The sequence below is a fragment of the Pseudopipra pipra genome, chromosome W (assembly GCF_036250125.1).
Source record: "Pseudopipra pipra isolate bDixPip1 chromosome W, bDixPip1.hap1, whole genome shotgun sequence".
In the NCBI taxonomy this organism is placed as follows: domain Eukaryota; kingdom Metazoa; phylum Chordata; class Aves; order Passeriformes; family Pipridae; genus Pseudopipra; species Pseudopipra pipra.
In genome coordinates, this window is record NC_087580.1 from 21,430,677 (window position 1) to 21,499,723 (window position 69,047).

Below are 69,047 nucleotides of genomic sequence, written 5' to 3' on the forward strand. Positions count from 1 at the left end.
TGGGGGGGTCGTGTGTCCCCCCCCGTCCCCTGTTGTCACTCTGCCTCTGCCCGGCTGCTCCCAGTGATCCCAGGAAAGCTTCTCAGTTCTCCCCAGTCTTGGTTATTCAGGGGCAATGGGGTGGAACCGAGTTTGGGGGGGCAGAACCAGCCCTGCAATCAATGAGGAATTGGGACCCCCCTGTGTTCCCCCAATGTCAACCCCCTCTGGGGGGGCTTTGGGAGGGCACCTGCCCCTCAGTGTGCACCCAGCACACACCAAAAGGTGCTGGGAAACCTCCAAAACCTCCCCACAGCCCCTCAAGGACCCCCAAACACACTCAAAGCCCACCCAGGGTCCCCACCGAATCCCTTTTTCTGGGGACTTCTCTGGGCACTGGTGGTGCTGGGAGCCCCCCCGGCTGTGGGGGAGGAGCTCTTGGGTGAGTGGGGGGTGGGAAGGGGGCAGTTAGTGGGAAAAGGGGGGTCAGAAAGGACAAAAGGGGTGGTGGGACCCCAAACTGAGTGGGAGAGGAGTGGGACCCCTCAAAAGTGGAGAGGGGCAGGGCACTGTAGTTTGGGGGATGATGGGAATAGGATGGGAGAGGTCAGAAGAGGGGGGAAATAAGAGAGTGGGACCCCCAAACTGAGCATGAGGGGGCTGGGGAGTGGGGGGATGATGTGGAAGGGGTGGGAAAGGGAGAAAAAATTAAGGGTTGGGACCCCAAAAGTGATCCTAGGCAGGCTGGGGATTGAGGGACCATGGAAAAGTGGGAGGAACAGGGAGAAGGGTGGAAAAGGGAGGGTGGGTCTGGCAGGTCTGACGGTCCCATGGGGGTCTTTGGGCACAGGGAGGTTGGTAAAGGGGGTGGCCCTCTGAGCTCCCAACTTCCTGTGGGGTGCTGGGGGCTGCTGGATCCAATCTCAGCCTTGGATCATGCCAACAGCTTCAGTTTAAGGGAATTACAGAGCTGTGACTGAAACACTTCTGTCCCCCAGGTTTTAATGATGGCAAATAAAATCTATTGATAGAAATGAATTATTTAGGGTTACAAATGATCAGACAAAAGATCTTCATCAGAATTATTTACTGCACAATACAAACACTAAAACTACCAGGAGTACAGGAGAAGATAGGACAGTGCTCTACACTAAAGCAATTGTTGAAGCAATTCTACTCAAGCTGGCACTAAAGCAATAATTCTTAATTAGAGATGGATGGAACTCCCCCAGACCAACGCTGGTGGGAAGATCTCTGCTCTCAGCCTCCAGCAGTGACCTTGGGGGGTCCCCAGCCAAGGCAGGAATCTCCACACACCCCCAGGAAGGGTTCTGTTGGAAGAAGCTGCCCCTGGGAAAGGGGACTGGCCCTTTGTGGTCAAAAGGGATGGACTGACAGTCACTGGACTCCAGGGGTTGCCTCCCCATCAGGGGGTTCATTCGGGGTGGAAGCAGCAGCTGAAGCTCTTCCCGCAGTCAGGGCACTCGTAGGGGGCCCTTACTGGTGGGTCCGTTGGTGTGAGGTCAAGTTACCGCTCCAGGTGAAGCTCTTCCCACACTCCCCACACTTGTAGGGCCTCTCCCCGCTGTGGATGCGCCGGTGGGTGATGAGGTGGGAGTTCTGCTTGAAGCCCTTCCCGCACTCGGTGCAGCGGAAGGGCCTCTCATCCGTGTGCGTCCGCTGGTGCAGGAGGAGACTGGACTTGGTCTGAAACGTCTTCCCACATTCCAAGCACTTGTAGGGCCGTTTTCCACTGTGGATGCACTGGTGGGTGTGAAGGGTGGAGCTCTGTCTGAAACTCTTCCCACATTCCCTACACGTGTAGGGCCGTTCTCCACTGTGGATGTGCCAGTGTTTGATCAGGTGGGAGCTGACCCTGAAGCTTTTCCCACATTCCCCACATGTGTAGGGTCGTTCCCCAGTGTGGATGTGCTGGTGTTGGATCAGGTTGGAGTTGTAACTGAAGCTCTTCCCACATTCCCCACGTGTAGGGCCGTTCCCCAGTGTGGATGTGCTGGTGTCGGACCAGGTTGGAGTTGTACCTGAAGCTCTTCCCACATTTCCTACATGAGTAGGGCCGTTCCCCAGAGTGGATGTGCTGGTGGGTGAGGAGGTTGGTGCTCTTCCTGAAGCTCTTCCCACATTCCAAGCACCTGAAGGGTTTCTCCCTGCTGGGAGGCTGCTCAGGGACCACCAGGTCAGAGCTCCCCCTCAAGCTCCGGCCGCCTTCCCGGCACAGGCTGGCTCTTTCCTCCTCAGAGCACCCTGGGCTGGCTTTGGAGCCCCTCCTGCGGGGGGATCTCCGGCCCTTTTCCTCCCCGCTGCCTTCCTGCGCCGGGGAGCCCTTCAAAACGGCCTCTCCCACCAGGCTCTGCCGGGGGGATTTGTCCTCCGGGCTCTCTGTCCTCAGCTCGGGGCCTGGGGCAGGAAGCAAGAAGGACAGGGAGGGGATTTGCCTCCGGCCCACAGGGAAGGCCAAGGACATCCCCCCAACTCCGGCCCCGGCAGGACGGCGGCGCCAGCGGGGTTGTCCTGCAGCCGGGGCCATGCTCGGCTGACAGAGCCAGCACAACACCCGCCCAAAGGGACACTGACTGCCTCCTCACCTGCCTGGGGGGCCCAAGGCATCTTCCTCTTCCTCGCAGCCTCCTTCATCTGCCCAAGCTTTGGGAAGGAGAAATCCTGATGGGGGGGGGAAAACAAGGGCTGAGCGCGTTGGCTTGGGGGTTCCTCCTGCCCAAGTCCAGCTCTAGAACTCACCGGGCATCCTGTGACCATAAAAACCTCCAAAACCACCCGGATTCAGCCCAGAAAAACCCAAACAATCAAAATTCAGGCAAAAGCTCCTCAGAAATAGTGAGAAAACTCCTGCCTGTCCAAACTGCAAAAAGTTGAGATTCAGCTAAAAAGTACTCTAAAATATGAAGATTAGCCCCAAAAAAACTCTCCCAGGAGTTCCCCCTCTCTGGTCTCTCCCTTCTGGGGTTCAGAGGGTCTGCCCTGTCTGCGATGCTGGGGGTCCCCCTTAGGGATGCTGGGAGTGTTGGGAGTCCCAAGGGTCCCTTCTCCTCTGACTCTCACCTTCAGGGTGCCACGTTCCCAGACATTCCCCCTCTCCAGGTTCTCCACCTTGCTGTCCCGGGGATCCCAGGGGTCCCCACTGTCCTACTGTGCTGCTCTGAACCAGCAGAGTAGTTGGAGAACAGCTGGTGGTAAAGTGTGGTCTGTGCCAAGTGTTTTAGGGCTCTTTAGCCCAAAGAAATGTCTGTGCCCTGAGAACATTGGATCCAGCAGCCCCAGTACCCCAGAGGAAGTTGGGAGCTCAGGGGGGCCACCTCCCTTTGCCAACCCCCCTGTGCCCAAAGACTCCCATGGGACTGTCAGACTGTCCAGACCACCTCCCCTTTTCCACCCTTCTCCCTGTTCCTTCCACTTTCCATGGTCCCCTCAATTCCCAGCCTGCCCAGGATCACTTCTGGGGTCTCAACCCCCACTTTTTTCCTCCCTCTCTCACATCATCCCCCCACTCCCCAGCCCCCTCATGCTCAGTTTGGGGGTCCCACCCTCCCCTTTCCCCACTCTTCTGACCTCTCCCACCCATTTCCCATCATCACCCAAACCTCACTGCCCCTCCCCCTCCACTTTTGGTGGGTACCCTCCTCTCCCACTCAGTTTGGGGTCCCACCACCCCTTCTGTCCCCTCTGACCCCCCTTTTCCCACCGACCTCCCCCTTCCCATCCCCTGCTCACCCGAGAGCTGCTCGCCCGCAGCCGGGGTGCTCCCAGCACCACCAGTGCCCAGACAAGTCTGCTGACCCATCCCTGTCCAGTTCCAGCAACTGCTCGGCTCCAAGAGGCGCTGGGAGCAGAAGGCAGCCCCCCGTGTCCGTGCGGCTCCGCCTTCGCCGCCTCTTTGTGCCGGGAATTCCGCCGCGCTCCAGCCGCGGCAGCGCCGGGCGGGGAAGGCGCAGGGGCCGGGCGGGGCCCCCGGTTCCCCCGGGCGGTCCCTCGGGCCTTTCCCTGCCCGGGAGGGCGAGCAGCCCCCGCAGCCCCCGCTCCCTCGGGCCGTTCCAGCCCTCGTGGGCAGCGAGGGGCGCTGGATGGTCCCTACGAACCCCCTGCCCTCAGTCCCTCCTGGGCTGGCACATCTCCCAGCCTGTGTCACGGACCCGGCTGCTGCCAAGGGACGGCCCTGCTGCAGTTTGCACTTAAACCCAACAAACTGGGGTGGGGGGGTAGCCCTGGAAATCTGGGTTTTGCTCCCACGGCTCTGCGGGGGCTTCCCATGGGCTCTCAACCTCCTCTGGGCGTCCCCTGGTCCGGTGTGGGCTCCTCCCGGGCTGCAGCTCTGCTCCATCCTGCACTCACCCAGAGCTCCAGCTGGTTCCATGGAGCAGCGATCCCCTGGCCCCTGCCAGTGCAGGCACCTCGCCAGGGCTGTTCCTCAAGCTTATCTGGCCCCCTGCCAGTCTGGGACTCCTTCTCCAAACCACCAATCCAAGTGTGCCTAACGCCCTGGTTGGTCAGTGCCGGCTGGGGCAGCGGGCACTCGCTGAGGGGATGAGAAAACTGCACCCAGGGCTGGGCTGAAAGAGGCTTCAGCACCACTTCTGATGGCCCAGGGGCAGCATCTGGCTTCTCCCAAACAGAGAGAGGGCACTTGTTCCTCTGCAGGGAGTCAAGGGCAGGAGGGTGACTCCTGCTGCATGGATGGAATGGCAGAGGAGCCCTTGGGTCCCCAGGATGGACCAGCACTTGGAGATACAAACTGCCCTGGGGCTCAGGATGCAGCTGCCAGCACAGATTTCCCTGCAAAGTCTGCAGGGAGTCGAGCTCTGCAGAGGAGATTGTGCCCCATGGATGTGGCAGTGGTTGCAGGGGGGGATGGCAGCAGCTTCAGCTCCACGGCACTTCCTGGGGGGAGCTCAGCCCGGGGGGGTGGGCAGGGACCTGATGGGGATGGACAGGGGCCCAGCAGGGACAGCCAGGGCCTGCAGGGGAAGGCACAGGGACAACCTGGCCCCCCACACTGCCAGGGCTGTCTCTGCTCCTCCTTGCAGGCTCCGTGGCCAGGCACAGTTGGTGTTCCTGGGTGCCCACCATCTCAGCACTTGCAGCCGCTCAAATCAGCGCCCGCAGCTCTGCAGCAAAGCCCCAGCTCACCTGGCACACAGGGGATGGACACAGCACCTGCTCGGGGATGGGCACACACAGCTTTGTGCCTTCCCCACCACGGGGCTCTCCTTCCTCAGCAGCACCTCTGCCTTGCACTTATTCTCAGCCTCACCTCAGGGACAGCTCTGGGCTCACCTCCGCGCCACTTCTCAGCCTCACCTCAGGGCCTGGGCTCAAGGACAGGAACCTGCAGGGAGGGGACATCAGGTGCAAGCTGAGGGCTGCCTGCCTGCACTGGGCTGGGGGCTTCTTTCTCCTTCTACAACCAGCCCAGAACTCAGCCTGCTTTGCTAACACCACACATTTACAGACTAACCTTGCAGATAGATATGGACAGACATCTCTATCCCCCTGGGGATGGAGCCTCAAGCATGTGCTGCCACAGGAATGGTAATCAGAGAATCACAGAATCAGCCACGTTGGAAAAGACCTCTGAGATCATCAAGTCCAACCCTGGATCCAACCCCGCCGTGCTTCCCAGACCATGGCACTGAGGCCACATCCACTCTCACCTTCAACACCTCCAGGGATGGGGACTCCACCCCCTCCCTGCCCAGCCCATTCCAAGGCCTCATTACTCCCTCAGCAAAAAACTGCTTCCCAATATCCAACCTAAACCTCCCCTGGCACAGCTCCAGACCCAGCCCTCTTGTCCTACTGCTGCTGCCTGGCAGAACAGCCCCACCCCCACCTGGCTACACCCTCCTGGCAGGGACTTGCAGAGAGTCAGGAGGTCTCCCCTGAGCCTCCTCTTCTCCAGCCTCAACACCCCCAGCTCCCTCAGCCTCTCCTCACACCACTTGTGCTCCACTCCCTTCCCCAGCCTCGCTGCTCTTCTCTGCACCTGCTCCAGCCCCTCCAGGGCCTTCCTCAACTCAGGGCCCAGAGCTGGACACAGCACTCCAGGGGTGGCCTCACCAGCGCTCACTCCAGCCCAACAATCACTTCCCTGCTCCTGCTGACACACTCTTCCTCAGCCAGGCCACCATCCACTGGCCCTCTTGGCCACCTGGTCACACTGGGGATTGGGGGTACAAACCAGGACAGACCAGGACAGACCAGGACAGACCAAGACAGACCAGTACCTCCTCACTGCTCCCCAGATCTCTCCTGGAGCTGGGCCACGTTGTTGTGGGACACCTGAGCTCCCCCCAGTGTCCTCCCAGTACAGCCCAGTGCCCCCAGTACAGCCCACTGTGTTCCTGTCCCAGGGTGCCGAGTGATCCTTATTTGGGGGGGTTGGAAGGGATTTGAGGGGGGGCTGGGGGAGATTTGGGGGGATCTGGGAGGGGTTGGAAGGTGATTTGAGGGGTTTTGGGTGTAGTTGGGGGAGTTAAAACAGGTTTTGGGGGCATTGGGGCATCAAAGGGATCAGTGGAGGGAGAGGATTAAAGGGAAAAGGGGGGTTAGGGGACATTTGGGGGGCTTAAAGGGGCCTGGGGGGGAGAAGGGGCTGCACCACGAGCAGGTGAGTCCTGAGACCCCCCCGGTGTCCCCAAGACCGACTTGGTGTCCCCAGTTCCGCCCTTGACACCCTGAGACCCCTGTGATGTCTCCAATGTTCCAAGGGACTTCCCACAGCCCCATTTCTCCACTTGGAACCCCCAATTCCACTGTCCCCAAATCCCTCCCCACTGTCCCCAAACCCCATCCCTGATGTCCCCAACCCTCCATCTCACCCCAGCAGCCCCCCCTGGACCCTCTGACCACAAAAACGACCCCCCCACCCCCGCTCACAGAAAGGCCAAGGGCATCTGGGGACACACTGGGGACAGCTGGGGGCTTTGTGGGGCACTAGGTGATTACTGGGGGATACTGGGACACACTGGGGGGAACCAGGGGGCACTGGGAGGAACTAGGGGGTTACTGAGGGATGCTGGGAGGGCAGTGGGAGGGATTAGAGGTGAACTGGGGCACACTGGGGGTCACTGGCAGAGAACTGGGAGTTCCTGGGGGATTACCAGGACACACAGGGGGACACTGGGAGGTTACTGGGCCACACCGGGGGTTACTGGGTGCCCACTGGAGGATCACTGGCCCATACTTGAAAGCAGTGGGAGGTCACTGGGACACACTGGGTGGTCACTGGGGGGTTACTGGGCCATACTGAGGGTCACTGGGAGGTCACTGGGATATACTGGGGGCACTGGGATCCCCTTACCTTGATGTGGTACATCTCCCCCCCCGGATTTTGGGGAGCATCACTAGGACCCCTGGGGGCTGGGGGACCCCATGAACCCCACTGCTGGGCTTTAGAGGACCCCACAGAATCCCCTCAAAACCCCTGAAATCCCCTCAGAAATCCCCCCCTCGACCCGTCGAAACCTCCTCAAGGTCCCCTCAAATCCCCTCAGAGACCTCATCGCTCCTCAGCACCCCCCAAACCCTCTCAGTGACCCGCAAAACCCACCTGGGACCCGCCAAGCCCATTCAGGGACCCCCCAATCCCCCTCAGGGACCCCTTAAACCCCCCAGAGACCCCAAAACTGCCGAAAAGGTCCCCGCAAAGCCCCCCAGGACCCCCAAACCTCCTCACAGACCCCCAAAAGCCCCCCTGGGACCCCCCAAATCTCGTCAGAAAACAAAACTCCCTCAGAGACCCCCAAACCCCTTCAGGGACCTTCAATTTCCCCCCCGAGTCCCCTCAGGACAGCGAATCCCCTCAGGGACCCCTCAAAACGTCCCCGGGACCCCCGAACTCCTCCGCTAAACCCTCCCGAGCCCTCCAACCCACAGCCGCGCTCCCCGCAGCCCCCGAGGGGATCCCCAGACCCCGCTCTCGCCGCCCCCCCCGCCAGACTCACAACGACAAACAGACCCCGCCGCCATCACGGAGTCCCGGCACCCAACATGGCGCTGGCTCTGCGCGCGCACCGCCCGGACTGACCCGCCCTGCAGCCAATCAGCGCGCGGCCACGGCCCCCGCCCGCCCTCTGCCACGCCCCCACCCCGCGCGGGGCGGGTCTCTGAAGGCGGAGGGCGGGCAGAGCCGGCGCCATGTTGGCCGCGTGAGAGCGGCAGGGGAGGGGGTGGCGGTCGCTGCGCTCGCTGTGTGAGCTGGTGGGGGTTTCGGTGAGAGCGGGGCTCTGGGGATCCCCTCGGGGGCTGCGGGGAGCGCGGCTGTGGGTGGAAGGGCTGGAGGTCTCGTGGTGGCTTAGCGGAGGAGTTCGGGGGTTCCCGAGGAGGTTTTGAGGGGTCCCTGAAAGGACTCAGGGGGGAGGTTGAAGGTCCCTGAAGGGGTTCGGGGGTCTCTGAGGGGGTTTTGGTTTCTGAGGAGATTTGGGGGGATCCCAGGTGGGCTTTGGGGGCCTCTGAGAAGGTTTGGTATTCCTGGGGGCTTTGCGCGGACCTTTTCGGCAGTTTTGGGGTCTCTAGCGGAGTTTAAGGGGTCCCAGACGGTTTTGCGGGTCCCTGAGGGGGATTGGGTGGGTCCCTGAATGGGCTTGGGGGTCCCAGGTGGGTTTTGCGGGTCACTGGGAGGGTTTAGGGGGTGCTGGGGAGGGATGAGGTCTCTGAGGGGATTTGAGGGGACCTCGAGGAGGTTTCGACGGGTCGAGGGGTGGATTTCAGGGGTTTTGAGGGGATTTTGTGGAGTCCCCTAAAGCCCAGCAGTGGGTTCATGGGGTCCCCCAGCCCCCCGGGGAGGGGTCCTATGGATGCCGCCCAAAATCCGGGAGGAGATGTACCACATCTGAGTAAGGGGATCCCTAGACCCCCGTATATCCCAGTGACTTCCCAGTGACCCCCTCAGCGACCACCCAGTGTGTCCCAGTGACCTCCCATTGCCCCCCAGTATGGGCCAGTGATCTTCCAGTGAGCACCCAGTAACCCCCAGTATGGCCCAGTAACCTCCCAGTGTCTCCCCGTATGTCTTGGTAATCCCCCAGTAACTCCCCAGTTCTCTGCCAGTGACCCCCAGTGTGCCCCAGTTCCCCCCCAGTCCCTCCCAGTGCCCCCTGGTTCCCCCCAGTGTGTCCCAGTATCCCCCAGTAATGACCCAGTGCCCCCCAAATCCCCCCAACTCTCCCCAAGGTGTCCCCAGATGCCCTTGGCCTTTCTGTGAGGGGGGGGGTGTTTTTGGTCAGAGGGTCCAGGGGGGGCTCCTGGGGTGAGATGGAGGGTTGGGGACATCAGGGATGGGGTTTGGGGACAGTGGGGAGGGATTTGTGGACAGTGGAATTGGGGGTGTCGGGGGGGGATTGGGGCCATGGGGAGGCCCTGGGGACACTGGAGACACCAGGGGGGGTCTCGGGGTGTCAGAGGGGAAATTGGGGACACCCAGAGAGTCTTGGGAACACCAGGAGGGTCTCAGAACTCACCTGCTCATGGTGCAGCCCCTGCCCTCCCCTCCCCCCTCAGGCCTCAATAACCCCTCCAAATGTCCCTAACTCCTGTTTTCCCTTTAATCCCCTCCCCCCACAGATCCTTTTGACTCCCCAAAACCCCTTTTAACTCCCCAAAATGCACCCAAAACCCCCCAAATCCTTATCCAACACCCTCCAGATCCCCCCAAATCTCCCCCCCACCCCTCAAATCCCTTTCAACGCCCCCCCCCTCCCCCCAAAAGAGGGAGCCTGGGACAAGAACACAGTGGGCTGTACTGCGGGCACTGGGCTGTACTGGGAGGGCACTGGGGGGAGCTCAAGTGTCCCACAACAACGTGGCCCAGCTCCAGGAGAGATCTGGGGAGCAGTGAGGAGGTCCTGGTCTGTGCTGGTCTGTACTGGTCTGTCCTGGTCTGTCCTGGTTTGTCCCCCCAATCCCCAAAGCCCCTCCCCAGCTCCCCCAGGACCCTCCCACACCCCAAAGCCCCCCAGGCCCCCCCAGGCCCCTGACTTGGTCCTGCTGCCCCTTGAGCATCTGCAGCTGCTGCAGAACCAGGCATTTCATCAGCAAATGTGCAGGTGACACCAAGCTGGGGGTGTGTTGATGTGCTGGAAGGCAGGAGGGCTCTGCAGAGGGACCTGGCCAAGCTGGATCCATGGGCTGATTGCAAGGGGATGAGGGTCAAGCAGGCCAAGGGCCGGGTCCTGCCCTTTGGCCACAAGAAGCCCCGGCAGCCCCCCGGGCTGGGGCCAGAGTGTCTGGAGAGCAGGCAGGCAGAAAGGGAGCTGGGAGTGGGGATGGGCAGGAAGCTGAACAGGAGGCAGAGTGTGGCCAGGTGGCCAAGAGGGCCAGTGGATGGTGGCCTTGCTGAGGAAGAGTGTGTCAGCAGGAGCAGGGAAGGGATTGTTGGGCTGGAGTGAGCGCTGGTGAGGCCACCCCTGGAGTGCTGTGTCCAGCTCTGGGCCTGAGTTGAGGAAGGCCCTGGAGGGGCTGGAGCAGGTGCAGAGAAGAGCAGCGAGGCTGGGGAAGGGAGTGGAGCACAAGTGGTGTTGAAGGAGAGGCTGAGGGAGCTGGGGGTGTTGAGGCTGGAGAAGAGGAGGCTCAGGGGAGACCTCCTGACTCTCTGCAAGTCCCTGCCAGGAGGGTGTAGCCGGGGGGGGTGGGGCTGTTCTGCCAGGAAGCAGCAGTAGGACAAGAGGGCTGGGTCTGGAGCTGTGCCAGGGGAGGTTTAGGTTGGATATTGGGAAGCAGTTTTTTGCTGAGGGAGTAATGAGGCCTTGGAATGGGCTGGGCAGGGAGGGGGTGGAGTCCCCATCCCTGGAGGTGTTGAAGGTGAGAGTGGATGTGGCCTCAGTGCCGTGGTCTGGGAAGCACGGCGGGGTTGGATCCAGGGTTGGACTTGATGATCTCAGAGGTCTTTTCCAACGTGGCTGATTCTGTGATTCTCTGATTGCCATTCCTGTGGCAGCACATGCTTGAGGCTCCATCCCCAGGGGGATAGAGATGTCTGTCCATATCTGTCTCCAAGGTTAGTCTGTAAATGTGTGGTGTTAGAAAAGCAGGCTGAGTTCTGGGCTGGTTGTAGAAGGAGAAAGAAACCCCCAGACCAGTGCAGGCAGGCAGTCCTCAGCTTGCACCTGATGTCCCCTCCCTGCAGGTTCCTGTCCTTGAGCCCAGGCCCTGAGGTGAGGCTGAGAAGTGGCGCGGAGGTGAGCCCAGAGCTGTCCCTGAGGTGAGCCACTGGGCACGAGGCCGGGGCTGTGCTGAGCAGGCCCAGCCCTCACATCCCCCCAGCCAACGCCGGCTGCCCGGGGGGCTTGGGAGGGACCCCCAGCCCGTGTGCCCCACACTGAGCTGGCAGAGAGAGAGCCAAGGGACAGGGATGTGGGCAGGGCCCCGGGTGAGGGACAGGCAGGGCCATTGCAGGGCCATGGTGAGGGCACAGCCTGTGGCAGCAGAGCTGCCCAGGGCCGGGGGCAGCTGGGGGTGTTGGGACCAGCCAGTGCTGGGGCCGAGCAGAGCACGAGGCCTCTTGCAGAGCCCTGGAGCAGCCTCCCACTTGCCAGCCCTGCCCTGGTGGGGTGACACTGTCCCCTCCCTCCAGGACACTCCCCCAGAAATCTTTGTGGTGACCTTTTGTGTCTATTGCTGGTTGCTGATTCCTGCTGGGGACCTGAGGGACCCTCTGCAATCCCATCCATGGGGCACAATCTCCTCTGCAGAGCTCGACTCCCTTCAGACTTTGCAGGGAAATCTGTGCTGGCAGCTGCATCCTGAGCCCCAGGGCAGTTTGTATCTCCGAGTGCTGATCCATCCTGGGGACCCAAGGGCTCCTCTGCCATTCCATCCATGCAGCAGGAGTCACCCTCCTGCCCTTGACTCCCTGCAGAGGAACAAGTGCCATCTCTCTGTCTGGGAGAAGCCAGATGCTGCCCCTGGGCCATCAGAAGTGGTGCTGAAGCCTCTTTCAGCCCAGCCCCAGGTGCAGTTTTCTCATCCCCTCAGCGAGTGCCCGCTGCCCCAGCCAGCACTGACCAACCAGGGCGTTTGGCACACTTGGATTGGTGGTTTGGAGAAGGAGTCCCAGACTGGCAGGGGACCAGATAAGCTGGAGGAACAGCCCTGGCGAGGTGCCTGCACTGGCAGGGGACCAGGGGATTGCTGTTCCATGGAACCAGCTGGAGCTCTGGGTGAGTGCAGGATGGAGCAGAGCTGCAGCCCAGGAGGAGCCCACACCGGACCAGGGGATGCCCAGAGGAGGTTGAGAGCCCATGGGAAGCCCCCTCAGAGCTGTGGGAGCAAAGCCCTGGTTTCCAGGGCTGCCCCCCACCCCAGTTTATTGGGTTTAAGTGCAAACTGCAGCAGGGCCGTCCCTTGGCAGCAGCCGGTGCCGTGACACAGGCTGGGAGATGTGCCAGCCCAGGAGGGACTGAGGGCAGGGGGTTCGTAGGGACCATCCAGGGCCCCTCGCTGCCCACTGATGGAGAAGAGAAGACAATGCCAGGAGGAAGGAACTGGCTGGCCCAGAGGCACAGGAGGGAAGTCAGGCACTCTGAGCCATACCTGGGGAAAGGAATTGCAGCAGGGGGAGATCGGCACCACCAACTCCTTGAGCACCTCCTCAGAAGGGCCCCCAGACTGCAGTGGAGGAAAGAACTGCAGCTGTGACTGGGGGGCACAGGGAGGAGGGAGACAGCCAGCGTAGAGGGCTGGGAGCGGGAAGGGATAAGCTGAGAAGGTGACGGGATAAAGAACTTGTGTCGAGGTTTCTCAGTCAATTGGAGTGATTTTGTGGCACTGCTCGGCTCCGTGGTGCTGGGGAGGTGGCAGCGGGACACCCTAACCCACAGCCCCCCAAGGACCCCCAAAAACATTCAGAGCCCACCCAGGACCCCACCCAACCCCTTTTCTGGGGGACTTCTCTGGGCACTGGTGGTGCTGGGAGCCCCCCCGGCTGCGGTTGAGGAGCTCTTGGGTGAGCGGGGGGTGGGAAGGGGGAGGTCGGTGAGAAAAGGGGGGTCAGAGGGAATAAAGGGGTGGTGGGACCCCAGACTGAGTGGGAGGGGAGTGGGACCCCCAAGAGTGGAGGGGGGAGGGGCTCTGAGGTTTGGGGGATAATGGAAAATGGATGGAAAGGTCAGAAGAGTGGGGAAAGGGGAGGGTGGGACCCCCAAACTGAGCATGAGGGGACTGGGGAGTGGGGGGATGATGTGGAAGGGGTGGGAGAGGGGGCAAAAAGTTGGGGTCGGGACCCCAAAAGTGATCCTGGGTGGGCTTAGGATTGAGGGGACCATGAAAAGTGGAAGGAACAGGGAAAAGGGTGGAAAAAGGGGGGGTGGTCTGGCAGGTCCGACAGCTCCACAGGGGTCTTTGGGCACAGGGGGGTTGGCAAAGGGAGGTGGCCCCCCTGAGCTCCCAACGTACTGTGGAGTGCTGGGGGCTGCTGGATCCAATGTTCTCAGGGCACAGACATTTCTTTGGGCCAAAGAGCCCTAAAACACTTGGCACAGACCACACTTTACCACCAGCTGTTCTCCAACTACTCTGCTGGTTCAGAGCAGCACAGTAGGACAGTGGGGACCCCTGGGATCCCCAGGACAGCAAGGTGGAAACCCTGGAGAGGGGGAATGTCTGGGAACGTGGCACCCTGAAGGTGAGAGTCAGAGGAGAAGGGACCCTTGGGACCCCCAACACTCCCAGCATCCCTAAATGGGACCCCCAGCATCGCAGACAGGGGAGACCCTCCAAACCCCAGAGGGGAGAGACCAGAGAGGGAACTTCTGGGAGAGATGTTTTGGGCTAATTTTTGTATTTTGGAGTATTTTTTAGCTCAATCTCAACTTTTTGCACTTTGAGTGGGCTGGGGTCTTCTTACTCTTTCTGAGGGGATTTTGCCTGATTCTCAGTAGTTTCAGTTTTTCTGGGCTGAATCTCAGTGTTTTGGAGGTTTTTATGGTCACAGGATGCCTGGTGAGTTCTAGAGATGGACTTGGGCAGGAGGAACCCCCAAGCCAACGCGCTCAGCCCTTGTTTTCCCCCCCCCATCAGGATTTCTCCTTCCCAAAGCTTGGGCAGATGAAGGAGGCTGCGAGGAAGAGGAAGATGCCTTGGGCCCCCCAGGCAGGTGAGGAGGCAGTCAGTGTCCCTTTGGGCGGGTGTTGTGCTGGCTCTGTCAGCCGAGCATGGCCCCGGCTGCAGGACAACCCCGCTGGCGCCGCCGTCCTGCCGGGGCCGGAGTTGGGGGGATGTCCTTGGCCTTCCCTGTGGGCCGGAGGCAAATCCCCTCCCTGTCCTTCTTGCTTCCTGCCCCAGGCCCCGAGCTGAGGACGGAGAGCCCGGAGGACAAATCCCCCCGGCAGAGCCTGGTGGGAGAGGCCGTTTTGAAGGGCTCCATGGCACAGGAAGGCAGCGGGGAGGAAAAGGGCCGGAGATCCCCCCGCAGGAGGGGCTCCAAAGCCAGCCCAGGGTGCTCTGAGGAGGAAAGAGCCAGCCTGTGCCGGGAAGGCAGCCAGAGCTTGAGCCAGAGCTCTGAGCTGGTGGTCCCTGAGCAGCCTCCCAGCAGGGAGAAACCCTTCAGGTGCCTGGAATGTGGGAAGAGGTTCAGGAAGAGCTCGAGCCTCTTCACTCACCAGCACATCCACACTGGGGCACGACCCTACTCATGTGGGGAATGTGGGAAGAGCTTCAACTGCAACCCCAACCTGATCCAACATCAGCGCATCCACACTGGGGCACGGCCCTACACGTGTGGGGAATGTGGGAAGAGATTCAGGCAGAGCTCCTCCCTCGTGAAGCACCAGCACATCCACACTGGGCAGAAGCCCTACAAGTGTGGGGAATGTGGGCAGAGCTTTAGGCAGAGCTTTGAAATGATCCTACACCAGTGCATCCACACTGGGGAACGGCCGTACATGTGTGGGGAATGTGGGAAGAGGTTTCAGACCAGCTCACATCTCAGGCATGAGCAGACACAGCACTCACCTTTCGTCAGCAGAAATGGCTCTAGGTTCTCATTCAGGCTCTCCTCACTATCCAGCACAAATTTGAGGATTGATGCCAGCTCAACCTGTGTCAGAGGAGCCATGGGGTCAGCAGCTCTGCTGCAGCTCACAGGAAGCAACCACAGCAGACTTGGGGCAGCAGGCAGCTCCCTTGCCTACCCATGCTGGTGCCCACACTTGCTGCCACAAGCCTTTGACAGACCAAAAACACCGGTGAGCACTGCAGTACCCACTCCACACTGTCTTTTAAGGGGACCCAGAATAGGAGGGCAGGTCTCAGAGCACGCCCTGAAAGCCACCGCTGCTCCTGCTGCACCCCAAGGGAGGGAACCCCAGAGGGATTACCTGGGTCTTGTAGTCAAACTCATTCCAGTCACCAGGGCTCTTGCAGCTCACAGAGGTGTGATACAGGAGCAGCACAGCCACCTGAGCAAGGCAGGGAAAGTGTCACTGACCCCACGCCAGTCATCAGCACCTTGGTGCCAGCCAGGACTAAAGCATGGCACACAGTAACCTTGGCCAGAGCCAGCTCCTCTCCATCCACCAGCTTCTGTGCAGAGACCAGGTTCTCTGCAGCCAATTTGTGCCTGCAGTGCTCTGCAACAAGAAGCAGGATTCCCTCTGCCCCGAGTGCGGGAAGAGCTTCAACCAGAACTCCTACCTCATCAGGCAGGAAGAGCTTCGGCCGCTGCTTCCACCCCAAATGAACCCCCTGATAGGGAGGCAACCCCTGCAGTCCAGTGACTGTCAGTCCATCCCTTTTGACCACAAAGGCCAGTCCCCTTTCCCAGGGGCAGCTTCTTCCAACAGAACCCTTCCTGGGGGGTGTGTGGAGATTCCTGCCTTGGCTGGGGACCCCCAAGGTCACTGCTGGAGGTTGAGAGCAGAGATCTCCCCACGAGCGTTGGTCTGGGGGAGTTCCATCCATCTCTAATTAAGAATTATTGCTTTGGTGCCAGCTTGAGTGGAAATGCTTCTACAATTGCTTTAGTGTAGAGCACTGTCCTCTCTTCTCCTGTACTCCTGGTAGTTTTAGTGTTTCTGTTGTGCAGTAAATAATTGTGATGAAGATCTTTTGTCTGATCATTTGGAACCCTAAATAATTAATTTCTATCAACTGATCTGATCTGCCATCCTTTAAATCTGGGGGACAAAAGTGTTTCAGTCACAGCTCTGTAATTCCCGTAAACTGAAAGTGTTGGCATAATCCAAGGCTGAGATTGGATCCAGCAGCCCCCAGCACCCCACAGGAAGTTGGGAGCTCCGGGGGGCCACCCCCCTTTGCCAACCCCGGTGTGTCCAAAGACCCCATGGGACTGTTTGACCTGCCAGGCCACCCCCCCTTTTCCACCCTTCTCCCTGTTCTTCCCAATTTCCCACTGTCCCCTCAATCTCCAATATCCCCCCCAATCAGTTTTGGGGTCCCAACCCCCAGTTTTTGCCCCCTCTCCTGTGGATGCTGAAGGAGAAAATGAGGCTGCTCACACTGAGTTCCATTGTGGGACTTGTCCTCCCATCTTTCCAGTGTCCCCCTTTCATTGGGGTTCCTTTGGAAACAGCACCTCGACTTTGTCTTTTAGTCCACTGGAATTCCCAGCATGGCCCCAAAGCAGTGCCCTGATCCCACACATTCCCCTCCCCTCATGTGCTGGCTGTGTTCAACCACCAGAGAAAAACCCAGGCTGCCATGCAGAGCGTTCCAAGTGGTTTCCACTTTGGCAAACAGCCCTCTCTGGATGGAAAACACCAGTCAAGGCCAAAACACTCCTGGTTGATCCTGATTAACTGAATGCAGCTGCTGCTGCCTTAACTTGTTCCCACAGAAATTCTCAGGGTTCCTTTGCTTCCAGGAGGCCCCACATGTCCCAATGGCCCCTGGATTCCATGAGCTTCCACAGTCTCCAAAGGTTCCTTTAGTTCCATGAGGCCCTGCAGTCCCAAAATGCCCTTTGGATTCCAGGAGATTTCCCATTGTCCCAGGGTCCCTTGTGCTTCAGAAGCAGCTGCAGTGGGACAGTGGCCCCTTGGTTCCGTGAGCTCTGCAGTGTTCCAGGAATCCTTGGGTTCCAGGAGAGCCTGCAGTTTCACAAGGAGCACTTGAATGCAGGAGGTTCTGCAGGGTCCCAATGGCCCCTGGATTCTGGGAGGTTCAGAAATATCTCAGGGCTCCCTTGGTTCCAGGAGGACACACATGTCAGCAGGAACCCTTGGTTCCAGGAGGTTTGACAGTGTCCCAGAATTCCTTTGATTTCATGAGGCCCTGATTGTCCCAATGGACTCCTGATTCCATCAGCCCCCTCAATGTCACAATGCTCCCTTGGTTCCAGGAGTTTCTGCAGCATCCCAGGGTTCCTTTTGTTCCATGTGTGACACCTGCAGTGTCACAATGGGCCCTGAATTCCAGGAGTTTTCCCAGGGTGACAGTGCTGCCTTGATTCCATGAGATTGCCCAGTGTCCCAGGGCTCCAGAAGGCCCTGCAGTGTCACAGTGGTCCATCATTCCATGAGGTTACTCATTGCTTTATTTGCCTCAGTCTTTAACACCCAAAGCAGTTGTCCTCAGCATCCCCAGCTCCCAGGGCTGGCAGTTGGTGATGGGGAGCTGAGTGAAGCCCCCAGAATGCAGGAGGAAATGGTCAGTGACCTGCTCTGCCAGTGAGACCCCCCCAAGTGCCTGGGCCCACATGGGATGCAGCCAAGAGTCCTGAGAGAGCTGGAGAAAGAGCTGGCCAAGCCACTCTCACTCATTGCCCAGCAGTGCTGCACAACTGCACAAGTCCCAGCTGACTGGCAACAAGCACATGGGATGCCCATCCCCAGGAAGGGCCAAAAGGAGCATCTGGGCAACTCCTGGCCTGTCCCATTGACCTCAGGACCGGGGAAGTCCATGCAGCAGCTCCTCCTCAGGGCCATCCCATGGCACGGGCAGGACAACCAGGGGATCAGGCCCAGCCAGCGTGGGGTTGGGAAAGGCAGGTCCTGCCTGACCAACCTCATCTCCTTCTCTGACAAAGGACCCGCTCAGCAGCTGAGGGAAAGGCTGGGATGTGTCTCTCTGGAATTCCAGAAAGCCTTTGGCACCATCTCCCCCAGCATCTCCTGCACAAACTGGCCGCTCATGGCTTGCTCAGGGACCTGTTTGCTGGGTGACAAAGTGTCTGATGGCCCAGGGAGTGGTGGGGAATGGAAGGAAATCCAGGTGGGGCCGGTCACTAGTGGGGTTCCCAAGGGCTCAGGGTTGGGGCTGCTCCTGTTTAACATCGTTGTGGATGATCTGGGCCAGGGGATCGAGAGCCCCCTCAGTAAAGTCGTGGGCAACACCACATTGGGTGTGAGTGTGGATGTGCTGGAGGGCAGGAAGGCTCTGCAGAGGGATCTGGACAGGCTGGATCAATAAGGCCAAGTGTCAGGGCCTGCCCTTGGCTCCCAACAACCCCCTGGAACGCTCCAGGCTGGGGGCAGAGGGGCTGGAGAGCTGCTCAGCAGGAAGGGACTTGGGGGTGCTGCTTGACAGAGACTGGATATGAGGCAGAGTGTGCCCAGGGGGGCAAGAAGGCCAAGGGCATCGTGGCCTTTGTGGAGAAGAGTGTGGCCAGCAGGAGCAGAGAACTGATTGCCCCTGTGTGCTGGGCACTGGGGAGGCCCCACCTGGAGTGCTGTGTCCAGTTCTGGCCCCTCAGTGCCAAAAGGCCCTTGAGGGGCTGGAGCGTGTCCAGAGAAGGGAACGGAGCTGGGGAAGGCTCTGGAAAACATGTCTGCTGAGGGACGGCTGAGGGAACTGGGCTGGTTGAGTCTGGAGAAGGGGAGGCTCGGGGGGACCTCATTGCTCTCTACAGTGACCTGAAAGGAGGTTTTAGTGGGGTGGGGGTTGGTCTCTTCTGCAAAGCCTTTAGTGACAGGAAGAGAGGAAATGGCCTTCAGTTGCGTCAGGTGAGGCACAGATTAGATGTTAGAAAAAAACTTTTTCCCCTGAGAGAGTGTTCAGGCACTGGAACAAGTAGCCCAGGGAGGTGGTGGAGTCTCTGGAAGTGTTCAGGTGTGTGGTGGGTTGACCTTGGCTGGACACCAGGTGCCCTCCCAGCCGCTCTATCACTCCCCTTCCCAGCGGGACAGGGGAGAGAGTAAGGTGGAAAAAAAAATAGTGGATTGAGATAAGGCAGTATTTTTAAAGCAAAAAGCAAAGCAAAGCTTGTGCACACAGAAGCCAAAGACAGCAGGGTTTGTTCTCTACTCCTCATGAGCAGCCATGGTCGGCCACTCCCGAGGAGCAGGGCTTGGGTTCCTGTGAGGGTTCCTCAGCAGGCAGCCATTAGACAATGAATGCCCCCCTCCTGCTCTGTGCCTCAGCTTTTAGAGCTGAGCTGACCTCCCATGGTCTGCAATGTCCCTGTGGTCAGTTGGGCTCAGCTGACCTGGCTGTGTCCCTTCCCAGGGTCTTGCCCTCGACTGGGGAGGAATGTGACAGTGCTGATGTTGTGCCAGCCCTGCTCAGCAGTGGCCCAAACACCAGTGTGTTATCAACACCTTTCCAGCTCCCAGTGCAGAGCACAGCACTGGCAGTGCTGCTCTGGGGAACTGAACTGCAGCTCAACCAGGCCCAATACAGTCTCCACCCCTTATTCCACACCATTTTTTTCATACTCAGACTCCGCATAATTTATTTTTCTTCTGACTATTCCATTGTATTTATTCTTCATTACTGAGATCCCTCCTTACCAACACATGCTACTTAAACCACATTCCTAAACTGTCTTTAGACCCAACGTACATATTTATACATTTTCATTAACTGCTATTCCCCGCCCTTTTACAGATAGGTCTTATTTTCCCATTTTCATGGCCTTCTTCCACCCCTCCAGATGCTGGGCTCCATTCCATCAGGATGGGTACTCAGGACAGCAGAAGCAACACAATCGATCGTTGGGCACCGACACCAGCCCGTCCCGGGTCATCATCGCACTCTCCTTCCTCCTCACACAATTGGTTCTTCATTGGTTCATGTCTTCCTGCTACTTTACCTCCTGCAACACACAACTCAGAACACAGATCATCTTTCCCCCAAGGTTAAATCTCCTCGAGGCACACACCAGGTCTCCCCATCTTCCCTCATTACCCACCAGGTACACCCTGGTCCCTCAGCAAAGACAATCCCACGGATGGGTTTGCCTTTTCTCATGGGAGGAGAACCCCACACTGACTTCCCCCCCCACTTCCCCATGTGTAGTACCAGGACTTTATCCCCTCCCACAGTGTGTAGGGGTTTTGTTTGGGCAGGACCAGGGCAGTTGGCAGATCCCCCAGTGTTGACCAGCCAAGTGGCCTCAGCTAAATTTGCCTCCCAATGTTTCCATGTCCCATTACCTAATGCTCTCAACATGGTTTTCAACAGTCCATTATACCTCTCAGTCTTCCCAGAGGCTTGTGGGTGATAAGGGATATGATAGATCCATTCGATGCCATGTTTCTTTGCCCAAGAACTTGTGAGATTATTCCAGAAGTGAGTCCCATTATCTGATTCAGTTCTCTCTGGGGTCCCATGTCACCACAGAATGTGCCTCTCGAGGCCTCAGATGGTGTTTTGAGCAGTGGCCTGGTTTACAGGATATGTTTCCAGCCAGCCAGTTGTTGCCTCCCCCATGGTGAGTCTGTAGCTCTTGCCCTGGTGTGTTTGTGGCAGTGGTCCAATGTAATCAATTTGCCAGACCTCACCATATTGGAAATCCAGCCACCGCCCTCTATTCCAGGCAGATTTTACTTGCATGGCTCCCTTAATTGCTGCACACTTGTCACATTCATGAGTGACCTGTGTGATGGCCTCCATGGTCAGGTCGACCCCTGGATCACGAGCCCACCTGTACCTCGCATCTCTTCCCAGATGTCCTGATGTTCCATGGGCCCATCGGGCTATAAAGAGCTCACCCTTCTGCTCCCAGTCCAAGTCTACCTGGGCCATTCCAATCTTGGCAGCCTCATCCACCTGCTTATTGTTCTGATGTTCTTCAGTGGCACGACCCTTGGGCACGGGAGCATCGACGTGAGGCACTTTCAGAGTCGTGTTTTCCACCCGTGCAGTGATGTCCTGCCACAATGCAGCAGCCCAGATGGCTTTACCCCTGCATTGCCAATTGGCCTTCTTCCATTGCAGCAGTCACCCCCACAGGGCATTAGCCACCATCCAGGAGTCAGTGTAGAGGTGTAGCACAGGCCACTTTTCTCCTTTGGCAATCTTTAGGGCTGGCTGGATGGCTTTCACTTCTGCAAACTGGCTCGACTCGCCCTCTCCTTCAGCAGCTTCAACGCCCCGTCGTGTGGGACTCCACACAGCAGCTTTCCACCTCCCATGGTTTCCTACCACTCGGCAAGATCCATCAGTAAACAGAGCATCCCCTCTTTCATTTTCTGGGAACTCATTATATGGTGGTGCTTCTTGGGCACGAGTCACCTCTTCAGGCAGTGCTCCAAAATCCCTGCCTTCTGGCCAGTCCATAATCTCTTCCAGGATCCCCGGGAAACTGGGTTTTCCCATTCGGGCTCGCTGTGTGATCAAAGCTTGCTCCACTTGCTCCATGGAGCACTGGTTGCATGATGAGTTGAGGGGATGTTCCCTTTGAACATCCAGTGCAGCACAGGCAAACGTGGTGCCAAGAGGAGACACGCTTCTGTTCCAGCAACTTCTGAGGCGGCTCGAACCCCCTCAGAGGCTGCCAGTATCTCCTTTTCAGTTGGCTTCTGATCCTCGATAACCCCGGCTCCAAAACCCTGATGGTCGACCTCGGGTTTCTCCTGGTGTTCTGTGCCAGAGGCTCCAGGTGAGACCATGCTCCCCAGCTGCCTTGTAGAGGATATTTTGCACAGCTGTTCCCGTTCCAACAGGCCCCAGAGCTACTGCACGGGCTGTCTCCTGTTTGATCTGCTCCAAGGCCTGTTGTTGCTCAATGCCCCACTCAAAATGGTTCTTCTGCCGGGTCACTCGACAGAGGGGGCTCACAAGCTGACTGTAACCTGCAATGTGCATCCTCCAGAAACCCACAAGGCCTAGGAAAGCTTGTGTTTCCTTCTTGTTAGCTGGTAAAGACATAGATGCTATTTTGTTTACTACATCCAGGGGCACAGGGCAGCATCCATCCTGCCATTTTATTCCCAAGAACTGAATCTCCCGTGCAGGTCCCTTTATCTTGCTTTGCTTTATGGCAAGACCAGTTCTGAGAAGAATTTGGACTATTTTCCTCCCTTTCTCAAGAACTTCTTCTGCTGTTTTGCCCCATACAGTGATATTTTCAATATACTGCAGGTGCTCTGGAGCTCCCCCTGTTCCAGTGCAGTCTGGATCAGTCCCTGGCAGATGGTTGGGCTGTGCTTCCACCCCTGGGGCACTTGATTCCAGGTGTACTGGACACCCCTCCAGGTGAAGGCAAACCGTGGTCTGCACTCTGTTGCCAGAGGAATGGAGAAAAACACATGGGCAGTATCAGTTGTGGCCCCACTGGGCTGCCTCTGACTCCAGCTCATCTGAAGTTCCAGCACGTCCGGCACAGCAGCACTCAGAGGCAGCGTGACTTCTTTCAGGCCACGATAGTCCACTGTCAGCCCCCACTCCCCATTAGGCTTCCACGCTGGCCATATGGGGCTGGTAAAGGGTGAGGGGGTCCTGCTGGTCCCTCCCTGTTTCTGCAGTCGATGAACTGGTTCCTGAATGGGAATTGTGGAGTCCCAGTTGGTACCATCCTGCCTTCAGGGCACTGTTCTGGTGGCAATGGGCACTTGTTGGTCTTCGACTTGCAGCAATCCCACAACGGGAGGATCCTTTGAGAGGACAGGCAGGGTAGGTAATTGTTTGACCTTCTCTGTAGCCACAGTAGCCACACCAAAAGCCCATCGATACCCCTTGGGATCTTTGAAGTCTCCCCTCCTGAGGTAATCAATGGCAAGGATACAAGGGGCCTCTGGGCCAGTCTCAGTGGGGTGCTTTTCCCAATTGTCCCGTTAAAGTCACTTCAGCCTCCAACACTGACAATTCCTGGCATCCCCTGTCACTCCAGAGATCCAGATGGGTTCTGCACTTCTGTGCCTCGATGGCATCAGTGTGCTCTGTGCACCCTTATCTACATCTGTGGATCCCACGTGCCAGGCCATCCAACCCACCCAGTCCAGCAGACCCGACCATCCCTTTCCTCCTCCTGGCCGAAGGCAGGGACCCTCCATTCCTGTTCCTGGTCAGAGTATTCACTGTCTGACCTTTGTGATGCCAGGCCAGAGGTCCCACCACCACAATCAAAGGAATTGGTCTCAGTCCTCTTATGTCTGAGAGGTCGCTGCTTTCTTTCTTGGGTCTCTGCAGCAACTCCATGGACAGCTTTCCTGGGTGACCCCTTCTTAACAGCTTGGGCACAGTCCTGCTGCGTGTCCGTGCTGGGATCACAGGCAGGGACAGGCCCTGGCACTGCTGGCACAGAGCTGGGCTCCACACCAGCAGCTCCATCAGCCAAGGGCATCTCCTGAGGGCAGGGCAGGAGGGCTTCAGGCTCTTCCTCCACAGTCCCTGTCAGCAATGTGCCCAAGGAATGCCCTGGCAAAGCAAATGCCAGTGCCCAGCTGAGAGTGGGGGTGTGCAGGGTGGGGGCACACAGCAGTGTCCTGGCACAGCCAGAGCTCCTGGCACAGCCCTGAGGGAGCAGCAGAGCAGGGGCTGGGCTGTGTCTTTGTTCCAGGGACAGCCTGGGAAGGTGCCCCAGGGCCACTGTCACAGAGCAGCCCCTGCCACCCCCATTCCCAGCCCTGGCCTCTCACCCCACCTGCAAGAGGTTGGTTGTCTCTCCACAGAGAGATATCAAGTGACCAGGTCAAAAATCCATCTTTGCTTAGTCCTGAGGAGACTTCAGTGTGGGCACTATGTGTGTGTGGGGAGATGAACCCCAGTGAGCACAAACATCAGCTGTTCCTGGGGGGCCATAAATCCAGAGGGACAAGCTCTCACTTGGAGAGTCACATGCCCTGGGAAAGCCTCTGGATGCAGCCCTGGGATGTGCTTCTGTGCACAGAGCTCCTTGTGTCCACCCCTCAGGCCGTGGGGCATCTCAGACAGGGGCAGAGCAGTTGACAGCCCCCAGGGCTGAGGGGCTTCCAGCCCCTGGCAGTGGCAGCAGGAGCCCAGGCAGACACTGCCCTGCTGCCAGGAACTGTGTGCAAGGGAAGGACTCCTGTCTCTGAACAGCCCTGGGGGAGGGGGTGAGCAGGGCGTGACCAAGCTCAGGTGTGGACACCTGACATTTCTGGGGGTGCCTGTAAGAGAAGGTTTGGGCAAGGTGACTGTGGTTAAACCTGTCTGGCCATCCAGTGACAACCAAGTTGCTCCCTCACTTCCCCTCCTCAGTCAGACAACAGGGGGAAAGCAGGGGAAAAATCACTGGTCAACATAAAGGGAGATTAACTGGGGAGGGGGAAGGAAAAAGCAGAGGCCACAGGCAGGAACAAAGAAAACCCCTGGGAGGCAAGAATTCAGTCCATGGAGAGGTTTCTTTGGAAGACAAATGTATTAATAAAGAGCATCCATGTCTCTCCCCCTCCTCCCTGCCCTTTCTCCCTTCCTCTCTCAGTTATTGCTGATCATGCCATCCCATGGAATGGAATATCCCTTGGGTCAGTCCAGCCCAGCTGTCCCAGCCATGTCCCCTGTGAAACACTTGCCCAGCCCAGCCCATTGGGTGGGGTGGTTGCAGAGACGCTTCCTGTGGGGCCAGCACTGCCCAGGGACAGCCAAAGCCTTGGGCTGGGACCAACAGCGCTGCAGCCACGAGCACCAACCCAGCAGGACAGGGGCTGCTCTGGGCAGAGGGAACTGCAGCCCAGCCACAGCCAGGGCAGGGCTGCTCAGGGGGCTCTGCCAGCCTCTGCTATTCTACAGTTCAAGGAATCATTTCCTTGGAGAGCTCTTTGAAAGGAGAATAGAGAGAGAGGCAGAAGTAGAGCTATCAAATGCACCAGTGCAAACACAGCAGTTCCTGTGAGGAACATCTCCCTATGGAAATCCTGGGAATCTACTGGACAATTTTGAGGACACAAGTTTATGTGTGTGTGGTCCTCCACAAGGAGGGGGATGGTTGGGTACAGTATCAAGGGGTCAGTTGTGCCTCAGGAACTCATCACCCAGTAGGAAGCTGGTGGCTGTGAAGGGGCTGTGAGGTCACTTGTGCCCCTGGAGGGGACAGGCCAAGAGCAGGAAGGTGGCTGGGGAAGGGCCTGTGAGGTCCCTTCTCTCAGCAGGAGCTGATGGCTCAGCCTGTGACTCAGGGCTGGGCCAGGGGCTCTCCAGCTGCCCCTGCCCTGGCCTATGACAGCCCAGCACAAGGCCCCTGGCTGGCACAGGCCCTGGGAGATCCCCTGTGCCCGAGGGCCTGGGCTCCCTCCAGCAACGGGGCTTCTCTTTGGGCTGCCCCGTCCCTCGTGCTGAGCGCAGGATGGGACAGCAGCAGGCACAGCTGGGCCCTGTCTGTGCCCACAGCTGAAAGGAGCAGCCTGGGCACAGCACGGGGAGGCTGCTGCTGGCAGGGCACAGCAAAGGGCCCGGGCAGGCTGGGCACTGGCACCCCCTTGTCCTTCCCTCAGCGTCACCCCCCAAGGCAGTGCCCCCGGCAGAGCCCTGAGCCAGGCGGGAGGGACAGGATCTGCCTTCCCCGGGCTGGGGGTCAGGGCTGGGCCTTTCTGCTGCCTCCAACCAAGCCAGGCTGGGCTCAACATCTCAGCTGCCTGCACAGAGCCTTTGCCTCCCTGCACTCACGGCCCCCAAGGATCTGCTGGAGAGTCCCTGGGGAGGCTTTGTCAGGAATGGCCCTTGGGGGCTCCTGAAGGCTTCAAGGGACTGCAGGGTTTTCCAAGGCCTTTGGGTTTTGCTTTGGAATCTCAAGAGAAGTTTGTGCAATCCTGACCTCCAGTTCTCTGCTCTAATGAGTCCCTGAAGAGTCTTGGTCCAGAAGGGCCCTCAATGGGGCTCGTTAATTCTTGAAGGGACTAAAGGTTTATTAAGGTCCTTTGCCTTTCTTTTTGACTCTGAATCTAGGAGAGGTTTGTTCAATCATGTTCTCCAATTATCTGCTTTAATTAGTCCCTTGAGAGGCTCTGTCAGTAGGTACTCCAGGTTTTTTAGGGATTTTTGGTACTTCCTTTGGAAACTGAGCCTTTGAGAGCTTTGTGCAATCATGGCCTCCAATTCTCTCTTCCAGCGAGTCCATGAGGAGCCTGTATTGGGAATGCCCCTCAGTGGGACCCATTAATGCTTTGAGATATTTTGGGTTCTCCTTCTGACTCTGACTAATGGAAAGGTTTGTGCAATCTCCCCTCAGTACCTGAGGTTCAAGGACTCAGCACCAAAAGCCCCACGGGGCTCATTCAGACAAAGCAAGTCCTAACAAACCAGGGCTCTTCCTGTGATTTTCCTCTAGTCTAGACAGTACATTAGGAATGTTGTCTGATGGAATCAGGGGACCATTGTGACACTGCAGGGCCCCATGGAACTGTTTTGCCCACGACGAGGGTCAGCACAAGAGACACCGACACCAACTTTGGAGAACAAGTGTGTAATTTTACTGCAGTGCAAAGCAGCAAAGAATGACAAAGGGCTGAGCTCAGTAACGCACCTCATCGTTCCTACCAAGAGTGCCTGGAGTGAGTAGAAAAGTCCCTGCCCAGTTCCCTCATCTGTTCCCCTCAGCCAGGCCCGCACGGCAGCGGGGGAGCCCCGGTCGCAGCCAAGGGTTGGAGAACCCCTCCCGGGCACGGGAAATCCCACCCAGGGCGTCCACTCCTAGGGGAGGGCTCCATCTCTGCTGGGAGGGGGTCCAGCTTTTCTGGCCTTGCAGAAACAAGCTCACAGAGCTACGAGTGTGCAAAACCATCTGGCTCCCTTCTCCTCCTGGGTTCCACCCAGAGCCTGGCCAGGGCTTAAGGGGAAAACCAAGGCAGTCAACCTGCCCCATCTGCTGCCAAACAAGGCCACACATCCACTGCCATGGCCTTGACCACTCTCTAAAGACAGAAAGATAAAGATCACATTTTGCTCACAATCAGACATAAGATTTGATTAATGAACACATACAAATATCATTCACTAATGAGCTGAGACTCACAGATCTCACTAATAAGCACATTTATTTTGTTCATGGGCAGATACAGGGGTAGTCTTTTCACACAGTACATCTCTGACCAACAAACATACACAGTTTTAGCTAAGGAGCAAATACATGGATAAAGAGACCAGTAGGTTGGAAGGTTCATCTAGAGCTCAGCTTTGGCTCAGGGGCTGTTGTTCAGCCTCAGCACTTCAGGGACAGCAGACAGGGCTTTATATCACACACACACAGTTTCTATATTCCTTAGATATTCTCCCTTACTTTGCTTTACACAGTCACACCCCCTATTGCAAGTCCTTAGTTGGTCCTTTGGGGTCTTCTTCAGGGGTCTCTGGTGGGGTTTTTTGGCATGTGGTGACCCCCAAAGTTGAGGTGTCCACTTCTTGACCTCGGTTCTGAGCAGACACAGTGTCATTACCTTTCACCACAAAGACTGGAACGTTTGGGTTTGATCTTCTCTGGGCCCACAGAGCTCAGCTTCCATCCTGTTTGCTTAGTTACATCCCTGATCGAATTCTCTAGGACCTCTCCAAGATTATGGTTTGCCTTCCTTGGCCATAGAGAAATGTTGGGAGCAGTGTTCCATGTCCCACATCAAATCCCTCCTTTTCTTCAGACAAAGCTCCTGAAGGGATGGAGTGCCTTTGGAGCTTTATTTCATTTTACAGCTCGAGGCATTAGAACAGCTACAGCACTGAGTCATGATGCAAGCTGAAATACAAATGCTCTTCCAGCTTTGGGGCAACCCTTCACAGGTGTTATTTCCACACAGCCAACACCACCCTGTTCCATTGGGGACCGGCCAAGGATCAGTCATTTCCCCAGCAGGAAGGGTTTGAGGACATTGGGGGTGATTTCCCACAAACGTGCCCCTTTCATTAACACAATCCAGTTCTCCTGTCCCTTTAGGGGGTCACAGCTTTGGACACAGGCAGGATTGTCAGAGATGGGGGGGTACTTGCACACTAACTGCTGGGTCTACTTTTTGGGGAACACAAGTGCTCACCCAGTGACCAGGAATCATTTCTGCCAGAATAGGGGAGGCAGAAATGGTGAATGGCTTCTTGTCTTTTCAGGTAAATGAGTGCACACCCAACAATCCCTTGGAGGCAACACTTGGGTCACATTTGAGACTAAAAGGAGATGTAAATTTTGCTCCCAAGTCAAGACCCAATTAACTATTGTCAGGAGAGCAAAACAAGACCAAAGCATTTTGTTTCTTCTCAGACAACCTCTCAATTACCCAAGGGGCTCTGGCCTTTGGAATTCTGGAATAATGCATCCCTGATTTGACTTCTTGTACCACTTCTACAATCAAGTGGGAACCTCTGTCTGATGACATTCCCAAAGGCATCCCAAATACAGGGAGGATTGCATTGAACAGGATTGCAGTCTCTTTCCAAACCTGCTTAGTGCAACAAGGAAAAGCCTCTGGCCACCCAGAGAAGGTATCCCCCAAGACTAGGAGATCTTTACACCCCCCTTTTCTGGGCAATTCAGTCAAATCCATCTGCCAACATTCTCCTGGAACATTTCCACACTTTACATCACCTTTTCCCACTGCATTGGCAGGGGTTGGATCATTTCTCTCACACACCACACTGCTGACTCACTGCTTGTACAACTGGGTCAGTTTTGCACCCCTAACCCACCTGTGCAAATGTTACAGTACAGAGACAAATACAAACACAAAACAATGATCAGTGGAGAAAACAAAGCCAGACACCAAATCGTGGAATACCAAATAACCCACCCAAAGTGCTGGAAGATCCACACATCTTACATGAGCAGGATTCCCCAAAAGAATGCCTTATTATCCAATGGGATCTTCCCCACATCCCAGACTGGGCCAGGGATCTGTGCTCTTCTCCAGGAAAGTCCTGGGGCCGGCGTGAAGATCCAGAGACCCCTCGGATCCACGGGAGATCAGGCACAGGTTCCCACCTGGGGGCCAGAAATGATCCCCACAAGCAGCAGAACCCAAGCCCTTCACCCCAGTTGGGGTGTTAAGAAGCAGGCATTCTTTAGGGCAGCGTGATGGATGCCTGCAGGAGAGTTCTTCTAATCCAGCCTGCTCAGGGACACAGGCAGGGCTTGGGATTACACACACTGATTCCAGAGGCATTGGATATTCTCCCTTACTTAACACATGTCCATTACTTTGCTTTACACAGTCACACCCCTATTGCAAGTACCTGTTTGGTCATTTGGGGTCTTCTCTGGGGGTCTCTGGTGGGTTTTTTGGCATCTGGTGCCCCCCCAAAGTCAGGTGTCCCCTTCTTGACCTCGGTTCTCAGCATCACTGCTTTTCCCCACAGAGACCAGCATGTTTGGTTTGATCTTCTCTGGGTCCCCAGAGCTCAGCTCACATCCTGTTTGCTTGAGTTCCAGCCCTGATCCAATTCTCCAGGACTTCTCTAAGATTCTATTGTTCCTTATTTGGCCAGAGCAGAATACTGGGAGCAATGTTCTACTTCTCCCAAACCAAGGCTCCCCCTGCCCCATCTGCTGCCAAACAAGGCCAGACATCGACTGCCATGGCCTTGACCACTCTCCAGATACAGAAGGATAAAGATCACATTTTGCTCACAATCAGACATATTTCGTTAATGAACAGGTACAAACAGGATTCACTAATGAGCCCAGACTAACAGATCTGACTAATAAGCACACCTGTCTGTTCAGGAGCAGATACACAGGTGGAGTCCCATCACAGCACATTTGTACCAACAAATAGACCCAGTTTTAGCTGATGAGCAGATACATGGAGACACAGCCCATTAGGTTGGAAGGTTCATCTAGAGCTCAGCTTTGGCTCAGGGGCTGTTGTTCAGCCTCAGCACCTCAGTGACAGCCAGACAGGGCTTTACATTACACACACAGTTTACATGTTCATTACAGAGTCTTGCTTACTTAATACAGACACTTTTAGACAACACTTGGATCACATTTGGCACTAAAAAGAGATGTAAATTTTCCTCCCATGTCAACAGTGTTTGAACTGTGTTCAGAAGAGCAAAACAAGAGTGAAGCATTTTGTTTCTGCAGTCAAGTGGGAACCTCTGATGACATTCCCAAAGGCATCCCAAATACAGGGAGGATTGCATTGAACAGGATTGCAGTCTCTTTCCAAACCTGCTTAGTGCAACAAGGAAAAGCCTCTGGCCACCCAGAGAAGGTATCCCCCAAGACTAGGAGATCTTTACACCCCCCTTTTCTGGGCAATTCAGTCAAATCCATCTGCCAACATTCACCTGGAACATTTCCACACTTTACATCACCTATTCCCACTGCATTGGCAGGGGTTGGATCATTTCTCTCACACACCACACTGCTGACTCACTGCTTGTACAATTGGGGGCAGTTTTGGACTTATAACCCACTTGTGCAAATGTTTCAATGATTTGCTTCACTCCAAGGAATACCCTCATGTTCCCCATCCACCAGATCACACCAGATTGGTTCAGGGACTATTATTTGCCCACCTGGGGTAACTGCCCAGCCTCCTGGAGCAAATTTTGCTCCTAAGGTTTCAATGAGTTGACAATCCTTAGCACTAGACTAATTTTTTTCTACTGGGAGAGGTATCTCTGTCAGGGTTATTAAAGACAAAACTTTACTCTCTAAAGTGCCTTTTTCTGTAGCCTCTTTGGCAGAATTATGGGCCAAATGATTCCCCAGTTCTGCTTTGGTCTCCCCCTCTTGGTGCACTCTGCAGTGCAGGACAGCAGCCTCTGTTGGTTTCTGGAGATCTTCAAGCAAGTCCAAGGATTAACTTGTTCTCCTTGACTCAATCCCAAAGCTGGAGTGAGCACAATTGGTTCTGCTTTCTGGGCTGAGGCACTGCAGAGGAGTGCCCCCAGTTCCATGACCTGCTGGGGGAGTTCCTGTGCATCCAGAGAATTGTTTTCCACGCTGGACAAAGCTGCCCCCACTGGGAAACAATTCCCAACCAGGACTTTCCCAGGGGCTGTCTCCTGAGTCAGCTCTGCCCCAATACACTTCTCCTCTAGTCTGGAAGCAATCCCGCTCTGGGCTTCCTTTGCTGGGGCTGGGGCAGTTGACAGGTTGCTTCTTTCCTTCCTGGCCCAGCCTCCCTTGTCCTTGGAGAATTCCAAAGCCCAGGGAGGCTCCTGGGGTCTGGACTACTTGCACTTTGTGTTTGGGACACCCCATATCCACCCAGTCCAAGGAAATTCCATAGTGTCTGATCCCAACATTGCTGCTCAGCATCAGTGGCTATCAAAATATCCACACACTGGAACAAGGCTCCAAGAGGGGTTTGACTTTTCCATTCCTCCAGTTCCTTTGCCAATTGAGTTCCAAATATTGGGGGGATATTTTTAAACCCCTGTGATGCCTTAAGCCCTATTTAGTTTTTTTTTTGACTTTGTTAATTTTTATAAGCTTTATATGTAATTATAGTAGATTTTAGAAGTAGCTATATTGTATTCCTCACCCTTTAGCACCCTTTAGTTTACACATTCCTCAACCCTCCTACCCCATTCCATGCTCCCCATATCAATCCTACCCCTGAATTCAGTAGAAATGTTTAGTCTCTTGTCAAGGCAAGGCCTGTGCTGTTTAGAGAACACTCCTATCTTGGCCTGAACAACAGAACAGAGTCAAGAACTGGGTGACCGTGTACCCTTTGTGCTCTGAGGATGGTGATGGGGATGAAGAGAGGGTCCCGAAATGCACCCCAGACTCAATTCCCAGGGAGTGGGCCCGGAGCAGACCAGAGCAAAGGCTACGGGGTGGAAACACTTGGGATTGGACAGGTAGTATTATAAAATGTAACATCTCAGGCACAGCGGGCATGCATCCTGTAACATCTGTGCCTTGGCACAAATCAAACCCTTTCCTTATCTCACACTCAATTAACTGCTCCTGAGGTTTTTCCTTAGCATCAGCTGAGCTGGCATCACCTGCAGGAGGACCACCAAAGTCAGCTGGGTTTTCCTCCCTGTCTTTGGATTTTCCCATTTGAAAGCAAAAAGCTCTTGACTTTCACAACTCAAAGGGAGACAGAAAAAGGCAGCTTTCAAATCTAATACTGTGAAACATTAAACTTTCATTTAGGGGAGTTAGCAAAGTGTAAGGATTCGCTACAACTGCTTGTATATCTTCTACTCTATTATTTATAGCTCTGAGGTCTTGGACTAACTGGGATAGCCTTCCATTTGCCTGCTTGTCTGGCAAAATTGGAGCATTCCATTTAGATTCACATTCTTTTAACAAGCAAAATTTCATCAGTTTTTCTACAGAGAGTGAGAATCCCTCACAACTTTCCATTTTCAAAGGCTATTGCTTTGGCCTGACCAACCCTGCTCCAGGTTTCACTGGAATTCTCACAGTTCTGCTCTTTTGGATCAGGGGGGCACCTCTCCAGCCCATCCTACTGGAATCACTGCATCCCCAAGGTGACGTTGGCAGATGGATTAGTTCTGCTTTTGGAGACTCTCATGCAAAACTAGAATCTTCCACAGAATTAGGCTCTGCAATAATAACCTATATTTTACCATTTTTCAATTGGATTGTGGCATTTCATTTTGCCAAGAGATCTCTCCCAGGCAGAGGCTTTGGGGAATTGGGGAAATACAAACACTGGGGAGCCAACCACTGTTTTCCCAATTTCAAATCCACAGCATTAAAAATGGCCCAGTTTCCCAGTTCCCTGGCACACCAGACAATTGTTCCAGAATTGTGACTTGAGTTTCATTTTCCCTTATTTAACACAGAGGAACAAGTTCCCACAGCCACAACCAATTGTACTTAGCTTGGCTGGAACCAGATGTTCTGATGGGGAAGAATCCTCTGGTGCCCCCTCAGTCGTCTTCAGTGATGCCAGGAGAGGGTTCGGAGGGTTCTGAAGTTTCAGTTGTGGACAATCCCATTTCCAGTGTCCATCTTTCTTACAGGATGCACAGGGACTGATCCCAAGTCTCCTGGGGGGGATGTTTGAAGTAGGCTGCCCATGCTCTCATCCTCTTCCTCTCCCCGGGGGCACCATTTCCTCAGGGATTTCCTCCAGAACTGCAACTCCTTCCTGCTTAGCTGATTCCTGCTGATTCTCCCAACCTCCAACAATGTCCCTAAATTATCTTGATCTTGTCCCTCAGCTTTTTGTCATTTCCTCCTAACCACATCTGAGGACTGCCCCACAAATATGGGGGCCAGTTGAGTCCTTCCCCCCATGTTTCAGGATGGATATTAGTATATTTTTGTGCTGTTTCTTCCAGATGATTTAAAAATTCAGTAGGCTATTCCCTGTGATCCTGCTTCATTGCAGAGAATTTTGACGTGTTCATTGCCTTTGGCCTGGCATGTTTCATTGCAGACAACATCCACTGCAGCTATCTATTGAACCTTTCTCTAAAAATAGGGATGTTAGGATCCCATTCAGGATCCGCAGTGGGAAAGGGAATGTCCAATGTACCCTGGATATTCCCCACCAAAATCTGCTCTTCCCAAAACCTCTGACTGGTTTTAACAACCATTGCTTTCTCCCTACTACCAAACAACACTTCTAACATAGGATCCTTCTAGCCCGGATCCTGGGTTTGAATCATCATTTTGAAGGCTTTTGCCATTTAGTCTGGGTTCTATCACACAGGGGGGCCACTCCCACCCCTCCTTGTTCAGCTCTAGTTCTTCTTGCAGCTGTACTGAAGCTCTCTGCTCTCTCTCTGACACATTCTCTCTCCCTTTCCTTCTGGACATGCTAAATCTGCCTCTTCACATGCCAGTTCCCCTGCAAGATTGGTTTCTGCATCTTGATTTTCTGTTCCCCCACTCAACCTGCCCGTGGGGCCAACCAGAAGATCTGAGTCCTCCTCCTTATCGGGGAGACAATGAGAACAAAGTTCTCCTGTGCTCCACATTGAACAACAAGGCTTTAACCATTTCCCTTGATTTTCCTTTCCGGGCTCACACCAAGGGCTCTGAGGGTGCTGCATTCACACCACAATCCTTCTGCCATTTCACAGGGTTCTGCAAAGTGAAAAACACATCACCAGACATAACCTCCTTCCACTTCTGTTCCCGTTCTGAAACAGCACCAACTGTAACAATGGATTAGAATTCAATGTTCCAGAACAGCCACCCATTGATTCCAACACTTCATTAAATTCTCCCTGGGAGCTGTTCCTCTGGGGGGGCCGCCAAACTTCATCCAAAATTGCAAAATGCAACAAAATGGGGACCTCTTCACAATTCCCCCTTCAGATTGCCCACTCCCCATCTCTAAAGAGTAGATCCAAAATGTTACAATACAGCAACAAATAAGAACACAACAATATTGATCGATAAAACAAAGCCAAATACCAAATTCCAAAATACCAAATAACCCACCCAAAGGGCTGGAAGATCCATAGGTCTCAGATGAGCAGGATTCCCAAAATACTAAAGAACCCACCCAGTGTGCTGAAAGATCCATACGTTTGACATGGGCAGGATTCCCAAAAAGAATGCCTTATTATCCAGTGGGATCTTACCTGTGTCCCAGACTGGGCTGGGGATCTGTGCTCTTCTCCAGCAAAGTCCTGGTGCTGGTGTGAAGATCCAGTGATCCCTCAGATCCATGGGAGATCAGGCAGAGGTGTCCTGTTGGAGGGTCCAAAAATTACACCCAAAAGCAGCAGAAACAAACTTCTTAACCCCAGTTTGGAGATGTTAAAAAGGGCATTCTTCTTTGTTCAGCATGCTGGACGCTCAGAGGAGAGTTCCTCTAATCCAGTGTGCCAAATGACAGACAGGGTTTTTTATTACACACACTGTTTACATGTGCATTTGATAGCCTTGCTTACTTAATACATATTCATTACTCTGCTTCACATAGTCACACCCCTGTTGGAAGTCCTTTTCTGGTCCTTCCAGGCCTTCTGTGTCATCTGTGCTGCTCAGTTCTTGAGCAGCACAGCACCACTGTGTTTCTTTTATCTGGGTACACAGGGCTTAGTTTACATCCTGCTGGTTTGGGACATCCCTTATCTAATTCTCTAGGACTTCTCCAGGATGACATTGTTCCTCATTTGGGCACTCCAGGGTACTGGGAGTAGAGTTTCTATTTCTTCTATCAGTGGTTTGATGGAGACCATGATGAGCTGGGAACTCGTTGCAGGGAAAAGAGGGAGCAGTTGGGAAGTAACAGGCAGGTGGGGGAGAGAACTGTTCAGAGAACAGCTGAGATACAGCTCGAGCAAGGTGAAAACTAAACTGTCATTTGGGGTCATCCCAGATCGACTGCATTTCAGAAATTACTCAACACAGGTGCCACCTCCTCCAGCCAAGCCCAGGAGATCAACCTCCTCAGCAGCTGCAAGAGCGGGATGTTCATGTGCCTGCTGCCATCTCCCCAAAGCCATTATCCCACTCCTGCTGACAAGATGGGCAAGATGAGGATCTACCTCACAAGATCTGCTGCTGGAAGAAGAGCGTGTCCCAAAGGATGTCCTCAGCCTTCTCAGAGGGGACGTCAGATCCTCTCCAGGGATGGTCCCAGCCCTTCCCAATCCAGACTGGGCACCAGCTCCAACTCTTCCCTCAAAAACAAACAACAAATTCATGACAAGAGATTACAAACAAAAAGTGGAAACAAGACAAAAAGGTAAAATGTTAACATTCTGTCAGGGTTCTGAGGAAGGCCCAACCCCTCCAGGCCAAAGAAAAACCCCACCTCCTCCAGCTCAGGAAAACCCAGGCCTTCTCCCTGCCCTGCTGCATTGGCCCAAAGAAAGGCTCCTAAGCCAAGGCAGCCCAAGCCTTTCCTGGCCTGCAGCCCAAAGCAGCTGGTGTTCTGCAGCCCCACCTTTGCTCCCCCCACGGGGGTTTGTTTTTGGCAGGCTGGCTGCCCCTGCCCCAGCCCCGCCCAGCAAAGGGGCAGTGGCAGAGGCTGGGGGCAGAGCCGGGCTCCCATTTCACACCCAGCCCAGAGCCCAGCCCACCCTCCTGCCAAGAAGCAGCTTGGCAGCCGGCTGAAGAATTCATCGGGTTCCCCGCCAGCAAAGGGGGAACCTTCGGTGCCCAGCCAGGCTGAGCAATGCCCGGGAGCACCCCCTGGGTGTGGACTCATCTGCAAACGGCGTGTGGAGCACGGCTTGGAGGAAGGGGCCAGAATCAAAGTCCATCATCTTCAGCTCGCCGGTGTCCAGGTCAACAACAAAGAGCTTGTCATCCCTGACGTCGTCCTCGATGTCTCCAGCAGCAGCCCCACCCGGCACAGCTTCTCCAGAGGCCCCTTCTCCTTCCCTGGGGGCCAGACCAGGCTGTCAGTGTTCTGCCGAGGGCCCAGCTGTCTGTGAAGCGGGACGAGCAAAACCAGGTTGGATGGTGGCCACCAGCACTTGGGAGACCGGGTCTGCAGCCCAGCTCCAGCACAAAGAGGTGCATGTTCCCATGTGATGATCCCCCCTCAGTGCTACAGGCATGACAAAAAAATCTGGTTTTCTTTGTTTCTTATTGCCAAGAGATGTGTGGAGGTGTTACTTGCCAGGCCCCTGGATCAAAGTGAGCACATGGATCTCTCCTGTCTTCTAGAGCAGGTGAATGCCCTGCACCCAAGGATGGCACAATAGGTCTTCCAGTGATGGCCTGTCCGAGGGGCGGATGGACAAACACCACCTGATAAGGTGCTGGCACCCTGGGGGGAAAATGGCCGGTCAGTTGGAGAAGGATCCTGTCCCTTTGTCCCACTGTCCACGTGCCCAGGCTGTGCTGGCTGTGCTCAGAGCTGTGCCCAAACTTCTCCATTGATTCTCCCTTTTGGAGGAGAGCAGGATGGCAGGACACAGGCCACCTCCTCCAGCCACCCATGGGACACAAACAGCTTCAAGAGCGGCGTCCTCGTGAGCCCGCTGCCCTCTCCCAACACCGTTATTCCCCCCGTGCCACAAAGATTGGTATCCACCTCGAGAGACCCGTGGTGGGAACGGGAGCTGGTCCCAGATGGTGTTGGTGCCTCTGCAGAACGGGTGCTTCCCGCAGACCATCTGGTAGAGCAGGATGCCCAGGGACCAGATCGTGGCCGCCTCGCCGCGGTAGCGTTTGAAGCAGATCCACTCTGGCGGGCTGTATGACGGTGTTCCTACGGAATACAGACAGAGTTCATCAGGTGGATGCTGCCTGCTCCCAGAGCCTCACCCCAGCATCCCTGGCAATGTGGGGCCTGCCCCAGTGGCACACGCTGTGCCCCACTGCCTTCTCACCGGCCCCTGACTCTTGGTTACAAACTTGGGGTTGGAGAAGAAGCCACTGGTGTCCAAGAGGGCAGCAGAAGCCCTGGCAAGGCCCAACCATTACATGCAAGGGAAAAACCCAGCCAGTGGTGAGGAAAAGCCATGCCTTCTCCCCGCCCCACTGCACTGCCCCCAACAATTCATCATAAGCCAAGGCAAACAAGGCGAGTGGAGCAGCCCAAGCCCTTCCTCACCTGCACACCAAGCCAGCTGGTGCACAGTTCTGACCCCCTTCTCTGCTACCCTCACGGGGGTTTTGGTCAGGCTGGCTCCCCCCTGCCCCACACCCAGCCCAGAACAGGGTGGGTGGCACAGGCTGTCAGCAAGGCCAGGGCCCGTCTCACAATCACCCCCCAGCCCCATCCAAAAGCAACTTGGCTGAAGAACTAATCCTATTCCCCCTCAGCAAAAGGGGCAATCTCTGGTGCCACACCCGGGCATGGCCATGCGGTGCCCGGCACCAGGAGCATCCCCCGGCTGTGGGCTCACCTGCAAACTGGGTGTAGACGGTGTCCTGAAGGAAGGTGGCACATCCAAAGTCAAGGAGCTTCGCCTCGCCAGTGGCCAGGTCGAGGAGGATGTTCTGGGGCTTGATGTCCCGGTGCAGGACGCCGCAGCTGGTGCAGTGCCGCACGGCCTTCAGCACCTGGCGGAACAGCCCCCACGCCATCTCCTCCGGCAGGAACCTCCACACCGTGATTACGCGAGAGAGGTCCCGAGAGCGCTCCGGACGCTCCATCACCAACAAGAAACTGTTGGGGAGCTCGAACCACTCCAGGAGCTGGATGACACCACGAAAGCCATTGGACACCTTGTCCAGCAGCACGATCTCCAGGGGTGCCAGGGTGCCGTCGGGCTGCGGGGGGACCACGGAGTCGTCAGTGGGGCTGATGCCGTGCCTGTCTGCCTGCTACCCCTCTGCCAGCCCTGGATGCTCCCCGTCCCCCACCGACCCCACGGCCACTCTCCCTCCAGGTGTCCCGGCGGCTTCCACCCTGCCGGGCCTCGGCTCGTCCCCGCCCGTCCCGCCCCGCTTTCTGCCGCTGGCCCCGCTCGCTCACCAGCTCGCCCCAGCGCCGGATGAGATCCCGGGGCACGGCTTTGATGGCCACCTGCAAGCCAAGGGGAAGGGCGGGTTGAGCTCGCCGCCCGTCCCGCTCTCCTCCTCCTCCTCCTCCTCCTCCTCCTCCTCCTCCTGCACTCACCGGGGCTCCGTCCGCCAGGCGGGTCCCCGCGTAGACGCGGCCGAAGCCGCCGCTGCCCAGCAGCGAACCCAGCCGGTAGCGCTTCTGCAGGGGCCCCTTCGCCTTCCGCGCGGGCGAGACGTGGCCGTCAGCGTTCGGGCCGGGGCCCGGCACGGCCCCCGAGCGCCCCTCGAGCGGCCCGGGCCGGGCTTCCCCACCCGCAGCGGGCAGCGGCGGCGGAGCTCTGCCCGGGGAACCCGCCGAGGAGGCGGCAGCGGCCGCGGCGCCCGCGTCCCCCGCCGGCCCCGGCAGGCGCCGGGCTCGAGCCGGGCGGAGCCAAGGGGCGGCGAGGCCGAGCCCGCCCCACAGCCCGTCCCACAGCCCGTCCCACAGCCCATCCCACAGCCCGTCCCACAGCCCATCCCACAGCCCGTCCCACAGCCCGCCCCAAAACCCGCCCCAAAACCCGCCCCACAGCCCGTCCCTCAGCCCGCCCCACAGCCCGTCCCACAGCCCGTCCCTCAGCCCGTCCCTCAGCCCGCCCCACAGCCCGTCCCACAGCCCGTCCCTCAGCCCGCCCCACAGCCCGTCCCACAGCCCGCCCCAAAACCCGCCCCACAGCCCGCCCCACAGCCCGCCCCACAGGAGCGCCCAGCAGCGCCACAGCCGGCGCGCCGGGAGCCGGGCGAGGGCGGGACCGCGCCGGGCCGCCCAGGGCCGGGGACGGGGCGGCCCCGCCCGGCAGAGGGGAACGGCCGGGGCCATGGCCCGGGCCGGCAAGGGGAGGGGGGACCGGGAACGGGACAGGGACACCAGGACAGGGGCACCGGGACAGGGACACCGGGAGAGGGACACCGGGAGAGGGACACTGGGACAGTGGGACACCGGGAGAGGGAGAGGAGGAAGAAGAGCAAGAGCAGGAGAAAGACCGAGAGCTCGTCTCTAGAGTCGCTGCTGCTGCCGCCGCTGCTGCTGCCGAAGCGCCGGGGCCGTTGGTCCGTTCGTCGGTTCGTCCGTTTGTCCAGTTGTCCGTTCCCCGTTGGCCCCCGCGCGCCCCGGGGGCAGCCCCGGCTGGAGTCACGGAGCTCCCCTTCCTCCCGCACCCATGCCGAGACCACGGGCTTTTTTAGCTGCTTCACTTTATTTTGACTTCTTTGCTGGCAAGTTTGCAACTTCCCGCCGCTGCTCGGACCCCATCCCGCCCGCTCGGCCCGCGCTGCTGTCGCTTCCTCCCAGGCCAGCCGGGGTCTGGACTTGCCCCTGAAGTTTGGGAAGGGGTTTGCTCAGTGAGGAGCCCCGGCACGTCCGGCCAGCGCCAGGCAGAGCCAGCCCCGGGGGAGGGCAGAGCAGGACGATCGGCAGGGGAAATGCAGCCCTTTGGGGTCAGCGCTGCTCCCCGACCACACCAGGGCTGTTCCTGTTTTCCTGCCCTCTTAGAGGGGAAAACCGGCGACTGCAGAGAGGATTAAAAAGAAGAGAATAAGAAGACTATTCTTGCTGCCATTTGGATGCCAGTCCATCCTAATAAATGCAGGCTTAATTTGGAATGGACACGATGTAGCAGCTTTTTCAGCACCCAATATTTAACAGCTCCCTTCAGGGGACAGTGGAAAAAGGGGGGGAGAACGGGAGAAAAGGGGGGGCTGGGACCTCCAAACTGAGCAGGGAAGGGGCTGAGACTCTGAAACCGAGCAGGGTAGAGGGGAAGAAACAGCCCCAAACCGAGCCAGGGAGGGAGCTGAGGACTGTGAGGATGATGAGAAAGGGGTGGGAGAGGGGAGAAAAGGGGTGTTGGACAGTGGGCAGAGGGACAGAGGGAGGGGGGTTCCCATATGGGTCCCCCCTGTCCCCCATCAGTTGGGCCCTGGAGCGGTTCCCTGGGGCTCTGGGAGGGGGCAGATCCGCACTGGGAATGTCCACTGCTTCTGTAACCCTTTCTGTGCTTGCTCTGGTCACGATTCTCCACAGGTCCTGTGGGGCAGAGGGGGGTGGGAAAGGGGGGTCCGGGGTGGCCCCCTGAGCTCCCAACCTGCTGTGGGGACAGAGGGCTGCTGGGGGAGCACCCCCTGACCCGTGTCCCTGCACACACAGGGCTGTTCCAGTTCCTGGGAAATTAGCTCATCCATATTCATTGCACATTTTTACATCTTCCCGAGCTACCCCAGAGTGGGCGGTGTTCCATGTAAATCTCGGGACGCGCCTTCTGGCGCCTGCGCACTTCTCTCTGCTGTTCCTCTCGGGTGGTCGCAGGGGATGAAGGCTCAAAGTCTTCCTCTCCCGCTCGCCCGCTGCCTGGGCGAGACCGCCCGCTGATTGACTGTGGGGGTCTCTCTGGAGGCGGGGAGCGCGCAGAGCGCCATGTTGGCTGGGGGGAAGTGATGGAGGAGGCGGCGGCGGGTGCACTGCACTGTGAGTGGAAAGGCTGGAGGGCTCGGGAGGGTTTAGCGGAGGGGTTCGGGGGTTCCCGAGGGGCAGAGCGCGGGGCCTTGGAGCCCTCTTGGGGGCTGCGGGGCTCGGGGGCTTTTCCAACGCCCTGGCTGCACTGCGCAGGCGCGCCGGCGGAGAGCTCATAAAAGAACTACAACTCCCATGAGGCCCCGCATCACGTGCTGGACCCGCCATTTCTTTTCGGGCCACAGCGCCCCTGCCGGCCCGGCGGACCGACCTCAGGGAAAGGGGATCCTGATGCCCGCCCTGAACCCCAGAGACCGCGAAACTCAGCACACAGAGATCCTACAGGGAGGGTTCAGCAGTGGGGTTCAGGGGGTCCCCCAGCCCCCAGGGGAGGGGGCCTGGTGGTGCCCCCCAAAGTCCAGGGTCGAGATGTACCACATCTGGGTAAGGGGATCCCAGTGTCCCCAGTACAACCCAGTGACCTCCCAGTGACTCTCAGTACGGCCCAGTAACCCCCTCAGTGACCATCCAGTGCATCCCAGTGACCTCCCACTGCCTCCCAGTGTGGCCCAATGATCCTCCAGTGAGCACCCAGAAACCCCCAGTGTGGCCCAGTAACCTCCCAGTGTCCCCCCGTGTGTCCTGGTAATCCCCCAGGAACTCCTCAGTCATCTGCCAGTGTCCCCCAGTGTGCCCCAGTTCACCTCCAGTCCCTCCCAGTGTCCCCCAGTGTGCCCCAGTTCACCTCCAGTCCCTCCCAGTGTCCCCCAGTGTGCCCCAGTTCCCCCCCAGTCCCTCCCAGTGCCCCCTGGTTCCCCCCAGTGTGTCCCAGTATCCCCCAGTAATGACCCAGTGCCCCGCAAAGCCCCCAAACTGTCCCCAACATGTCCCCAAATGCCCCCAAATTGCTACTAGGCAACCCACTTTTATGCTTAAAGTTTGAATCTCTCCTATGTGCCAACCTGTCAACACTAATTTTTAAACTTTCCTAGACATTGGAGGGGAAATGTTTAAAAAATGCATCTTTTTTTCCACCGCCAGCTGAGTCCTGAATATTTCATGTCACTAGGGACAGTTTCACAAAGGTGCAGAAGGAGGGTTTGATGTCCAATTGAAGAGCTGAGTTCAAGGACTGTGGATGCATTTTTGTGGTGCTGGTTGAGCAGCCTGGGTCCATGAGAGTGATGTCAGACAAAATCACTTTGCTCCTGCAGGATTCTGTGTGTGGAATGTGTCAAACGTGGTGGTTCTGGCAGGATAAGAAGCTTTGCCTTCATTGCTGTGTCTAAAATGGGGTCTGGGGCTTGTGTAAACTTCAGTGAAATCCCAACTGAATCCCTCAGGCTCCATGAAACCATCCCACCTTCACCCTGCTGGAGTCTGTCCAGGGGCTCTGGTGCTGTGGCACGGTGTCATCCAGGGAGAATTGGAGCAAGAAGGGACTGGGTACAAGGCAGGTTTACAAAGAGTTTTACAAAACTGCCCCCCCTCCACAAAACCTCAGAAAATAAGTTTGTCATGTGTTACCAGAAGAATCACTGCAAACACCCTTTGTGCCACTCTGTGAACACCAAAATCATGGAATTGCCTGGACTTGGACCGTGAGTAAATCAGAGATTGTTTGTAGGAATCCCCAAATTAGAAGAAAATGCAGATCACTCCTCTGTGGTGAAATGTCCTGTGAGCAGGACTGAAATGTGCTGCACACACACGTGTTAGAGCACATCCTGGAAATGTGGGAGATTGGAAAACCGATTTCAGATTTAATAACATTTCAGTTTTAACAGCTCATTTAAAACTTGAATAAAAATGTAAATCCAAGGAGTTTCCTTTAAAAAATTAATTAAAATGTTGATTTTCTGGGGTTTTTGTAATTCTGTCTTATCTGGGTTTTGTAGAGGACTCGGATATGAATATTCAGTCTGCTGCCTGTGACAGTGCCTGACTTCACTTACAATATTTTTAATGGTTATATACTGTTTAATGTCATTCTCATACCTGTGATCTTAGACTTGTGTGATTCTGCTGTTGTTTGTAACAGAGAATTTCCTTTGATTCACTGTGAGAGCTCTCCATGGAATGATGAACATTAGTAATAATATTAATCATTTATAGAGGGCTTTATATGTTGGAAATACAGGATAATCTTTAAATGAGCTCAGCTTTGCTCTCAGATATGTGAGTGAACTCTTCATTGATTTGAAAAAAATTATGACCTGACATGCAATTTGTTTTTATTTTCTAGTCTTAGTAGGTGTTTTGGAAAGGGTTTCTTTATTTTTGTAGGGCAGAATATTGTCTGATCTTAGGTTTGAGACCTTAAAAGGTTTGCAGAGGACATGGAGGTTCTGTGGTGTCCCCTGATGGTTTCAGCTGATCAGCTGAATGCTTCCAATCCTTTTACCTGTGAGGGGACTGCAGGCCGTGCTGGAAAGCAGGTGTTACTGCAGGGGACTTTCTGCTCTGTGCAATGAGTTAGCTGATAAACTCCTAAGTGAGCATTTTTCTGGTGAATTCAGAAATTGTTACCAGTGTATCAGAGGCACAAGAATTAACAGTAATGTTTGGAATTTGCAGTTATCCCACAGCTTTTCCAGAAGATCAGTAATTTCTGAGAGCTGGCTCCTGTTTGCAGTATAGAGCAGTCAGCTCTGCAGCTGCAGGGTTGCTTCATGGATTGGTTGGGTTATTTTCCAAGGTTTACAGGTACCATAAACTGTTGCCAAAAGCAGGAGAAATGATGAATAATATTTTTTTCTACCCAATAACCAAAATTTCTTGTGTGTTTGTGTGTGTGTTATTGGTATAAACAGCAACTCTTCTTTTGAGTAGGAGTAAGACTTAGTTCCTAAAGACAGTGAATTGTAGCAGACACAAGGTCTAACATTTGTTCTTCTCCCCCTTTCTTGTTTTTTCCTAACAGATAATGCTCATTATTCTGTGGTAAATGACACTCAGATGTTCTGCAGCAGCAGGAAATTCAATGTATTGGTACCATTAAAGGCCTGATTCCATTTTCTAACTCCACAGTGCAAGTGAATGCATCCAACAGCCAGGGCAGCTTGATGAGTGATGCTGTAACAATTGTCAGGCCTCCAGGGGGTGAGTGTGAAAAAGTGCTTTTTCTGTGCCTGGAACAATTCCACAAACACTCTGTTGAACAAAATGTGATTTGTTGTCTCAGCTGAGGACTGGGAGTTCAGAAGAATAGGTTTGCATTAGTAGTTCTCACTACCAAAATTGTTCTTTTTGGCTTCTAATTTGTCACCTGGTTAACTTTAGGAACTAGAGAAAGAAAACAGTTGTATAGTTAACATATTGTGAAGGTGAGAGGTGTATTATGTATTTCATTTCTTTCCTGTGAATGGGGGTGTATTCTATCAGAGACAGCTAATCTAGTCCAGAAAAGGACACAATTTAGATGAAGTATACCATTTTTATATATTCTCAAGGGTATTCATGCTTGGGGTTTTTTTTTGTGTTGGTTTTTCTTTTCATTCTGTGTAAATCAACTGGACTTTTCAGTACTGTAATTAAAGTCAACCTTATTTATGTGACAAATTAGGTTCTTCTGTTGAAGGAATTCTACAATAAAATGACATTGAAATTCCTGGTGAAAACCTACAGAAGACATCTGAAAAATCACACTGTGAATTTTCTCTTTAGAACCATTTCCCAGATATATGTAAGTACAGGAATTGGATCCATTTTTATGTTACTTTACTCCTGTGGTTTGCACTGCTTTTCTAAAGAGCTCCCTTTTTAATATTTTTTATTTTTGACAACTCCTGCCCCTACAGTTTTCAGAATAAAAGGGCATTTTCATTAACTGTCAGCAAAGGCAAATGTCTGTGAGTTGTTTGATGGTTGGTTGGGGTTTTGTTGTCATGTTATTCTGTATTTTCTGCCCTTGAATGCAGATTATGGAAGTGAGCCTGGTCATCACAAAGCACTTGAGTGAAGGGACAGGGTTTGAAGGTTTGAGCCACTTGGCACAGCTGAGGAAGCTTTGAAGTTCCTCTGCTTGCAATGAACTCTGTGTTCCTCCAGCAGAGTTCTGTCACCCTGTGACATTTTCATCACCTTTCCACATTAGGAAACAAAAAAAAAAGCTGAAGTGGGGGAAAATGAAGGTTCTTTTAAGATCTTGCTGAGGCTGAAATGTAGAGGGAATCAAATCACTGCTTTGTTCCCGTCTTTAGCTGGGGACAAAACCAGAGATGATCTTTCTTAAACATGATAGACATAAAAGTGCTTTTGCTTTATTGCTGGTTCCAGTTACAGTTAAAAATTACTCTGTGGGATTTTTCTCTGAGGTTTCAAAAAAGATCTGAAATGGAATTTTAAAAATTTGAAATTTTATATCTGAATTCTTGAAACCCTTTGCATAATTAAAATATTTTTCCTTCCTATAGCTTGTTTCCAAGCAAACATCAGCTTGGCTACCACATAAAAGGGGATATCCTTGTGCTGTAAGGTGTGGAAAATGTAAATACCTGCAAAATTGTGAGACAATGAGACACAAAGGTCACTGAAACTGGAGAGAGAAAAGGAGAGAGAAAGGGAAGATACAGCAGTTTATTCTTTTCCATAGTAATGGTACTTGCCAAACATACCCTAATGTCTGAGATTTCTGATGTTGTTTGTTGGCTTTTTTACTGTCATCAGAGGAGTGAATATGACCTTTATGCAAAGTAAGCCAAGAGTACAAGTTTTTTTCAAACTAAAAATAACCTCTGAATTTTCAACTTGTGTTAAAGAAACCTTTTTGCAGAGTTCTCTGCTGTCTTGCCATAGAATTGAAGTGAGGGAATAAAAAGGTACCCAAATACATCAGTCATGCCAAAGCCAAGGAAATCAAGATTTGGCCTTCTACCTGCATTTCAGAGAGAAACTGTCACAACTGTCTCCCAAATAACTTGGATAGAAGACAAAAGGAAACTGGACTTGAGTTCAGTTCATGTTCCTCTCAGGAGATGTCTTTCCTGACACCGTCCCTGCTCTTCTGCACTCCCAGGCAGCACTGGGACTTCGTTTTTCAGGGTGATTTGCTCCCTCCCAGCCCAGTCTGCAGCCACTTGGCATTTCTGTGTGATCAGAAGTTCTGCTCAGCTTTACTGAACGAGTGAGAAGCAGAACTGGCACACAAACCCTCAGTGGTCTGTGGTGTATTAATCAGTAAAATTCTCCCAGTTTTAAGCAGACAGTTTTGCTATTTATCACAGCAAATAAAGTAAGGAAGAATTAGTCAAAATGGAGCAATGCTTGTAATTCTTCTGCATATCTCTAAAATATTTCTTTGTGTGACTTCTCTTTCATCACTTAATATTTGTGTCTCAGTTGTTTGCCTTTTCTGTGACTGTTTCAGAACGAGGGCTTTTCTGTTCTTGTCTTCCCAGCTCATAACTTTTATTCCTAGGATCAACTCTCTTCTCACATTTTTAAGAAAGCAGATTTTTATGATGTGGTAAGGATTACTGAACACAGTAGGAGTGAAGTCTTGCCAGAGATTTCATTACTACTTCCTTACATTTACATCCTACATTTATAGCACTGTGTTGGCTTTTAAATTTATTCCTAAAGTTGTCTAGACTTTAGAGAAAAAAAAGAAAGAAAAAACAAGAAAAAATGAGAAAAAAAAAACAAACCAAAAGAAAGAACAAAGAAAAAAGAGAAAAAAAGAAAAAAGAAAAAGGAAAAAGGGGACTAAATAAAGAAGAAAGAAAGAAAAAGGAGAAAAAAAAAGAAGATAGAAAAACTAAAAACCAAACTCGTCCTATCGAGTCCCGCTGCAAGGACTCCAACTCCCACAATGCCCCGCGCGGGACGGGGGCGGGCAGGGGCCGTGGCCGCGCGCTGATTGGCTGCGGCGCGGGTCAGTCCAGGCGGTGCGCGCGCGGAGCGAGCGCCATTTTGTCCGCGTGGCCGCGATGGCGGAGGAGGCGGCGGGGCGGCCTCTGCGCTGAACTGTGAGAGCTGGCGGGGGGGCGGCGAGAGCGGGGCTCTGGGGATCCCCTCGGGGGCTGCGGGGAGCGCGGCTGTGGGTGGAAAGGCTGGAGGGCTCGGGAGGGCTTAGCGGAGAAGTTCCGGAGTTCCCGGGGACGTTTTGAGCGGTCCCGGAGGGGATTCAGTGTCTTAAGGGGACTCAGGGGGGAGGTTGAAGGTCCCTGAAAGGTTTTGGGGGGCTCTGATGGGGGTTTCGGTTTCTGAGGAGATTTGGGGGGTCCCAGGTGGGCTTTGAGGGTCTGTGAGGAGGTTTGGAGGTCCTGGGGGGCTTTGCGGGGACCTTTTCGGCAGTTTTGGGGTCTCTGGGGGGTTTAAGGGGTCTCAGACGGTTCTGAGGGTCCGTGAGGGGGATTGGGGGTCCCTGAATGGGCTTAGGGGGTCTCAGTGGGTTTTGCGGGTCACTGAGAGGGTTTAGGGGGTGCTGGGGAGCGATGAGGTCTCTGAGGGGATTTGAGGGGACCTCGAGGAGGTTTCAATGGATCGAGGGGTGGATTTCAGGGGTTTTGAGGGGATTTTGTGGAGTCCCCTAAAGCCCAGCAGTGGGTTCAGGGGGGTCCCTCAGCCTCCAGGGGAGGGGTCCTAGTGATGCCCCCCAAAATCCGTGAGGAGATGTACCACATCTGGGTAAGGGGATCCCAGTGCCCTCAGTATATCCCAGTGACTTCCCAGTGACCCTTTCAGTGACCAGCCAGTGTGTCCCAGTGACCTCCCACTGCTTTCAAGTATGAGCCAGTGATCCTCCAGTGAGCACCCAGTAACCCCCAGTATGGCCCAGTAACCTCCCAGTGTCCCCTTGTGTGTCCTGGTAATCCTCCAGTAACTCCCCAGTTCTCTACCAGTGACCCCAGTGTGCCCCAGTTCTCCCCCAGTCCCTCCCAGTGCCCCATGGTTCCCCCCAGTGTGTCTCAGTACCCCCCAGTAATCCCCCAGTGCCCCCCAAATCCCCCCAACTGTCCCCAGTGTGTCCCCAGATGCCCTTGGCCTTTCTGTGAGCGGGGGGGGGGGGCATTTTTGGTCAGAGGGTCCAGGGGGGGCTCCTGGGGTGAGATGGAGGGTTGGGGACATCAGGGATGGGGTTTGGGGGCAGTGGGGACAGTGGGGAGGGGTTTGGGGACAGTGGAATTGGGGGTGTCGGGGGGGAATTGGGGCCATGGGGAGGCCCTGGGGACACTGGAGACACCAGGAGGGTCTTGGGGTGTCAAGAGGGGAATTAGGGACACCAAGAGGGTCTGGGGGACACCAAGGGGTCTCAGGATTCACCTGCTTGTGGTGCTGCCCCTTCTCTCCCCCCCAAGCCCCATTAACCCCCCCAAATGTCCCCTAACCCCCATTTCCCCTTTAATCCCCTCCCCCACTGATCCCTTTGACCCCCAAGACCTCTCTTAACTTCACTAAATGCACCCAAAGCCTCCCCAAACCCCCCAAATCCCCATCCAAACTCCTCAGATCCCCCCAAATCTCCCCCAGCCCCTCCCTCAAATCCCTTCCAACCCCCCCCAAAGAGGGATCACCCACACCCTGGGACAGGAGCACAGTGGGCTGTACTGGGGGCACTGGGCTGTACTGGGAGGGCACTGGGGGGGCTCAGGTGTCCCACAGCAACGTGGCCCAGCTCCAGGAGAGATCTGGGGAGCAGTGAGGGGGTACTGGTCTGTACTGGTTTGTACTGGTCTGTCCTGGTTTGTACCCCCAATCCCCAAAGCCCCTCCCCAGCTCCCCCAGGACTCTCCTGCACCCCAAAGCCCCCCAGGCCCCCCCAGGCCCCTGACTTGGTCCTGCTGCCCCTTGAGCATCTGCAGCTGCTGCAGAACCAGGCATTTCATCAGCAAATGTGCAGCTGACACCAAGCTGGGGGTGTGTTGATGTGCTGGAAGGCAGGAGGGCTCTGCAGAGGGACCTGGCCCAGCTGGATCCATGGGCTGATTGCAAGGGGATGAGGGTCAAGCAGGCCAAGGGCCGGGTCCTGCCCTTTGGCCACAAGAAGCTCCGGCAGCCCCCTGGGCTGGGGCCAGAGTGTCTGGAGAGCAGGCAGGCAGAAAGGGAGCTGGGAGTGGGGATGGGCAGGAAGCTGAACAGGAGGCAGAGTGTGGCCAGGTGGCCAAGAGGGCCAGTGGATGGTGGCCTGGCTGAGGAAGAGTGTGGCAGCAGGAGCAGGGAAGGGATTGTTGGGCTGGACTGAGCGCTGGTGAGGCCACCCCTGGAGTGCTGTGTCCAGCTCTGGGCCCTGAGTTGAGGAAGGCCCTGGAGGGGCTGGAGCAGGTGCAGAGAAGAGCAGCGAGGCTGGGGAAGGGAGTGGAGCACAAGTGGTGTGAGGAGAGGCTGAGGGAGCTGGGGGTGTTGAGGCTGGAGAAGAGGAGGCTCAGGGGAGACCTCCTGACTCTCTGCAAGTCCCTGCCAGGAGGGTGTAGCCAGGTGGGGGTGGGGCTGTTCTGCCAGGCAGCAGCAGTAGGACAAGAGGGCTGGGTCTGGAGCTGTGCCAGGGGAGGTTTAGGTTGGATATTGGGAAGCAATTTTTTGCTGAGAGAGTAATGAGGCCTTGGAATGGGCTGGGCAGGGAGTGGGTGGAGTCCCCGTCCCTGGAGGTGTTGAAGGTGAGAGTGGATGTGGCCTCAGTGCCATGGTCTGGGAAGCACAGCGGGGTTGGATCCAGGGTTGGACTTGATGATCTCGGAGGTCTTTTCCAACGTGGCTGATTCTGTGATTCTCTGATTGCCATTCCTGTGGCAGCACATGCTTGAGGCTCCATCCCCAGGGGGATAGAGATGTCTGTCCATATCTATCTGCAAGGTTAGTCTGTAAATGTGTGGTGTTAGAAAAGCAGGCTGAGTTCTGGGCTGGTTGTAGAAGGAGAAAGAAGCCCCCAGGCCAGTGCAGGCAGGCAGCCCTCAGCTTGCACCTGATGTCCCCTCCCTGCAGGTTCCTGTCCTTGAGCCCAGGCCCTGAGGTGAGGCTGAGAAGTGGCGCGGAGGTGAGCCCAGAGCTGTCCCTGAGGTGAGGCTGAGAATAAGTGCAAGGCAGAGGTGCTGCTGAGGAAGGAGAGCCCCGTGGTGGGGAAGGCACAAAGCTGTGAGTGCCCATCCCCGAGCAGGTGCTGTGTCCATCCCCTGTGTGCCAGGTGAGCTGGGGCTTTGCTGCAGAGCTGCGGGCGCTGATTTGAGCGGCTGCAAGTGCTGAGATGGTGGGCACCCAGGAACACCAACTGTGCCTGGCCACGGAGCCTGCAAGGAGGAGCAGAGACAGCCCTGGCAGTGTGGGGGGCCAGGTTGTCCCTGTGCCTTCCCCTGCAGGCCCTGGCTGTCCCTGCTGGGCCCCTGTCCATCCCCATCAGGTCCCTGCCCGTCCCCCCGGGCTGAGCTCCCCCCAGGAAGTGCCGTGGAGCTGAAGCTGCTGCCATCCCCCCCTGCAGCCGCTGCCCCAGGCAAGGGAGCAGCAAAGGCAGGGCCAGGAGCAGAGGCAGCAGCAGGGGAGCCCTGGGGGGGCCGGGAAGCTCTTGTGTGGGGCAGGAAAGAGGCTCTGGGCACGAGGCCGGGGCTGTGCTGAGCAGGCCCAGCCCTCACATCCCCCCAGCCAACGCCGGCTGCCCGGGGGGCTTGGGGGGGACCCCCAGCCCGTGTGCCCCACACTGAGCTGGCAGAGAGAGAGCCAAGGGACAGGGATGTGGGCAGGGCCCCGGGTGAGGGACAGGCAGGGCCATTGCAGGGCCACGGTGAGGGCACAGCCTGTGGCAGCAGAGCTGCCCAGGGCCGGGGGCAGCCGGGGGTGTTGGGACCAGCCAGTGCTGGGGCCGAGCAGAGCACGAGGCCTCTTGCAGAGCCCTGGAGCAGCCTCCCACTTGCCAGTCCTGCCCTGGTGGGGTGACACTGTCCCCTCCCCACAGGACACTCCCCCAGAAATCTTCATGAGGCCCTTTTGTGTCTATTCCTGGTTGCTGATTCCTGCTGGGGACCTGAGGGCCCCTCTGCAATCCCATCCATGGGGCACAATCTCCTCTGCAGAGCTCGACTCCCTGCAGACTTTGCAGGGAAATCTGTGCCTGCAGCTGTATCCTGAGCCCCAGGGCAGTTTGTATCCCCGAGTGCTGGTCCATCCTGGGGACCCAAGGGGTCCTCTGCCATTCCATCCATGCAGCAGGAGTCACCCTCCTGCCCTTGACTCCCTGCAGAGGAACAAGTGCCCTCTCTCTGTTAGGGAGAAGCCAGATGCTGCCCCTGGGCCATCAGAAGTGGTGCTGAAGCCTCTTTCAGCCCAGCCCCGGGTGCAGTTTTCTCATCCCCTCAGCGAGTGCCCGCTGCCCCAGCCAGCACTGACCAACCAGGGCGTTTGGCACACTTGGATTGGTGGTTTGGAGAAGGAGTCCCAGGCTGGCAGGGGGCCAGATAAGCTCCAGTAAGAACTCTGGCGAGGTGCCTGCACTGGCAGGGGACCAGGGGATCGCTGCTCCATGGAACCAGCTGGAGCTCTGGGTGAACCTGAGCTGAAGGGCCTGTGACCTGTGGATGAGTCCAGCATGGAGCAGAGACCCCCCTGCAGCCCAGGAGGAGCCCACACTGGACCAGGGGATGCCCAAAGGAGGCCGAGAGCCCATGGGAAGCCCCTGCAGAGCCGTGGGAGCAAAGCCCTGGTTTCCAGGGCTGCCCCCCCGCCCCAGTTTGTTGGGTTTAGGTGCAAACTGCAGCAGGGCCGTCCCTTGGCAGCAGCCGGTGCCGTGACACAGGCTGGGAGATGTGCCAGCCCAGGAGGGACTGAGGGCAGGGGGTTCGTAGGGACCATCCAGGGCCCCTGGCTGCCCACTGATGGAGAAGAGAAGACAATGCCAGGAGGAAGGAACTGGCTGGCCCAGAGGCACAGGAGGGAAGTCAGGCACTCTGAGCCATACCTGGGGAAAGGAATTGCAGCAGGGGGAGATCGGCACCACCAACTCCTTGAGCACCTCCTCAGAAGGGCCCCCAGACTGCAGTGGAGGAAAGAACTGCAGCTGTGACTGATGGGCACAGGGAGGAGGGAGACAGCCAGCGTAGAGGGCTGGGAGCGGGAAGGGATAAGCTGAGAAGGTGACGGGATAAAGAACTTGTGTCGAGGTTTCTCAGTCAATTGGAGTGATTTTGTGGCACTGCTCGGCTCCGCGGGGCTGGGGAGGTGGCAGCGGGACACCCTAACCCACAGCCCCCCAAGGACCCCCAAAAACATTCAGAGCCCACCCAGGACCCCCCCCAACCCCTTTTCTGGGGGACTTCTCTGGGCACTGGTGGTGCTGGGAGCCCCCCCGGCTGCGGGCGAGGAGCTCTCGGGTGAGCAGGGGATGGGAAGGGGGAGGTCGGTGAGAAAAGGGGGGTCAGAGAGGATAAAGGGGTGGTGGGACCCCAGACTGAGTGGGAGGGGAGTGGGACCCCTAAGAGTGGAGGGGGAGGGGCACTGAGGTTTGGGGGATAATGGAAGATGGATGGAGAGGTCAGAAGAGTGGGGAAAGGGGAGGGTGGGACCCCCAAACTGAGCATGAGGGGACTGGGGAGTGGGGGGATGATGTGAGAGAGGGAGGAAAAAAGTGGGGGTTGGGACCCCAGAAGTGATCCTGGGTGGGCTTAGGATTGAGGGGACCATGAAAAGTGGAAGGAACAGGGAAAAGGGTGGAAAAAGGGGGGGTGGTCTGGCAGGTCCGACAGCTCCACAGGGGTCTTTGGGCACAGGGGGGTTGGCAAAGGGAGGTGGCCCCCCTGAGCTCCCAACGTACTGTGGAGTGCTGGGGGCTGCTGGATCCAATGTTCTCAGGGCACAGACATTTCTTTGGGCCAAAGAGCCCTAAAACACTTGGCACAGACCACACTTTACCACCAGCTGTTCTCAAACTACTCTGCTGGTTCAGAGCAGCACAGTAGGACAGTGGGGACCCCTGGGATCCCCGGGACAGCAAGGTGGAGAACCTGGAAAGGGGGAATGTCTGGGAACGTGGCACCCTGAAGGTGAGAGTCAGAGGAGAAGGGACCCTTGGGACCCCCAACACTCCCAGCATCCCTAAGGGGGACCCCCAGCATCGCAGACAGGGGAGACCCTCTGAACCCCAGAGGGGAGAGACCAGAGAGGGAACTTTTGGGAGAGATGTTTTGGGCTAATTTTTGTATTTTGGAGTATTTTTTAGCTCAATCTCAACTTTTTGCACTTTGAGTGGGCTGGGGTCTTCTTACTCTTTCTGAGGGGATTTTGCCTGATTCTCAGTAGTTTCAGTTTTTCTGGGCTGAATCTCAGTGTTTTGGAGGTTTTTATGGACAGAGGATGCCCGATGTGTTCTAGAGCTGGACTTGGGCAGGAGGAACCCCCAAGCCAACACGCTCAGCTCTTGTTTTCCCCCCCATCAGGATTTCTCCTTCCCAAAGCTTGGCCAGATGAAGGAGGCTGCGAGGAAGAGGAAGATGCCTTGGGCCCCCCAGGCAGGTGAGGAGGCAGTCAGTGTCCCTTTGGGCGGGTGTTGTGCTGGCTCTGTCAGCCGAGCATGGCCCCGGCTGCAGGACAACCCCGCTGGCGCCGCCGTCCTGCCGGGGCCGGAGTTGGGGGGATGTCCTTGGCCTTCCCTGTGGGCCGGAGGCAAATCCCCTCCCTGTCCTTCTTGCTTCCTGCCCCAGGCCCCGAGCTGAGGATGGAGAGCCCGGAGGACAAATCCCCCCGGCAGAGCCTGGTGGGAGAGGCCGTTTTGAAGGGCTCCCCGGCGCAGGAAGGCAGCGAGGAAGAAAAGGGCCGGAGATCCCCCCGCAGGAGGGGCTCCAAAGCCAGCCCAGGGTGCTCTGAGGAGGAAAGAGCCAGCCTGTGCCGGGAAGGCGGCCGGAGCTTGAGGGGGAGCTCTGAGCTGGTGGTCCCTGAGCAGCCTCCCAGCAGGGAGAAACCCTTCAGGTGCTTGGAGTGTGGGAAGAACTTCAGCCTGAGCTCCAAACTCCTCATCCACCAACACATCCACACTGGGGAACGTCCCTACACATGTGCGGAATGTGGGAGGAGCTTCAGTGACAGCTCCACCCTCCGCAACCACCAGCGCATCCACACTGGGGAACGACCCTACAAGTGTGGGGAGTGTGGGAAGAGCTTCACGCAGAGCGCCAACCTACGCAACCACCATCGTATCCACAGTGGGGAACTGCCCTACACATGTGGGGAATGTGGGAAGAGCTTCAGGGACAGCTCCACCCTCCTCACCCACCAGCGCATCCACACTGGGGAACGACCCTACACATGTAGAGAATGTGGGAAGAGCTTCAACTGCAGCTCCAACCTACGCAGGCACTGTCGTATCCACACTGGAGAACGGCCCTACGTGTGTCAGGAATGTGGGAAGAGCTTCAGTGACATCTCCACCCTCGTCAAGCACCAGCGCATCCACACCGGGGAGCAGCCCTACACATGTGGGGAGTGTGGGAAGAGCTTCAGTACGAGCTCCAGCCTCCTCACCCACCGGCGCATCCACACCGGAGAACGGCCCTACAAGTGCTTGGAATGTGGGAAGAGATTTCAGACCAGCTCAAATCTCCTCCTGCACCAGCGGACGCACAGGGATGAGAGGCCCTTCCGCTGCACCCACTGCGGGAAGGGCTTCAAGCAGAGCTCTGACCTCAACACCCACCGGCGCATCCACACCGGGGAGCGGCCCTACAAGTGCTTGGAATGTGGGAAGAGGTTTCACACCAGCCCACATCTCCTCCTGCACCATCGGACGCACACGGATGAGAGGCCCTTCCGCTGCACCGACTGTGGGAAGGGCTTCAAGCAGAGCTCCGCCCTTGTCACCCACCGGCGCATTCACACCGGGGAGAGGCCCTACAAGTGTGGGGAGTGTGGGAAGAGCTTTGCCCAGGGCTCTGCCTTAACCTCACACCAACAGACCCACCGTTAAAAGAAGCGCTACGAGTGGCCCGACCCCCATTGGATGATCCATAGGAACTCATTTTGGGCACAGACCTGGTGACCCTTGTTCCAGGTGATCCATGCTGGGCACACACCTGATGACCCCTGTGTCCAGCCCTTGTCCCGACCCCCCTGACAGCGAGAGTGACCCAGGGTCTTGTAACTGATCCCTTGGGGAAGATTACAGTTAGTTTATCTATCTATTTCTCTATCTATCTATCTATATATGTAGGGTTCAGTTTAGATCAGTTTTGTTTCCCTGTAGAGTAGGTTCGGGGCAGTTTTGGCTCCTGTCTATAGTGATCTAAAACCATAAAAATAACACTTCTTCTCTCTGGCTCCAAACCCAACCTGTCCCTTCCAGGGGTGGATGTTCTCCCCCCTTCCCCGGGTGGTTCCTTTGCCCCTGGGCAGCAAAGCCCCCGCTGCTTCTGCAGCTGGAGAGTGTTGGAGCCGTGGACCATTAACATTCCAGTCTCTCCCAGCTCTGCACCCCAAAAGTCGAGCGGGATCAATGTGTCCCCTCAAAGTGGCTCAATCCCGTAGCAGTTCATATTCCAGGAAGAATGCCAAAGGGCATCCTGGGACTCGTAGTCCTTCTGTCTCTGTCGCACGTGCGCAGTGAAGTGCTCGGATGGGAGTGCTTGAGGAGGTCCCATGTCACCGTTTGAAGTGTCTGTATAAGCTTGTGTTGATCTTAATAAAGCTAATTGGGTTACTGCACCCCCGTGTCGACTGGGTTCGTGCAAGACAAATGCTCTAAATGGCCGCCCCAATCAGGACATTCAACAGGCGTCGGTAACCAGAGACCAAAGGCCTTGGGACATCTTGCCATGGCATCTGTCCTGATGGAATTCCAAGGAAAAAGGAAGAGCTCTTCGACAAATCGTGCGCATCAGTCACCTCTGCAGAAACAGGACAAAAAGGGAAAGAGGACGAAAAAGGAGAAAAGAAGAAAAATCCGGCTTCAGCAAACAAGAGGTGACCTATTAGGATGGGAGGGATGTATTCCCACCCACGAGGGGAGGTGTTCCCCAGAAATTAAAGAAGAAGCTGAAGCTGTCAACCAATTCTTAAAAACGCTGGACAAAGACGTAGCAGAAAATAAACTGTTGGTGCTCTTAAATTGGATCATCACAAATGAACCGGCACCTCCATCAACCGGAACCCATCAGATACGATCTTGGCGAGGAATTGGAAACGGACTCATCAAAAAAGCGAGTTCTGGAGGCGTTGGAGGCATTTAAGAACTGGGCTGCATGGAAGGAAATAACGATGGCCTTATATGCTCGCTACAGGGGAGCAAATCCAGCCGCAGCAATGGGCCCTGCTTCCCCTGTCCCTCCTGCAGCCCCTGCTGTAAGGGGGGTACTTTTGAATTAGATGATCAATGGAGCATAGAGGCGTGAGAACGGGATCATATTAGGATGTGAAACCAGCTGGAGTATGGTACAATGTAACTTCATGGCACAGGCTAATTGTAAGGTCCATTGTGCTTTTTAGCAAGTCAGCTTGATATCCCCTATTATCAGAGCTGAGTTCTTCCTTGGTTTTGCTACATATTGCAAGATAGATACATCTACCCTTGAAACACAGTGGTAGGGGTCATCCATAGGGGTGAGAAAGATGATGATGGGAGGAAGATGATGTGGGCAGGGGTCGCTGGCCCCTTGCCCTACAGCAGGGCAGGCACAGACTGTTGCCATGAGGTGATGATCAGGCGGGGTTTGGCTGCCATTCAGGCATCACCTTATACTGTGCCCTGGCCCTACGTGGTGTAATGTGGAACTGATAAAATGGGGTGTCAGAGCTGCTGAGTTGAGCGATCCTCATCCTGCCACCGAGACTGTGTCGCTCCACGGGGACGCCCGCTAAGCTCGGGCACCGACCAGCTGCTGCAGATCCTGACAGCCCTGGCCTGTCTGTGTGGGAAAGCACAGGTTATTGATAGCAATCAACTGAGAGATCATACTTTTTAATATCCCTTTAGTGTCACTTTAATTCCCCTTTCATTATTGAATATTGTCATAGTGTTTCCCTTTAATTTCCCTTTTTACTAACTAATATCATGTTAATAGTTATCCATAATATTGTGTTAAGATCCCTTGTTTGGTATCCCTTTACTATCCCTCCTTTTCACTAGTTAATACAATATTAATGCTGTTCGTAGTATTTGTTTTTAAGGCCACACAATAAGATGGTTATTTTGTATCCTTTTTAGTTCTTGATTCACTTTGCTAAGTTTATTATTATTATTATTCTCACCGTAATAAAAGATATTTTGTGTGTTTGAATATTTCTGGCCCTCGTCTTTATTCCGGACATGTATACAAATGAACTGTTACAGTTATATACAACTGAAATATATATATAGAATTTCACAAGGGAAAGGGAAAGGGAAGGGGTAGGGAAAAAAGGAACAAAACCAAAATAAAATATATATATCCTGATCAATAGCCCAAGATCTAGCAACTAAAAGAATTAGCAAAGAATATCTTACTACTCTCCTTGGGACAATGGAGAGTCATGCTGGATGGACTGCCAGGAAGCTCCATCTCCCAAGGTCAGCAAGGCCTTACCAGGCCTCACTCCCAGCTCAACAGACTCAACAGCAGGGAACCTGCACCTCCAAAGCCACCAGAAGGAAAGAGAGCAAAGGCCTCTCCTCCTTTCTTCTTATAGCCTGGCTTATGTAAAAATCGTAGCGAATACTGGGTAAATCTGGGCACTTCCTTGGTTACAAACTGGTCACCAAGAAAGGCCTAGACCAAACTACCACAACCCACAAGGATCCTCCAGTCCAATTCCTACCCTGCACAGGACCATCCCCAAGGGTCACACCATGAGCCTGAGAGGATCATCCAAACACTTCTTGAGCTCTGTCAGCCTTGGTGCTGTGCCCACTGCCCTGGGGAGCCTGGTCAGTGCCCAACCACCCTCTGGGGGAAGAATCTTTGTCTAAAATCCAACCTAACACAACTTCAGGCCATTCCCTGAGGTTCAGTCCCTGGTCCCCCCAGGGCAGAGCTCAGGGCCTGCCCCTCCTCTGCCCCTCCCCAGGTCTCCCCTCAGTCTCCTCTTCTCCAGCTGAACACACCAAGTGCCCTCAGTGTCCTCACACACCTTCCCCCCAAGGCCCTTCCCCATCTTCCTTGCCCTCCTTTGGACACTCTCTAATGGCTCAATCTCTCCCTTCCATTGTGTCCCCCCAAACTGCCCCAATGTTGCCTGTCAGGTCCCTTCTCTCAGCAGGAGCTGATGGCTCAGCCCGTGACTCAGGGCTGGGCCAGGGGCTCTCCAGCTGCCCCTGCCCTGGCCTGTGACAGCCCAGCACAAGCCCCTTTGGTTCCATGAGGCCCTGCAGTGTCACAATGGCCTCTTGATTCCATGAGGCCCCACGTGTCCCAGTGGCCACTTGCTTCCATGTGTTTCTGTAGTTGCCCAGGATTCCTTTTGTTCCAGGAGGCCCCACATGTCACAATGGCCCCTTGATTCCAGGAGGTTCTGCCCTGTTCCAGGTTTCCTTCAGTTCCATGTGGCCCTGACATGTCACAATGTACCCTTGACACCGTGAGGTTCCACAGTCTCCAAGGGCATTTTTGTTCCACGAGGCCCTGCAGTGTCCCAAGGGCCACTTGATTCCAGGTGGTTGCTCAGTGTCACAAAGGCCCCTTGTTTCCACAAGGTTCTGCAGTGTCTCCTTGTTCCCACTGTTCCATGAGGTTTCTGCAGTGTCACACTGGCCCCTTCATTCCATGAGGTTCCACAGTGTCCCTGGATTCCTTTGGCTCCATGAGGCACTGCACTGTCAGACTGGGCCCTTGATTCTCTGAGGTTCCACAGTGTAACAATGGCCCCTTGGTTCCCTGAGCTTCCAAAATGTTTCTGGGTTCCTGTGCTTTCATGAGGGCCCGCGTGTCAAATGGCCCCTTGGTTCCACGAGTATCCACAGTGTCCCAGTTTTCCTTTGCTTCCATGAGGCCCTGGAGTGTCACAATGACCCCTTGGTTCCATGAATTGCAGAATGTCTTGGAGCTCCTTCGGTACCACTGGGAGCTGCATGTCCCAGTGTTCCCTCGTTACCAGGATGTTCTCCACAATTCCTTTAGTTCCATGAGGCTCTGCAGTGTCACAACTGGCCCTTGACTCCATAAGGATCCAAAAAGTCCCAGGGTTCCTTTGACTCCATGAGGCCCTGTAGTGTCACAATGGCCCCTTGTTTCCATGAAGTTCCACAGTGTCCCAGAATTCATATTTTCCATGAGGCCGTGGACTTTTACTCTGGAGCCCTGATTCCCTGCAGCCATGCTGTGTCACAATGGCACCTTGGTTCCATGAGATCCTACAGTGTCCCAGGGTTCCTCCTGGAGCATGAGACCCTGCAGTGTCACAGGTGTCCCTTGATTCCATGATATTCCACAGGGTTCCTCTGATTCCATGAGGCCTCTCACATGTCACAAAGGCCCCTTGATTCCAGGAGGTTCCCCAGTGTCCCAAGGGTCCCTTTAGCTCCGTGGGGCTCTTTGACATCCCGTGACCTCCCGGCTCTTTAGGAGCCCTGAGAACTTCACCAGGGGGAAGTGCCGGATTCTGCCCTGGGATGGGGCAACCCCGCATGGACGGACAGACTGGGAAGGAGAGGCTGGAAAGCAGTGCCGGGAAAGGGCCCTGGGGGTGCTGGTGGGTGGCCAGTTGGCCCTGCGTCAGCAGTGCCCTGGCAGCCAGGAGGGCCAAGCCTGTCCTGGGGGCATCAGGCCCAGCATGGCCGACCGGGCCAGGGAGGGGATTGTCCCGCTCTGCTCTGCCCTGGGGCGGCCTCACCTGCACCATTGGGGCAGTTTGGGGGGACACAATGGAAGGGAGAGATTGAGCCATTAGAGAGTGTCCAAAGGAGGGCAAGGAAGAGGGGGAAGGGCCTTGGGGGGAAGGTGTGTGAGGACACTGAGGGCACTTGGTGTGTTCAGCTGGAGAAGAGGAGACTGAGGGGAGACCTCACTGCAGGTCCAACTTCCTGGGGAGGGGCAGAGGAGGGGCAGGCCCTGAGCTCTGCTCTGGGGGGACCAGGGACAGGACTGAGGGAATGGCCTGGACTTGTGTCACGGGAGGGTCAGGTTGGATTTTAGAAAGAGGCACTGACCATGGGGAAGAAATTTAACTGTACTCCCCCTGAAACCAGCACACCCTTTATGGGCTCTCACAGAAACATCCCCCAGTCCATTTTCCACCTGGAACCAGTGACTCTGAGTTCCTGCTGCCCCAGCCCCAGGGATGGTCTCCTTGTCTGCTCATTCCTCCACACTCTCTTCTCACTGATGGCATCTTAACGACACCCTGGGAATAATTTACTTCTAAGTCTTCATTTCCTTTGTTGTTAATTAGACAGATCTCAGAAGTGCATTCAAATAAACACATATTGTATTAATAAAACCATGAGAAAAGATATCTTTTTTGTGGCCTGTTTCCTTTTTTCCTGTTTTTACATTGATATCAGCAATCCCCAGTCGATATTGATCCCGGGCACTTCCTAATTCAGTCTGAATAGATAAGAAAATCAAGAGCCTTTATGTCTGACAATCCATCAGACTTTATCCCTATCCCCACCCCACCATTCCCTCATCAAACCCCTGGCACTCAAAGCAACCTTGGGCAAATCTGAGCTCCCTCCACTCAAGGCTGGACCTGCAGGTTTCAGCTCCTTGGCACCAACTCCCACCTGCTTGGCTTGGAGAAAGAGCTGCCCAAGACACAGAGGGATGTTCAATTATTGCCAGCAAACTAAACCAAAGGAAGGCACAGCTCAATAAAAAACAACAGTTCTTCCCCTACTGTATATTAAGTTCACTCTGCCTCCACTGAAGTCCACTTTGCACAGCAGATAGTCTCAGTTTTTCCAGCTCCGGGCACAGGACCAGTCCCTAAGCTGGGGCAGCCAGAAAGCTGTTCTCATTTCCTGATCAGTCCTGCTCTGCTCAGGAAAGGAATCTCACACAAAAGGTTATTGCAGGTTCATTTATGTCACTCAAATCCAATAGGAGACTCCCCAGTTAGACTAAGTCTCTGGGACACACAAGATGGGGGCTACTGAAGAAGGAGGGAATGGAAACAGGACATTTTTTTTTTAAGAAAACATCAAAAGCATAGAAAATAAAAAAATGTACATAAGGAAAGCCCTCATTGTTCATGGGATTTCTGGCACACAGTAGGAGCGTCATTGGGCAAACAATATTCTACAATTCAACCTCACGGACTGTTCTGACCCAAAAATCAAATCCCCTTGAGGGACACAGAGTGTTTCCCCATCCCTCTGCATCATCCACCGAGTGCACCCAAGTCCTTGAGAAGAAACAATCCCATGGGTGGCTTTGCCTTTGCTTAAGGCAGGACTAATCCAAACTGTCCTCCCCAACATATTCCTCATACGGACCACAGGGATTTTATCCCCTTCAATGGTAGGGAGAGGTTCTTTTTGGGCAGGGCCAGTTCAAATGGTACAGCTCACTAACAAGGTTTGTGTGATGCCCTAAAGCTTTCTGGATATTTTCTTCTATTATTTTAAAAGTAGTTGTGTAGTAAATGTAGATGTTAATGTAGCTGTATTATATGCCACCCTTTAGCACAGTTCTTTACACAGACCCAACCCTATTACCCCATTTGATATCAAACTTTCTAAATTCCTTTAGCATGTTTACACTTCTTTTCAAGGTCAAATTGTAGAAAAACTCCTCTATTGAACAACATCACACCCTAGGCCTGGACAACAAGATCCCACAACAGACAAAGCAACCTTCCAGCCCAGAACTTTGGAGACGCCCCAAGGACTGTACGTGCTGTGAAGAAGATAAAGATGAGGAAGAAGGGGTCCCAAAACCCCCAAACCCAATTCCCCAAGGGGCGTGTCAGGGGGCAGAACTGGGCAGAACCGGGGGGTGGAGAGTTCTGGCACTGGACGGACCATCTTCTAAAACTGTAGAACCATTGCCTGGGAGGGCGCGTCGTGTGTGTTCCCCTGGGCCTGTGGGCCTGATTAAAGGACCTGCTCTTTTGAGCTGATCTTAGACACTGAACTGGCCTGGAGTTTTCTCTCTTGAGCTTACAGGGTTAACTAACTAGGTGGTTTTGAACAGTCCACTCTACCATTCAACTTTCCCAGAGGCTGGTGCAGGACAGGGAATATGATCCATCCACTCCATGCCGAGCTCTCTGGTCCAGGTGTGCACAAAGTTGTTTTGGAAAAGAGTCCTGCTGTCCAACCCCAGTGTTTCTGGAGGGCTGTGTCTCCACAGGACTTGCTTTTCCAGGCCCAGGAGGGGGTTCTGGGCAGTGGTGGGAGGCACAGGGGGTGTTTCCTGCCATCCAGGGGTTGTGTCCACCATTGTCAGCACGTAGAGCTTGCCTTGGTGGGTTTGGGGAGTGTGCTGGGATCAATCTGCCAGGCCTGCCCACATCTCTATCTCAGCCATCATCCCCCACCCCACAGGGGCTTTACCCTCTTGGCCTCTTTGATGGCAGCACATGTTTCCCAGTTCTGGAGAACCTGGCAGTTGGTGTCCAGGGTTAAATGCAGCCCTGGATCCCAAGCCCAGCTGGATGTTGCAGCTCTTCCCTGAGGCCCTGAGGTGTCCTGGGCCCAGCGAGCCAGGAATAATTCCCCCTTGTGTTGCCAGTCCAGCTCTGCCTGAGACACTTTCATCTGGTCAGTCCCATCCCCCTGTCCATTGTTGGATGTCACTCAGGAGCCCAACTCTTGGCTCCCTGTGCATCTCCAGGATGGACTTTCACAGCCAACCTCTCGACCCGGGTGGCAGGAGGGCCTACCCTGAGAAGGCCTAAAATGCCCTCAGACAGTGCCAACAGTGCCAGCTCTCATGCAAGCTGTCTGTGAGATCTGCCAGTCACCGGTGGCACCATGGGAATGGTTTTGGTGTTGAATGATGCTCAAACCAGCCTGGTTCACCCAACTCCAAACACACATCCTGCTTTTGGAAGTTGGATGGGACAGAGAAGCTGCTCACTGGCCTGTCCATTTGTGAGGAGCAGTCAATCCCTTCCTACTAGAGAAGTCCAGTCCCCTTTCATCCAGGCAGGTTCTTCTAACACAGCCCTTCTTGGGGTAGATGTGTGGAGATTCCTGCCTTGGGTGGGGACGCCCTCCAAGGACACTCCTCAAGGCTGAGCAGAAGAAATCTTCCGATGACCTTTGGTCTGGGTGAGTTCCATCAGATCTCTACATAATAATTATTTCTTTTGGCTAGCTTTAATGTAATTGTTTCAATAATTACTTAAATATAGTGCAGTGTCCTATTTTATACTGTACGACTGTTACTTTTAACATTCGTATTTTGTACTAAATTATTGTGATTTACATCTTTTGCCTGACTATTTCTAAGAATAAAGGATTCATTTTATAGAAATATTCTCATTTTGCCAATCATAAAAACCTGTGGGACAAAAGTGGTTCAATCACACTTCTGTAATTCTTTAAATTTAATTTGTTGACAAAATCTGAGGCAAAGATTGGATCCCTTATTTCTTGAGGCTCCACAGTGGGACAATGGCTCCTTGATTCCATGAGGTTGCACTGTTTCCCAGTGTTCTTGAGCTCCATCAGGCCCTGCAGTGTGACAAAGGCCCACTGATTCCATCATTTTCCCCAGGGTCACAATGGACCCTTGATTCCATGAGGTTCCTCAGTGTCACAATGGTCCCTTTGACTCCAGAAGGCCTTGCAGAATCAGAATGGCCTCTGGATTCTGTGAGGTTCCACAAGGTCACAGTGGACCCTTGATTCCATGAGATTCTGCAATGTCCCGTTGGTTCCCTTTGGTTCCAAAAGGTTCTGGGATGTCACACTGGCCCCTTGATTCCCTGACATTCCACAAAGTCCCGGGGTCCTTTTGGTTCCATGAGGTTCCGCAGTGTCCCATGTTCTCTTTGGTTCCAGGAGGCCCCAGTGTATTCCAATGGCCCCTGGATTCCAGGAGATTCCACAGTGTCCTGGGCTTCCCTTGTCTCCCTGACTTTTGGCAGTGTCCAGGGTCCCTTTGTTCCCAGGAGGTTCCTTTGTTTTCATCAGACCCTGCCACGTCCCAGACTCCCTTTGGTTCCATGAGGTGCTGCAGGGTCACAATGTCCCCTTGATTCCAGGAGGTTCCGCCATGTCCCAGGGTTCCTTTGGTTCCATGGGGTTCCACAGTGCCAAAACTCCCTGCTTCTTATCCTTCCAACATTTGTGGGCCCATTCTCTCCCTGCCTGGGATGGAGCCCCATTGTGTTTGTGCGGGAATGGATCCATGGCCATCCTGCCACTGCCCCAATTGAATGCTGCACAAACGTCACTGCAGGCCCGACCCTGGATGCAGGAACAGTCTGGGAACTCCAGGCCTGCTGACATTCAGCAGAGCCAGTCGGGGGCCCAAAGAGCACAAGGGATTGACTGCAACCCCTGCAGGTCTCTGGCATTGCTGGGGACAAATGCAGGAACTGCCAGGAGCTCTGCAGAGCCCTGACAGTGCCACTGCAATCCCAAGCTGCATTGCCCGGGGCAACCCTCAGCACAGCCAAGGCCACAACCCTTCCTGAAAGGTGTCCCTTCTGAGCAGGGCCAGGGGGACAAACCCCTCCATCTGTCCCTGCACATGTTGGGTCCAATTCTCATCCCCCACTTAGGGACAAAGTCAGGCTACATTGGGTGTTTAGCTTTGCATTTGCTTCACTCTTTTGTGCTTCCAACACACACACCCCCCAGTCTGGGCAGAGTCTGGCCCCCCAAAGAACACAAGACCTGACTAGTTGTGGTTCCCGTTGCAGTGGCTGGAACTTGGGCCACAATCTGTGCCAGGAGCAGAGAGGTCCCTCCCCACAGAAACTTCTTGGCAATGGAGTTCTTAAGAAAACGGGACAGGTTGTGGGGATCACTTGCAGGGCACAACCAGGGACGTGTCTTGAACAGCCTCCTGTTTAACATGACCAGCTTTTTCAGCCTCTTTGCTCTCTCTCTTCTCATGTTTGTTCCTCCAGTGACCACTGTGATCCTGCCCTTTCTTTGATTCTTTCCTAGACATCCCATGACAAGTCTTACCCAGTCCCCAAATCCCCTTTCTGGCTGCCCATCATGAGTCTCAGACCCTAAGGTCGAATCCTCCATCCTCAGCTGCAAGGTCACCCTGAGAGGTTCTGCCATTGACCTACTCGCTTAAAGTTTTCTACAGATACCTTGGAACTTCCTTGGAATTAATTTGTTACCTTTTGGGCTGAAAAGGGTTTCTCCAAAAACATGGTAATTCATGTCCTAGCAATAGAAATTGTTTGAAGAAGGAGTTTGGGACTTTAGACTCAAAGAATCCCAGAATGGTTTGGCTTGGAAGGGAGATAAAAGGTCATCTGGTCCAAACACGTGGACATGGACAGTGACATCTTCACTAATTGAGGCTGCTCAAAGTTCCTGACTTTGAACAAATGCGGGGATGGGAAATCCACTTCTCTGGGAACCTGTTGCAGTTCTTGCCAGCCCCATTGGTAAATATTCCTTCATTTTATCCAATATAAAGCTCCTCTATTTCAGTTTAAAGACATTACCCCTTGTTCTGCCACTCCAGGCCTTGGTAAAACGTATCCCTGTGACTGTCTTAGACTATGAGCACAAAATTTTCATGTGCAAACACCTTGGAGAGTGCTCAGAGTTACAAAAAGTTTATCCCCATCTTTCTTAGAAGCCTCTGTGTTGGTGCATCCTCCCCCCAGTTTCCTCAGGCCTGGTTGATGATCTCAGGAGCTCCTGACAAGCCTTGACCAAACCAGCTGAGCAATGAAGAGCCCCTGGACTGGACCAGGGGTGTGAGGAAGTGTCCCTGGACTGGACCAGGTGCTCCTGGATGATACAGGTGGGAACAATCCGGAGTGGAACAGTTTGGGAACACAGGATAATCAGTCATCCCATGAAAGCCTTGGAACATTCCCTGCCTGAATCACAGCCCAAATGGAACAGTTTGGATACAATTCCCAAATATTTTGGAAACTCCAGTCATTCCTGACCCCAGGATGGAAATTCAGCAGAGAACTAAAGCCAGTCCCCTTGTGAGTCCACACCCAGCAGGGCTGAGGGAGGCCCTGGCAGCTCCCCAGCACCTCCCTCTCAGTGGGACACCTCTGGCAGCCTCTCCCAGCTCGGGAACCCTCCAGTTTGCAACACTCCAAAGAGCGGCGCTGATGCCCAGGACAATTCTGATCCCCCTCCACAAACACTCCTCCAGCTGGGACCCTTGTCTGGTGGCAAACACAAAGGGATTTGGGGGAGTGTTTCCCTGACAACAGGAGAATTTGGGAGAGGGACCTTTCCACCCCCAGCTATTGATGTGTCCACACATCTCTGCCTGGGTGTGGGTGTGAATTGACTGTGGGGTGAATGTTGTTCTTGTCAATCTATAATTCAGTCACTGTTAAAATTGTAGCAAATGCTATTGAATCACTTGATAACTGTTCAACTGGTCAATGATTAAGTGCTACTAATCTCTTTTGCCCTCTTGTCGTTGGGTCCAAATCCTTCGTGTCCTGACCCTCTTGCATCCCAAGGCTCTGTGTAAATCATTCCTTTTCATCAAAAAATATATATTTTTCATGACTTCCCCTTTAAAATCTCCCTCCTTAGCTAAACTACAAAACATCTCCAATTAGCTGTAGAAGTCCTGAAGATAATTAAAGGAAAGGAAAAATTTTGGTTTTCAGTGTTTTGATGGGTCCCACAGTGTGTTTGGAGCTGCAGCAGCTGTCAGTCCAAAATGGGCCATGTCAGAACTGGTGAGGTTGGGGGGTGAGGAGCAAGGTTGATCATCCAGGGTCAGTGTGGATCTCCTGAGGAGACACTCAGCATGAAGATGACTTGGAGAACACCTCTATCACCTCTCCTCTGAACTAAAAAATAGCCATCATTGAATTAAAACAAAAAAAGTACAAACTTTGAAGACTTGTTTTGAAATTGCCTTGAAGACAATTAAAGGAAGACAAAGAGATCCTGAGGGATTTCTGCATTTTAAGGAGCCCCACAGTGTGTTTGCAGCCCAGCCCATGATCCTGAGGTACTGAGAGAAGATTGAAGCAGCTGCTGAAGAAGTCAGAAGCCAAACTGCAAGTGCCTTGAAGCATTGCTGGGCCCCACTGAGGGCAGCACTGCCAAAGCCTCCCCAGGGACTCCTTGGAGCAGCTCCTTGGAGGCCAGGAGTGCAGGCAGACCAAGGCTCTGGGCAGGCCCCTGCAATGCTGAGCAAAGCCTGCCTTGGTTTTGTGGAGCACAAAGGCCAAGGCCTGAGCCCCAGGCCCTGGCCCAGCAGATCCTGTCCCTCCCGGCTGGCTCAGGGCTCTTTGGGGGCACTGGGATGGGAGGGGGAGGAACAACAAAGGCCCAAAACTGGGCAACCCCTGCCAGGCTGCTGAGGGAGGGGCGAGGCAGAACCCAAGGGCAGAACCTGCCAGGCAAGTTGGTTGTGGTGGCCTGAGTGGCAGAGGCAGCTGCCAGAGGCAAGGGGACAAAGGCCTGGGTGCCTTTGGGCCTTGCAGCCCTGCCAGAGCCCTTGGCCATCTCTCCTGCAGGCTGTCCTGCCCTGGCCCTGCTGCTGCTCTGGCCTTGCAGGCTGCACACACCCCTCCTGCTTTCCCACCCCCTCCCAGCAGCATTTCTAGACCCTCCCTGATGGCTCTGCACCAGCTCTGGCTGTTCCCTGGAACACAAAGCCATGGGCTGATCCTGACTCCCTCTGGGTGACCTCTTGCACCACAAGAGTCCTTATTGAGTGGCCTTTCTTTTTCCTCACCTTCAGTCCCAACCTTCCATGCTGCTCTTTGTGGAGATTTCATCCTATTTCCAATACAGAGAAAAGCTCCATCCTGTCAGATCTCCTCTAGACCTTCTCCAGTTCTTCCTCATTCCTCCACAATGGGGAACCTCACAGACAGACAGACCAGTCCAGATGTGGTGACACCAGAGCTGAGTCCAGGGGGGTCACAACTCCCTTGTCTGGGTGCCCACACACCCCTAAGGCAACCCCATGTGCAGTTGGCCTTAAATCAAGGGGCCATTCTGATTCTTTGTAATGTCACAGAATCAAGTGGCCCTGTGACACTGCAGGGCCTCCTGGAACCAAAGGAATGCAGGGACACTGTTCTCATGGAACCAAGGGGCCATTGTGACATGTGGGGTCTCTTTGGAACAAAAGGAATCCTGGGGCATCTCAGAGCCTCATGGAACCAAGGGGCCACTGTAGGGCCTCAGGGAACCCAAGGACCCCTGGGACACTGTGGAATCTACTGAAATCCATGGGCCACTCTGATGCTGCAGAACTGCATGGAATCAGGGTCATTGTGACACTGCAGGGCCTCGTGGAACCAAAGGGATGCAGGGACACTGTGGAATCTCATGGAACCAAGGGGTCACAGTGACACTGAAGAGTCTCATGGCACCCACTGTGCCTCCCCAGAACTCCATGGAATCAAGCAGAGCCGCTGCCTCCCCCCCGCCGCCGCACGGACCGGAGTCGCCGGCTCTGCCCCGCTTGGACACCTCTGGAGTCAGCGTGTTCTTGGGCAGCACAACTGATCTCAGACCAGAGAGTTTCCCCGAGTTTGTTTTGCCCCCTCTTTCCCCTGGTTTGATTTTTGTTTTTTGTTCCCCTGGATGCAAAAGGGAAAGGGAGGCTCATGTTGATCCTGGGTGTTCAGGACAGGTGGGAGAGACAAAGTGATTTCTCTCTCTGTTTTTGAACTGTTCTGTTGGTGTTGCTGGTTTTGCTGCTATATTGTCAGTGAACTGGTTTTTTTTTCACTTATACCTCCTTGTATTTTGTCTCCTTGTACTGGTGGGGAATAAAAGGGGAGTGAGTTCATTTTATGAGAGTTCCCACCTCAATATGTGTCCTTAAACCAGGACAGGTTGCTCAAGGGCTCCCTGAAATTTGGCATCATCCACAAAGGACTTGAAAATACATTTTGTCCAATTATATAGAGAGATCTTCTGCATTGGTGTTCAAGGGCTGGTCACTGAGGGATTTCACCAGGAACTTGCTGCCAAGAGGACTTTGTACCATGGATTTTATTTGACACTCTTCATTCAGCCAACTTCCCACCCACCACATCTTCCACTTCTTCAGTCCAGCTCTCACCAGTCTGGATCTAATCAGACCACAGGAGACCATGTCAAGGGCCTTGATAAAGTCTGGGCACACAACATCCTCTTCTATTCCCTCCCACAGGGGT

General features: G+C 54.9%; 2 protein-coding genes and 1 long non-coding RNA gene across 3 annotated transcripts; 1 reads left to right on the forward strand and 2 right to left on the reverse strand.

Moving 5' to 3' along the window:
- Nucleotides 1-14,207: 14,207 nt before the first annotated feature.
- On the forward strand, nt 14,208-55,113 carry LOC135405273 (zinc finger protein 501-like). The gene is made up of 2 exons (XM_064639939.1): nt 14,208-14,914; nt 54,075-55,113. The coding sequence occupies exons 1-2, from the start codon at nt 14,226-14,228 to the stop codon at nt 54,793-54,795; spliced, it is 1,410 nt and encodes a 469-aa protein (XP_064496009.1). The 5' UTR covers nt 14,208-14,225; the 3' UTR covers nt 54,796-55,113.
- Nucleotides 29,684-34,694, reverse strand: LOC135405648 (uncharacterized). The gene is made up of 3 exons (XR_010425904.1): nt 34,600-34,694; nt 33,773-34,096; nt 29,684-33,131 (listed from the first exon to the last, which is right to left on the reverse strand). It is a non-coding gene; the product is annotated as an uncharacterized LOC135405648 (long non-coding RNA).
- On the reverse strand, nt 35,363-39,287 carry LOC135406349 (serine/threonine-protein kinase pim-1-like). The gene is made up of 6 exons (XM_064640756.1): nt 38,544-39,287; nt 38,400-38,450; nt 37,828-38,194; nt 37,011-37,187; nt 36,594-36,743; nt 35,363-36,399 (listed from the first exon to the last, which is right to left on the reverse strand). The coding sequence occupies exons 1-5, from the start codon at nt 39,285-39,287 to the stop codon at nt 36,637-36,639; spliced, it is 1,446 nt and encodes a 481-aa protein (XP_064496826.1). The 3' UTR covers nt 35,363-36,399; nt 36,594-36,636.
- Nucleotides 55,114-69,047: the final 13,934 nt, after the last annotated feature.

What these genes read in the sequence shown, in the direction of transcription:
- LOC135405273 (XM_064639939.1), top strand. Translation starts at nt 14,226, where the DNA reads ATGTCCTTGGCCTTCCCTGTGGGCCGGAGGCAAATCCCCTCCCTGTCC. An exon ending in TGTGGGGAATGTGGGAAGAG is followed by an intron (nt 14,915 to 54,074) that starts GTTTCAGACCAG and finishes ATGTGGGAAGAG; the next exon opens with CTTCAGGGACAGCTCCACCC.
- LOC135406349 (XM_064640756.1), bottom strand. Translation starts at nt 39,287, where the DNA reads ATGGCCCCGGCCGTTCCCCTCTGCCGGGCGGGGCCGCCCCGTCCCCGG. An exon ending in TCCGGCGCTGGGGCGAGCTG is followed by an intron (nt 38,195 to 38,399) that starts GTGAGCGAGCGG and finishes GTCCCCCCGCAG; the next exon opens with CCCGACGGCACCCTGGCACC. An exon ending in CGTCTACACCCAGTTTGCAG is followed by an intron (nt 37,188 to 37,827) that starts GTGAGCCCACAG and finishes TGTATTCCGTAG; the next exon opens with GAACACCGTCATACAGCCCG.